Genomic DNA, 72089 nt, shown 5'->3' with positions numbered 1-72089 from the left:
TCAGACTTCACCAATGTGATCTTCTCACGTGTTTCTATAACATATCAGAAAATCATATTCCCCTTTAAAATCAGAAAATGTGAACACAAACAGCAAATCAAACCATCAATTGGGTAATCTGCATAAAGAAGCGCCTGTGGTATTTCCATGTTATCTTGTTAAAGTCCTGCTCTCAATGAGAAAGGTGCGGTATTGCAGACATCCGATTCTGTGCACGCTGAGGGATTATACTGTGTTTTTTGTTGTTAAGATTTTCTCTCTGCAAGTTTAACGTATTTACTCACCAGGTACCTATCAAATACTTCATTGTTGTTGTAAGGGCTAATGACATCCCTGCTGCGCTTCAGATTGAGGTAACAACAGCTTCTGTATTTGCTTATTGGAAAGCTGACAATCTCACAGTTCTATCCAGACTTCAGGATTTCTGAGTGGTCCAGTGGACGTTCTTTCTATTTGTATAGAAATGACACATCATTTCACTAAAAGTCTGTAGGCAAAGCTTGATCAGGGGACTGTAGAGTGCGTACACTCCTACCGGGGGGAAGTGGCTTCACCTACTCACCTTCCCCATTAATGGCCATACCTTTTCCCAAACCCCCTGTCCCTCTAATAAGACTCAGACTCTTGGTTTGGATAAATTTGGCCACAGCAGCCATTTTATTTACAAACAAACATCAAGAACAACAATTTACAAATAATAATAACAATGGAAGGGGAGTCCTTGGAGCTACAAAAGTCTGTCACGAAACAGCCCACCTGCATAGTATTTTACTCCCAGCCGTCACCCTACTGGCTCAGGGGCACCGTTATACCTGCAGTTGGCTGACCTCAACCGCAACCACTCCCCGGGACACCACCCAGCGGGAGCCCAAAATTGACCACTCCTCGGGACACCACCCAGCAGGAGCCCAAATTGACCAGACTACCAACCATAATAAATTGGGGAGGGACCATACCCCCTATGAATCCCCCCCCCCACAGTAATTTACCACCAACTCCAAGGACCCCCAATCCGCCTTACAACTGCTGCGACATTGCAAAACTGTTCCACAGCATCCTCTGGTACCTGCGGAAAAACAAAAACAACGAGCAACAAAGCGAAATACCAAAATAACAACACAGACGAACACAACATTTTGGGAGGGAGGGTGGGACAAGCTTCCCTGTGCTGTTAACTAAAGATGGCGGCGTCCTTCCTCTCTCCTACCCTTAAGTAACCTGACCTCGCCCCACTCACATACGCCCCCTCCTAACCACACCCCTAACTCCTTAACTCCTTCCCTTCCTAACATCCCTGATCATGGTGGCCTCCCCCTATGGCATTCTGCCGGGTCCAGCCTGTACTTTACTGCTGCCAAAACTCACGCTGTAAAATAAGAAATCAATGGCAGATTTAGTTATCACAGAACAAATTGAGATCCTAGGTTACTAGGATATTCATGAAATAATATCTGCTATTTAATAGGACCCTAACTGATAAGAAAAGTCTTTTACATTATAACAGCTCCCATCCCCCAGGTCTGAATAATTTTTTGCCTCTGAAGAATAGTCGTGTAATACATGCCTGGAAGAGAGGACTAATTGCTTCAAAGAGAGAATGCTTTGTGAAAACATACTCCAAAAATACAGTATGAGTGTAAGGTAGGAGTTTGTAATAAAGAAGCTTTGTATACCTCATACAGTACATGCTCATGTACTAAATAAAAAGAGCATATTCTTTGTGACTAGACTGACGGAAGAGAGACATCTTCTGATACACTGAAATATTCTGCAATCATGTTATCCGTGTGTTCAGGAAACTCCTGATGTGTTAGAACTCAAGAGCCATGAGAGTCTCTGACCAGTGGCGTAACTACCGCGGTAGCATCCGTAGCGGTTGCTACGGGGCCCGGGGCTTGAGGGGGCCCGTGCCGCCAGCCGACACGCCCCCCCCAAATGCCCGGTGGCGCCGCTAGCAGCCGTTATGGCTGCTACAGCAGCAGCGCCGCTACTGTGGGGCCCGCGCCGCCGAGCCTCACACAGGCCCTCTCATGCCTGTAGGTGTCGCTAGCATTAGCACTGCATTAGCACTGAATGGCCGGGCATCCAGTGCATTACAATGACACTGATTGGCTAGCAGCGCGATGACATCATCACGCCACTTCCATGCTTGGAAGCTGCTGATTGGCGAGGCAAGTCATTCTGCCCCGCCAATCAGCGTCATTGGACGACACTCGTTCAGCTCCTGCAGACATGCTCAGAAGAGAGCATGTCTGCATCGCCAATGAACAGCGTGGGAACGGGATCATGTGAGTATGTCAAGTTTATATATTTTTTTCCCCATAAAAATGTGAATGGCATTATCTATAGTGGGGGGTCTATCTACAGGGGGGGTCGTCTTTATGTGGGCCATTATATATAGGGGGTCTATATGTGGGGTCCTAGCTACAGGGGGGGTCTATATGTGGGGGTGTGGGCCACTATATACAGGGGGCTCTATATGTGGCACATTATATACAGGGGGGTCTATATGTGGGGGTGTGGGACACTATATACAGGGGGCTCTATATGTGGGCCATTATATACAGGGGGGTCTATATGTGGGCCACTATATACAGGGGGGTCTATATGTGGGGCACTATATACAGGGGGGTCTATATGTGGGGCACTAGCTACAGGGGAGGTCTGTATGTGGGGCACAATCGACAGGGGAGGTCTATATGTGGGGATGTGGGCCACTATCTACAGGGGGGGTCTATATGTGGGGCAGTATATGTGAGACACTATATAGTGGTGGACTATATGTAGAGCACTATCTATAGGGGAGCTATTTTTTAGGGTACTTTCTATAGGGGTGGGCTATGTGTGGGACACTATATACAGGGGTGGGTTACCTGTGGGGCACTAGCAACAGGGTGGCTATATGTAGTGCACAGTCTACAGGGGTGGGCTATATGTGGGACACTATATACAGGGGGAGCTATATGTGAGACACTATCTACAGAGGTGGGCTATACATGGAGCACTAACTATAGGGGAAGCTATATGTAGGGCAGCACGGTGGCTCAGTGGTTAGCACTATTTCCTTGCAGCTCTGGAGTCCATATGTGGGCACTATCTACAGGGGCTTCTATGTAGGTCACTATCTACAGGGGGCTATGGGGGCACTATCTACAGGGGGCACGGTGTGTGTACGACAGTGTATGGTACTATTATAATCAGGGATACAGTGTATGGTGCTATTATAGTTAGTGGTGCAGTGTATGGTGCTTTATTATATTTAGAGGTGTTGAGAATTTTAACTTTGTTTATAGGTGCAGAAATGTTTTAAAAGTGAGAAGCTGAAGACATCTAAACGGAAAACTGCAGAAATGGGTCATGGCCGGGAGAAATCCATCATAGATGTCTGAACCTGAGGGAGAAGAAAAGAACTAGAATCTGAGACGTCACCGGTGAGTCACTTAATGTAAATGTTTATTCTGCCTCTTATCAGTATTGTAGTCACTGTATGATCTGCAACGAGATGATGGGTGGTATGATTTTATTTTGTGAAACCGCATCTCCCAGCATATCCTTACCATTGTTCGGGTCATGCTGGGAGCTGTAGTTTTATGCCGTACAAACCTATACGCAGTGGCGTAACTACCCCTATAGCAGCCGTTGTGGCTTCTATGGGGCCTGCAGCATGAGGGGGCCCGTGCCACCCGCCGGCACGGCCCCCTCCCATGGCCGCAGGCTCCGCTAGCAGCCACTATGGCTGCTACAGCGCGACGCCACTGAAGGGGTTGTTCCTACAAAAGACATGCATCCCCTATCCACAGGATAGGGGATACATGTGTGATCGCTGGGACGCCCAGCGATAAGGAGAACGGGGGACCGAAAGTCCCCCCGAAGTTCTCCATGACAAACCTCGGACTTCCGGGTTCTGTCTGCAGCTCCATAGAAATGACTTGCGCACCGGTCGCACTTGTGCGCATGCGTGACCAGCGCTCCTTTCATTTTTATTGAACTGCGCAGATGCCGGAAGTCCGAGGTTCGTCATGGAGAACTTCGGGGGACTTTCGGTACCCCGTTCTCCTTATCGCTGCCAGCAGTCACACATGTATCCCCTATCCTGTGGATAGGGGATGCATGTCTTTTGTAGCACAAACTATAGGCCGTTTTTTTGGGGGGGGGCTACATGGCATTATCTACAGGGGGTTCTGTTTGGTGTTATCTACAGGGGGGTCTGTATGGCGTTATCTACAGGGGGGTTCCGTATGGTGTTATCTACAGAGGGGGTCTGTATGGCGTTATCTACAGGGGGTGTCTGTATGGCGTTATCTACAGGGAGGGGGGTCTGTATGGCGTTATCTACAGGGGGGCTGTATGGCTTTATCTACAGGGGGCTGTATGGCGTTATCTACAGGGGGGCTGTATGGCTTTATCTACAGGGGGCTGTATGGCGTTATCTACAGGGGGGCTGTATGGCGTTATCTACAGGGGGGCTGTATGGTGTTATCTACAGGGGGCTGTGTATGGTGCTATCTATAGGGGGGCGCTGTGTGGTGGAATCTATAGGGAGGCACTATCTACAAGGGGGGTTGTGTGTTACCCAGCAGAGGGGGGTCCCCAGTCAAAAGTTTGCTATGGGGCCCAGTCTTTCCTAGTTACGCCCCTGTCTCTGACCGTAGCATACAACATACAATCTCTTGTAGTAAAAACCTGGTTGTATTCTCTGCTGAAATTCTGCTTATTGTAGAAAAATATTTATCGAACCTCAAACTGTCAAAAAAGTTAAATAGGAGTCACCGCACTTATCACACTATTTTCACATTTACTTTAATGCTAAGATATATAGGGAAAAAAACCTCCTAATTCTATAATTCGCATACAGGAGGTCGACCTATGAATCCCATCACATTTTCTCTACGCAGGTCATCAAATAGGCTAATTCAGATTGACTGGGTACCCCGTACCAACACAAGGGATTATTGGGTTGAATATCCAAAGGAAAGGGAAATGCAATAGATTAAACACCATGGCATGTTCAAACTACATGGACTCATAGAGGTTTTCAGAAGAAGTGATGTCATATTCCTAATATTTATCAAATGACTTCCTAACTAGTGGGGATTCATTACTTCCTTATCATTGCGGGTCCAACTGCCAGGAACCCCACCTATCCTCAGAGTAAACTGGTGCTGCGTCTCCTTCACAGTTTTTCCCTGAACAGTGAGCTGTCATTCACTTGAAAGGAGCTGAGTTGTAGTTCCCTGAACAATGGGTGGACTGTACCTACATTGTAAAAAATAAAAATAGGACCATCGGCGCTGCACGAAGAGACAGAAAAATAGACGACTTAGATGACCATCATGGCAATATTTAATGGAAGGGCTACGCGTTTCGACACCGAACTGGTGTCTTCATCAGGCCAGTACAGACTGTGCAGAAACATCATACATTTATATACATACTGGGAAGGAGAAAAGAACCGCCAAAAACACAGCAGGTCAAAGGTCAGGGGTCAGATACAATATAAAATTAACACATGATAAAAAAAAGGACAATAATGATAACTAAAAATATGGTGTGATAACACCACATCAGACACAAAGATTCACATTTTAATGAATGAAAACTAAAACAATAATGACATTAGCCAAAAAGCACAGTACGGCTCACCTTGCCGACTTTGCATGAGGTGAAACATTAATGAATCATTACCTCCGTGGTCCCAGTGATAACCACAGCGGTAAAATAGTTGATGTTTAACAAAATTGAGCATGGTTTGTTGATAAAAGATTTGTATAAATCGCTAGATTTTAGTGTCGCTGGAGTGGCGTCCCCGGTTGCCTAGCAACCCAGACAGCACTGGAGCCGGAAGTACGTACTAAAAAGCGAGCTGAACCGCATACAGGTTTAAAGACAAATAACTAAATGGTGACGATCAAGTGTATAGGAAATCCATTACAACAGGTAAGGGAATTCACAGTGGGCTATAATAAAACATATTAAAATACAAAGACATACACATACGCGTCCCTGGTTACCAAGCAACCCGGCCGACGCAGAGAATCCTGACATAGCCAATGTGACCCAGGGGAGATAAAGGAAAAATTCCTTATATATTGCTGACTATACTTCATAACATGATATGATATATATGCACAAGCTATTGATGATAAAACGTATATACGAAATACATAAAAAATGCATAAGAAATATATATATAATATATATAAAATACATATGTTCCTAAATTAAATTCCGAAAATATGTTATAATTACATGAGAGGTATAAAAATTGTATAAAAATTACATAAAAGCAGACCATGGTCTTGATGAAACTTGTGTCGTACTTAAAACATACATAAAGTTGATCATAATATTTTTGCCAACAGAAACAGGAAAATAGTTGATCGCGGCCAGGACGCCACAATAGTGGCCCAGAAAGACACAGTTCAAGAAACTACACTGAAAATACCACATTCAAAAAAGTAAGTAAAATACGATCCATGCTAAAAATATCCAAAAGTTGTTGTTGTAGTAAGGAAAAAATAGCTAATATATTTACGTCCATGCTTAAAGTATCCAATAATTGTTGTTGTAATAAGAAAAAGTGATAACTGCTATATTTACATGGTGGAGCTGCTTATAGTAATACTGACCAGCAGCAATGGAAAAAAAGTCTAAATCAGTATGAGAGGAAGGATTCGATTTATTCCAGAGATGATTCGGTGAGATCATTTAACCCATTAGGATATAAAGTACCCAATTTATATATCCAGAAATTTTCTCTCTGTTTTAGTCTAATGAATCTGTCCGATAAGTCAGCTGGTATTTGTTCAATAGGGGTGACTTTTACGTGTACAAAGCTGCAGTCATGTTTTGATGCACAGTGTCGTGATACGCTTTGTTTTAGAAAACCTTTTCCTACATTCGACCTATGCTTGTTAATACGATTTCTTAGGGTCTGCGTTGTCCGACCCACATATTGTAGCTTACATGTACATTGAAGCACATATATTACATATGTGCTTCCACAATTAAGGTAATTTTTAATTGGGAACTTTTCACCCGTCAGTATAGAAACAAACTCCGTACACTTATTGGTGATATTATTACAGCATAGACATCTGTTTCGGCCACAACAAAAGGAGCCCCTCACATCACCTAACAGGGCTTGGTTGGTCTTTTTAGTACCACACATTTTACTGGGAGCTACTAGGTTTTTTATTGTTTTCGCCCGTCTGTAAGTGATTTTAGGATTTACAGAGATTAAAGGCTTTAGGAAGGGATCATTGGTCAAAATATGCCAATGCTTCCTGAATATGGACATGATCAATGAACTACCTTTGTTGAATGTTGTGATAAAATTACTCTTTTGTTCCATGTTCTCAGAACTCTCTATACATGTAGTTGTTTTTATTTGTAAGCATTCATCCTGAGTCAAAGTCCTTGCTTTCAGTTCGGCCCCCTTTAATAGACTCCTTGGAAAGCCTTTTTCCCGGAATCTTTTATTCAAAATTTCACATTCCTTATTGAAATGTAGTTCATCAGAACAATTTTTTCTAATTCTGCGGTATTGGCCAAAAGGGACATTTTTAAGCCATGGGGAGTAATGCGCGCTTTTAAAATCCAGGTAGCTATTTACGTCTACTGTTTTAAAATGTGTTCTAGTTAAAAAACGGCCATCCTTTTTCTCGATCGTCAAATCTAAAAAGTCAATACTACTATCTGAGAACGTGTGGGTAAAAGACAGACCAAACTTGTTCTTATTCAAAGAGTCTATAAAATTATTCGCAGTGGATGCATCACCCTTCCAGATAAAAAACAAGTCATCGATATAGCGCTTGTAGAACACAATTTTATCTCTAAAGGTATGTTCGTTCAATATAAGAGAGTTTTCGAAAAGCCCCATATACAGATTTGCGTATGAGGGGGCAAAACGTGACCCCATAGCGCAGCCCTTGATTTGTTTGTAAAAGTCAAAATCAAAAGTAAAAACATTGTGCGTTAAAATGAACTCTATACAGTCCATGATAAAATTAAGTTGAAAATTAGAAAAACAGGGATCATTTATTAAAAACCCAGAAATAGCTTCTAGCCCTTTTTTATGAGGAATGTTTGTATACAGAGAAGATACATCCGCGGTAAGAAAATTAATGTCTGACATATCATTATGGGTGTGTAATTCAAAAAGATCTCTAATAAGCTGTGTTGAATCTTTCAAAAAGGAGGGTAGTTTGGAGACAAACGGTTGGAGATGGATATCCACATAATGCGACAAATTGCTGGTCAAGGACCCTATGCCTGAAATAATTGGTCGGCCAGGCGGGTTTACCAAAGCTTTATGTATCTTTGGGAGATGATACATAAAGGGGATAGTGGGGAAAGGGATAGTCAGAAAAGCCCTTTCTTTTTTGCATAGGAGATTATCCCTAAATGCGGTCTCTATCAAAATTTTATGATCAGTCTCAAATTTGGGAATCGGATTAGACTTTAGTTTTTCATAGAATTGGTCGTCTGAGAGTAATCTGGTTGCTTCTTTCATATATTGAAGTCTATCTTGGATAAGGATACCCCCCCCCCTTTATCTGCTGATCGTATGATGATGTCTTGCCTTTTTTGGAGAGTTTTTAGGGCTCTACGCTGAGGTCCGGACAGATTGTCTTTATTCGACAGAGATGATTTTAAATTCTTAAATTCTGTACTCACTAGATTTGAAAAGGTCTCCAAAGCTGGGCCCCTATGATGTAATGGATAAAACGAAGATTTGGGTTGTAATTTAGTTCTAACTGGCGTATCAATATCTATAGTTGTTCGATCAGGCAATATCAATGGTGGGGACATAGCAAAATGACGCAGAAGGGTCATTTTGCGTATAAATTTGTTCAGGTCCATAAAGAGTTCAAATCCATCAGGGGATGTAGTAGGACAAAAAGACAGACCCTTGGATAATAAACCGGTTTCATCATCATTGAGACTATATTGGGATAGGTTGAAAATTTTCACTAGATCAGTTTGTATTTCTTTTTCAACGATGGTGGCAGAGCCTTTGGTATGGGGTCTGCCCCCTCTACAACCTCTATATCTACCCCTAGTTTTCTTTTTGAGGATAGCTTTGGAATTCTTGTGAAATATGAGTTTAGGGTTAGCGGTGATGGGCTTTGAAGAACCTGTGGTGACAGAAGAGGTATGATTGGGGCCACGGAAGGGGGGGGGAGGATCTAAAAAAGACAAAGCATCAAAAGAAATGATGGGGTCAGAAATATTGGGAAATGTAATATGGGAGTGTGGGGAAGGGGTAATGTTGGGGGGTGATGTAGAATGCGTGGTGAGATCTAGAAGTGTTGGAGATAAACCAGAGATGATGGTAGTGTCACTAGAGTCATTAAACATGGAACAGTTAGAACTGGAATCTAAAGGTGAATCCGGAATGATGTTAAATAGTCTGAGGTGAGCATCAAGGTCACATGATTTGAAAGCAGATTGAGGAATTGGTCCCAAATGCTGTGGGATGTGTGAAGAAATGACACAAGAGTGGTTAGTAGATGTAGGCATCTCTATTGTAAGATGTCCCACATTGGTAATGATTGGCAGCTTGGGTAAAATATTTGGAGTAGAACTGGTATTCAAATTAACAGGCAGATGTGATGAAAGGGAAACAGAGGGAGAGGCATTGGTGGTGTGTCTGAGATGAAAAGGAATGGTAGATTTGGAAAAATTTGTGACTTTGGGACGATGTATGGGAGTGAAAGGTTTTTGTAATTATTAGCATTGGCAACTGGAGGGCATGGCACAATCCAATCTCCAATTTTATTCTTAGTGTAATCATTCCTGTCTCGCGTGAGTTTGCACATTTTTTTGGAAATTAGACTCTTTTCAAAATCTTTGAGTCGGTCAAGGGTTGATTTTTCCAATTTTTTTAAATCAGGATGCAAGGAATAGGGAGCAAACTGTTCCAAAAGGACCTCAATGTTAGATGCAAGAGATAAGATCAACTCAGATCTCTTGTATACTAGACGATCAATAAAACCCAAACTACAATGTTCTATATACTCGAGCCAATTAGAGCTAAAACCCGAATCAGCAGGATAAGGGGATTTTAGCAACAGCCTTAATCCCCTAGGGGCCATTTTCTCAGATATATATAAATTTAAAAAGTGACAATCAATGCTATGGAATGCTTCCTCTTTCAAGGAGTCTTCCAAGCGTAAAAAAAAGGTCAGTCATACTCCTAGTTTGATCTAAACTAAACAGATTAGTATTAAAAGTAATCAAATCATCATCCCCCAATTTTGTATCAGTCATCTCCAACAGTAATGAGTCCTGTGACTTCACCCTCTCCAGGACAGCTTCCATCATAGTGGGGTGTAGAATAATGGAGGACCTCCAGACAGTACCTGATGATCAATTGGTTGATGATCACTACACGTGGATAGACGGTTGTTAATCCCGATGTATGGATTTATAGTTGTTGAGGCAGCCAGTGTCCGAGGCTCAAAAACAGTCGCCAAACTGTGTCCAAAGATAGAGTTCCTCGAGATACCAGGGACGCACACCAAAGGACCTAGTGTGATAGCGCCCAGCAGTTTACAAACTAAAAAAGGAAATAAAAGGAGACACGGCACCACATAGTGCAAAGTAAAAGCAGGATGGGGCAGAGGAGCAATCTTGTTTAAGAAAATGCTCACCTGGCCCAAAGACACAAAGGTAGTGGTGGTAATGAAGCTGCTGCTGCAAAGTCCAAATCACAACAAATGGGGTTTGTTGTCCCGAGGATATTTGTAAAAAATAAAAATAGGACCATCGGCGCTGCACGAAGAGACAGAAAAATAGACGACTTAGATGACCATCATGGCAATATTTAATGGAAGGGCTACGCGTTTCGACACCGAACTGGTGTCTTCATCAGGCCAGTACAGACTGTGCAGAAACATCATACATTTATATACATACTGGGAAGGAGAAAAGAACCGCCAAAAACACAGCAGGTCAAAGGTCAGGGGTCAGATACAATATAAAATTAACACATGATAAAAAAAAGGACAATAATGATAACTAAAAATATGGTGTGATAACACCACATCAGACACAAAGATTCACATTTTAATGAATGAAAACTAAAACAATAATGACATTAGCCAAAAAGCACAGTACGGCTCACCTTGCCGACTTTGCATGAGGTGAAACATTAATGAATCATTACCTCCGTGGTCCCAGTGATAACCACAGCGGTAAAATAGTTGATGTTTAACAAAATTGAGCATGGTTTTTTGGTAAAAGATTTGTTTAAATCGCTAGATTTTAGTGTCGCTGGAGTGGCGTCCCGGTTGCCTAGCAACCCAGACAGCACTGGAGCCGGAAGTACGTACTAAAAAGCGAGCTGAACCGCATACAGGTTTAAAGACAAATAACTAAATGGTGACGATCAAGTGTATAGGAAATCCATTACAACAGGTAAGGGAATTCACAGTGGGCTATAATAAAACATATTAAAATACAAAGACATACACATACGCGTCCCTGGTTGCCAAGCAACCCGGCCGACGCAGAGAATCCTGACATAGCCAATGGAGCCCAGCGTGGTGCCGCATGTGACCCAGGGGAGATAAAGGAAAAATTCCTTATATATTGCTGACTATACTTCATAACATGATATGATATATATGCACAAGCTATTGATGATAAAACGTATATACGAAATACATAAAAAATGCATAAGAAATATATATATAATATATATAAAATACATATGTTCCTAAATTAAATTCCGAAAATATGTTATAATTACATGAGAAGTATAAAAATTGTATAAAAATTACATAAAAGCAGACCATGGTCTTGATGAAACTTGTGTCGTACTTAAAACATACATAAAGTTGATCATAATATTTTTGCCAACAGAAACAGGAAAATAGTTGATCGCGGCCAGGACGCCACAATAGTGGCCCAGAAAGACACAGTTCAAGAAACTACACTGAAAATATCACATTCAAAAAAGTAAGTAAAATACGATCCATGCTAAAAATATCCAAAAGTTGTTGTTGTAGTAAGGAAAAAATAGCTAATATATTTACGTCCATGCTTAAAGTATCCAATAATTGTTGTAATAAGAAAAAGTGATCCATCGTCACCATTTAGTTATTTGTCTTTAAACCTGTATGCGGTTCAGCTCGCTTTTTAGTACGTACTTCCGGCTCCAGTGCTGTCTGGGTTGCTAGGCAACCGGGGACGCCACTCCAGCGACACTAAAATCTAGCGATTTAAACAAATCTTTTATCAACAAACCATGCTCAATTTTGTTAAACATCAACTATTTTACCGCTGTGGTTATCACTGGGACCACGGAGGTAATGATTCATTAATGTTTCACCTCATGCAAAGTCGGCAAGGTGAGCCGTACTGTGCTTTTTGGCTAATGTCATTATTGTTTTAGTTTTCATTCATTAAAATGTGAATCTTTGTGTCTGATGTGGTGTTATCACAACATATTTTTAGTTATCATTATTGTCCTTTTTTTTATCGTGTTAATTTTATATTGTATCTGACCCCTGACCTTTGACCTGCTGTGTTTTTGGCGGTTCTTTTCTCCTTCCCAGTATGTATATAAATGTATGATGTTTCTGCACAGTCTGTACTGGCCTGATGAAGACACCAGTTCGGTGTCGAAACGCGTAGCCCTTCCATTAAATATTGCCATGATGGTCATCTAAGTCGTCTATTTTTCTGTCTCTTCGTGCAGCGCCGATGGTCCTATTTTTATTTTTTACAAATATCCTCGGGACAACAAACCCCATTTGTTGTGATTTGGACTTGGCAGCAGCAGCTTCATTACCACCACTACCTTTGTGTCTTTGGGCCAGGTGAGCATTTTCTTAAACAAGATTGCTCCTCTGCCCCATCCTGCTTTTACTTTGCACTATGTGGCGCCGTGTCTCCTTTTATTTCCTTTTTTAGTTTGTACCTACATTGTGCAGAGAAAGTACCAAAAGAGTCCCACCGTTCTGAGGATTGGAGGTTGTCTTCGAGGTTGGAATCCCACGGACCATGAAGTAATGATATATACTAGCCATATCACATCTTAAGATTAGAATACTGTGTAAATAAATAGACAGTGGGGAAGTAAAGCATGTTACCATACAAAATTATCAATCAACTGCTCTATTGCAGGGTGTGTAGTGATATCAGTAAAGATTGTTATGTAAAGTGTGGAGACACGAAGTTCACCAGGAGCAGTGGGAATAATTGTGCTATGAACACACAGGAACTCTATAGGCCACTTTTTGGCATACAACATTGTCCTTACATATAATCGTGTATCTGTCCCATTCACAAAAATAATATTTCCCTTTATAGGATAAGATGCTGAAATTAAATCCCTTGAAAGGCACCCAGACCTAATATTCCCCATTTGCATTAGGAGTTAAATTCGAATAACGTGCGGATTAAATATCAAAGGCTTCTACATGCCCCGAGAGAATTGGTCTGTATGTCCTTATTAGTCTATAATATTTCACATCTTCTCATGCATATTGGAGCCATACGTCAAACCTATAATAAACATCCACAACCAGATGCAGTACGACGTACTCATTGGAGACATACACCTTGTAACTATGAGCTAGTATTGAGTTAATTTTGTTTTTATGCAGAACAGAAACGTGAAATAAAATATTGTGCAAAGAACAAAAAAACAACAATTAAGTATAATGAATACATAAATGATATGAGGAGCTTGTACAGAGCTCAGCAGCAGACTGACCCGACATACACATAAGTATTTATACTCATTAAGTGATTTATCTTTTATTCCTTCAAGTAGAAAGTGAATAATGTTTCTAATCTGACTGATGGAGGTTCTAATATGAAATGAATGAATACGTGAGTTGACATGATCACGATCACCCCTCTTGCTGTGTGACTAAGTACTTCCACAGGGCAGTTATCACAAATGACCCCATGACTTTGCCTGCAGAGTGAGTGACGCAGTATCTACCTCCTTGCAATGTGTAAGCAGTAATGAGCATCGTTAGTAGTCTCTGGTGAGTGACCTTATTTCTCCTATCCTCAATTAATACAAAAAATCAAAGCATCAACAGGGCAGAAAGAAATGTCAAGCATCCTGCAGTAAAATACTGTATAGAGGCCATATTATGCCTTTCAACATCACCCACTTCATCTAGGGCAGGATAGTCTTCTGACAGGTCCCCTAGACTTTCAGATTATAGTAACCGGGGCTGAATAAAATATTTGTTTTACATTAGACATGAATGGTGTTAAGATCGCGCCCATGTTCTGTTTTGTATTAGGTATTTACAGTGTTTTTCCATAGTATTATTACCTAAATACCTTACTGAATACATTTTGCAAATATAATCTGCTTTTTATCATTTGCAATAATAATAATAATAATAATAATAATAATAATAATAAATAGCATAAATTAGAGGTGCTATTGTTCATCTGCTCATAGAAGGGGTAAAGAAAATTTCAAGCAGTCAGACTATCCCAAATGTACCAGATTTGCTAAGAGGCCTGAACATTATTAATAAACATTGGCTAGTTTGTTTTATTTCAGAAATTGTGCAATCAGAATTTAGTTGTCAGTTGCTGAGTATATACATTTCCACATCTGCCCATGTGCTGATAAATAGTGACTTGCAAAAGTGTGTAGTCACGTAATGCACCTCTTACTAAGGGCTACAATAGTCATGGGGCTTCAGGGGAGTGTTGAACAATAATCACTGTTAGGATTAGCAGCAGGACCACTGCTATTCAATGATTTGTGTTATCTCTGTGTTTGGGCGTTGCTAGGCAATGCCTTTGGTCTGAGTCTACATTTGGTCATCATTCGGTTTTGCCTGGTTAATTAGGGTGGAATACTTTTCTTGGGCCTATATATACTTCAGGCCTGGATTACTCAGGTGCTGGTTATACTGTTTCTGGCATGTGCTAAATTTTTTCCAGATTTTAGTTGGTGACTTTGTCCTTGTCTATTTGTTTGTACTGTGGGACCTGTTGGTCCTCTGAGAGAACTAGTTTTTGTATAGTGGTTTTATGTGTATCCTAGGATCAGTAGTTCCACACGTTTGTTTGACTTTCCTGTGCGTTTGGGTTGTTGACAAGCTGTTGTCTTTTTTTCACATTATTTATTTTTTGGTGTTTTACGTTATAATTTTGTAAGCTATTGTCTTACCCTGCTGTGGGATAGTATTCAGATAGCGTTGGTGAGTGCTGTTTTTGTCCACTGTCTAATCATCCGTTAACTGCATTCATGCTGTTCATCAGCCATCCACTCCATTTATGCATCATCTCCATCTTCTGCTGCCTTCAGTGTTCGGTTCCGCTCCTCCACAGGTGAGTTCCTTGTGCCTTTTGTTTTCTGACAGTATTGATGCTTGCTTCACCCATGAGATAGCAATTGTCTGGTGTTGCGGTCTTGCATAACAATCACTACATTTAGATTACTCCATATCTATATGTACGATAAATTTTGCTTCCAGAAAAGCTATTTTTTTAACAAGTAACAAGGAGTGTAGTTCCAAAGCAGAGCTAATGTTGTAGAACTAATAATACAATTGTTCTCATCCTCTCAAAATACCTTTTATCTCTGTCATAGCTAATATGTTGCAAAAGGAGTACATTTTATCATCAGTATTATGGATGGAACACACAGACCTTTCTAGTTCTACTGAACTGAACTTAGATCAGCATAAAACAATTTCCCTTTTACCCTATTAGGGAATTCTGAGTCAATAGAGGGGGTCCCCCGTTCAGGGATCTTCATCTCTTGGCCAGAGTAGAGAGCGGGTACAAAGAGTATCTTTGGCTCTGGAGGAGGATCTATCCTGTCTTGCATTTAACAGACAATTCACCAATTTTAATGGTAACTGTGTAATCCTTATTTTCCCCTGTAGTGGCGCTGCAGAGAAACTGAATGCTTACTGCCAGGCTTCCTACAAATACAGCTGACCTCTGGAGTTTCTACTGAGGAAACTTTGTGATCAGCTTACTGCCAAGGAACCCTTCTAACAAACAGGGATTGTTCAACCCTTTATGGCTCCATGCAGAAAGGCAGAGTAACATGTGCTGTACAATTTCATATTTGCACCATACTACTTACTGCCGTTGACATTTTTTGTGTCCCAGTATGGCTCCTCCGTATGGCATCATATTACAGAGAACATCTTCTTAATACAGAATCTGATAGAGAATGCCAGAATTTCATGCGAGAGGCCTTAGGCTAATGGTAAAGTTCCACTAGACCCACCGTGTACTATTGAAACAGCAGAGTAGGTTCAACAGCAGATCCAAAAATATTCTGCTTGGGGAGGCTTAGTTACAAACACTTAGTTTTATACTTCATTTTTATGAAAGTTTCATAAGATCAAGAATATTTTCTAGTCAATCATTTCTCCATCTTAGAAGAATTAAATGAACAATTTTTGTGAAAAGATGTGTTTGTTCCAACATCTTAGCTGGGACATTGTTTTTTTTTTATATATGCAAATAATCTTTATTGACCCCAACAAAAATGAATCTGAAAGAATATTATTAACATAACCCCTCTGTCACCAAATCTGTTCACAAATCCATTATATGATATTATCAGAGTCTCCAATAAGTTAGTTCTTGGCTTCCATTGTTTATTTAGTATGTGATCTGTATGGGTCACTTCTGTCTGTTTCCACCAAACATCACCATTCAATATCAATCAGATAGAGTTTTACATTGGGCACTTACAAATCATGATCTACCTGTAAGATAATATCAAACTCACGTAATCTTCATCTTTATGAGCAATGGATATTACTATTTATTCGATAAGAGAATATTTTAACACGGCCAATTTTAACTGCATGGTTTCAAAAGAGTGACATTTCATCTATTAGGGTATGTGCACAAGTAGTGTTTTCAGCCATTTTTCAGGCCGTAAACGTCCTGAAAAATGGCTGAAAAATTGGAAGCTGAATGCCTACAAACATCTGCCCTTTGATTTCAATGGGAAATAGGTAATTTCTGTTCCGACGGGGCGTTTTTTAAGTGGCTGTTTTGAAAAAGAAGTGCATCTCACTTTTTGAGCCGTTTTTGGAGCCATTTTTTATTGACTCTATAGAAAAACAGCTCCAAAAACGGCCGTAAAAAACGCAGCGAAAAACCGAGAGTGGCTTAAAAAACGTCTGTAAATCAGGAGCTGTTTTCCCTTGATAACAGCTCCGTATTTTCACACGCCTTTGATTTTGTGTGTGCACATACCCTTAGTCAGGATTTCAATATGAGGATATCATTGTCTACGTAACAAAATTCCAGTGAGCTATGAATGTTAACTAGAACAAGAAACACTTTTAGCATATTGTTACCTTCCAGAGGATTTTCACCTTTCTTTATATGTTGGCATAACCAGTTGTGTTTGCAATCTTTTTGAAATTAATTTATTAATTCAAATTTAAACAGGACAGAAAACGAGGACTTTATATGCATTGGGTATCTGTCCAAGTATTGGTACTGCAGCATATGTACACGATGCATATTTAGTTCGGATTTGCCACACATTTTCCTGCGTCAAATCCGCAGCGTAACACAGTAGCCGCAAAGTAAATGAGATTTCGAGTACTCCCATCTACACGGTGCAGAATTTTTCCGCACGTAAATATTGATAATCGGTGCACATTTTAAAATCTGCAGCATGTCAATTTATTTTGCATTTCCGCTTGCGAATTCTATCTGACAAGTTTATAAAAAAAATGCACCAAATTCTGCTGCATAAAACCGCACCTATTTCCACATCAAAATGTAAAAACAGCACCTAAAAATGCGTTAAAAAATGCACCATTAAGTGCTGATTTTTCCTGTGGAATTATATGCGTTTACCTGCAGTTTTGATGTGCATTTTCTGCACCAAGTTCCGCATGTGCACGCAGCCTAAGAATCCACAGCTATAAATTCAATTGCTATAATGGAATAAAAATTGTACAATAGTTTTATAGTAGTTAACCCGTTAGGGACCGCCCCATAGTGTTTTTACGGCTGCCACTAACGGGCTTTATTCCGATGCATAGGCCTTTTTACGGCGCTGCATCGGAATAAGTAAACAGAGCAGGGAGCCGGTAAATCTCCCTGCTCTCAGCTAAAATGTGATAAAAAGTGATCAAAAAGTCGCATTTACTCCAAAATGGTACCGATTAAAGCTACAAGTCGTCCCACAAAAAAAGCCCTCATACAACTGCATCGGTGAAAAAATAAAAATGTTATGGCTCTTCAAATATGGAGACACAAAAACAAATAATTGTTTTCACTGTGTAAAAGTAGTAAAACATACAAAAACTATATAAATTTGGTATTGTTGCAATCGCAACAACCCGCTGAATAAAGTTATTATGTTATTTTTACCACACGGTAAACGGCGTAAATTTAGGATGCAAAAAAGTGTAGCGAAATTGCAGTTTTTTTTCTATTCCCCCAAGAAAAAGTTAATAAAAGTTAATCAATAAATTCTTTGTACCCCAAAATGGTGCTATTAACAATTACAACTTGTCCCGCAAAAAAACAAGACCTTATACAGCTATGTCGATGAAAAAAATAAAAAAGTTATAGCTCTTTGAAGGAGACGATGGAAAAACTTAAAAAATGGCCTGGTCATTAAGGTCTAAAATAGGCTGGTCATTAAGGGGTTAAAGAATAAATCCCAGAAATGTTTAGTTTCTCTATTCATTTATAAGAGAATTACATTTAGGCCAGGTTCCCACAGGTCAGATACGGTGTTTAAAAACCGCGCAGTGTATCCGACCTGGAACCCGCAGCACATTCCGTCCGAAAAACGGAAAAACTATGTGGTGCGTTTTTTTCAGACAGAATTTTCGATGCGGTAAGCAGTGTAGAAATAAAAAAAATCCTATACTTACCTAAGCCATTTTCATGATGACGCGTCCCTCCGTGGCTGTCCAGACCGGCCTCCCTGGATATTGCTACAGCCCATGTGACCACTGCAGCCTGTGATTGGCTGCAGCAGTCACATGGGATGAAACGTCATCACAGGAGGCCAGACCGGAGGAAGAAGCAGTTCTGGGTAAATATGATTTTATTAAGTCGCAACACTTGGCTTTCTAGAATTCAACAGAAATGCAACGAAAACGGAGCTTAAATTGACATGTTGCAGATTTAAATTCCGGACCACATGTCAATTTATTAACATTTTCTCTGAGTGTTTTTTTCAGTGTGGGCATGAGATTTTTAAAATCTCATCCACTTTGCTGCTACTGTAAATGCTGCAGAATTTTTCGCACATAATTCCATTGCGGAAAATCTGCAGCGTTTATGCTAAGTGGGAAACCGGCCTTACTGTCTCATAGGAATGAATAAAGAAACTGACTTGCGGTCAACACAGCAGACCCTGTAAGAATCGGAGCGTCAAATCGGGGGCTTGATGGAAGGACTGAACAGAAGCTAAAAATACATAAATAAAGCGCTTGGTAAGTTTTCTAACTACACTATTGCTTCTGTCATCATAATTACAAACGGTGTAGGGAGGAATGTTCTGCATCTATCTTGGTCGCTTATGTGTTTCTACAGAGATCACAGAGAAAAATCTCAGATTGACTCCCCTTTAGAGGTAACAACATTAGGCCTAATTCACATGAACGTGTCCGTTTTGCAGTTCCGTGTGTCATCAGTGTTTGGTGCGTGTCTGCGTTATTTTCGCGTATGTCATGCGTATGTCACACGGTTTTGGCATTTACAAAATGAAATGAAGGAAGTGGTTTTCTTTTTCCAATCATTTCTTGAGCAACTGTTGCGCGTATCACGCACAGCACACGTGATTTTCGCACCCTAAAGGCCTGTGTACTATTGGTTACTTTTACCAAGCTGCATCTTGACTTACAAGGTAATTGTGGTACAGAAAGGCAGCATTAGTGGGACATATAATTAAATATTGAAGAGGATTTCTACCCAAAAACTAAAAATGGCCATGTATCAGGAGTTTTAGCTGCAACCAAAGTTTGGTAATTTTGTTTAAAGAGATATTATCATTTTTATGTTTTGCAAGGATGACCATATTTGGAGAAAAGGCAACAGAAATGAAGTCAAATATAAAAAAATTTTTGTTAAATGTATTATTACTATAATTTAGTATATCTACAAAACTAATCTATGAAACTGACAGTCTTTAGGGTTCATAGCATTGTAAATTGCTACGCTTAATCAATGGTTAATATATAGAAAGCTACTGTAACAATATGATTAGCACACTTAATTATCAGAAAACACTGCTAAGTGTAATAAAACATAATACAGTAATATGATATGGTACCAATCATATAAACATCAATGCCAACTTGGTTGCTAGGCAATTTGAGGAACTTGTTATCTCTCTATCTTTATGGTCTGGTTTTCTGTTTTTCCTCTACCTGTCACATATGTTATTTATTTCTATACCTGAACATGAAATTTGTCCAAAGCCAACTAAAGGCTAGAAAGATGTTTTTAGGAGTTTTTTTTATTTTCTCCCTTCTCTTTTGAAATGAAGCTATAGACGTTTCCTTGGTATTTTTTTCCTGTACACAATACCAATATCAATACTCTGAAAACATTCAATGAAGCATACAGAAATCTGAAAATGCATTTGTTTTTTATTTATTTATTTATTTAAAAAAAAACACATTTCTTATACAATTCATAGCAAAAAATATTACTCTTGTACAGATAATTTACACCAGATATCCACAGACAAAGTTTTACATATATAAGTCCAAATTTCCTCTGAACCCTGCACACCCAACCCTGTCACTGCTACAGTGTGAATAAAGAAACCGCCCAAAAAACAGCAATATATAAAATATGAAGTTATCCCACAGTGATATTGTCGGTACCTCCATGGATAACCAATTTCTGGCAATACGTTTTCTGGCCACATAAAGCAGTTGAGTGTTTTGGTGGTAAAATTCTAATATCTGAAACAACCAGAATACATCATGTACTTTTAGTAAATAGTTTACAATTGAAGATTATATTAAGTCTTGATAATGTCTACCTCAGAACAATATCATTTTGGACATCTCCATAGAAGATGGATCCAATCTGCTTCCTCTATCACACATTTCAGACCTCTGCTATCTATTCTACAGTTCATTTTAACAAGAAGTTTGGGAGACAAATAGAGTTAATGTACAATCAACAGCTATGATTGCAAGTAGACCAGACGAGGTGACAATTTAGTATTGTCCCTAAGGCATTGCAACCATGACTTATTAGGTAGACCAACTAGATCTCTATTCCAAATGTGAATAGATCTATGAGGATGTGGCAATAGAAACTAATCAATCAATAATTTATAAATTTTTCATAAGATCCCCTTAGGATTTATATATACTAGTGACCGTTTTAAAACTGAAAAACTACTGGTTCTTAATCTCTCTGTATTTTTAATTGCACAGCAATTTATTGTTTATTTACCTATTTGTTGTTTTCTGAATATTCCTCTATCAATATTTTAATACTTGAATGGCCCCTGTCACTTTTCTATCAATATCTGTTTCACTGTTTTTAGGACTCATTCAGTAGCCTCTTTATAAGAAACTTACATCACCCTATTCCTGTGCTGTCCTTAAAGGGGTTTTCCAATACTTTTTTTTTTTAATCACTGCAACGCTTCTCAATTTATCTATTAATGCCCCCTGAATATAGTTATCTACATTTTTATTTTTTAATTTACCATTATTATCTTTTGTTTATATTGAGAGGTTTGTTTACCTCTGTGTGTCCGTTTTCTTGCTCTTCCGGTCATACAGTTCCCGGCATGCACCGCTTCTGTCCCAGCATGCAATGCATCGGCAGCAGGGACTCATCACGCCTCCTACACCCAGCTATACACAATCTCCATTTTATATTAGATATCTCCTTTTTGTGTCAGTTACCTTTACATTTTTGAATTCCAAGAATTTGTCCATGATCTTTACTAACAAAATAAAAAAAAATAACAGTGTTTAACTGGTTTAACACTATCTCTACCTGCCCTTTATATACATTATCCCTGCTCTCTTTGAATGAGAAGATAATATTCTGCTCTTAGCAATTATAGCCAGTGCCCTAGACTGCTGAGAATTAATTGCCTTAAAAAAAACAAGCTATTTGGATAAAAGCTAAACCCACTTTATGCCAGAAGATAATGATTTGGATACTCATTATATTTCAAGTTTCTGTAGTGAGTCTCTCAGGGGGATGTAAAGCTGGTGGACTCTGTTCCTTGGTGACCCAGCTAAAAGACTGACATGGCTCTAAGAGGAAGATAACGCTTTGTACCTCTTAGCCAACATTTTTACTACAGTAATACAAATATACATAGATTAAATGACATATTGTGAACTGTCTTATTCATAAAATTAGACATCTAGAGCCTGAGAAAAATAACTTTGAATATTTGTAAGACAAAGAACAATACACAACTGCATTCTAGCAGAAATGTAAGTTATAATATTCCTAACATATGGGCTTTTAATGAAATAGATTGTACGGCTATTTACGCAGCAGAAAAACTAGGGTCACAGGGGAGTCAATAGGTGAAATATGTTCCTGCGTTTGTCAAGTGGCATTTAATAATGGTTTAATCCCAGTCTAAATGTAATACAAGTATAATAGACAGTAAATCATTGTAAATATTGCAGAATGTTGCTCTTCCAGTGGTTTATGTGCTGCAACAAAGGAATAAATTCTGTTAATGGGATTTTATACATCTGCCAAGTAGGAAACATAAGTATAATTACAGTGGTACTTAAATCCTTGTTGCAACTGAATAATCGCAGAAAGAAATAGGAGTAGTTGGGATATAACATATAGGTCATCATTTTTAGGCATTCATTTATAGTATTGTATATATACTGAAACCGGCAGTTAATGGGATATATTGAGCAGGAATTATGCGGTAGCTATGTTTCCATTACTAAGTAAAATAGAAATTGCAGACACTTTTTGACTATGCATAAAATAAGTTAATGTGAATAAAAATTGTTTGATCATTTTTTAACTTTATTTTTTTATCTAAATACATAAGACTTTACTGTACCAGTCACTTTCCAGATGTGTCTAGGGTTTTGGGAACTCTTCTCTTTCCAACAAATCACTAAGGGCCCGTTAACGTCTGCATTGGTGTTTCCGTCGCTCTGCTCAGTCATTGGGGCAGAACGGAAGCACAGTTGCATGACAGACACCATCAGCGCCCGACGGAAACCCATTGACTGGGAACATGTTTTCATTGTTTTATAGGAAACAATGGCGCAGCTATTGTTTCCGTTATTTTGAGCCGGATCTGTGATGAAGGCTCCTAACAGAGTCTCCAATGCAAATGTGAACAGACCCCAAGCCACGTTTAGGAATACTTGAGTATAATTCAGTACTAAATGACCAAACAGAGCTGGAATGGGATTTCTGAGCAATACCAGGAGCTAATTACTTAGTTTTCCTATCCATCAATCACCCATTGGCTTCAGCAATGAATTGTAAATGGCTACTATCTCCCCTGGGATAGAAGACATTCCATTTGCTGCCCTACTGCTGAAATAGGGCACTAGATAGGACAATTGTACACCTAAATATTGCCTAGACCAGTGTTTCTCAATGTTTCTAAACCATGTACCTCATATGCAAATAAATTACATCAATGTACCCCCAGGGTTATGTTCATACACTTTGCTGCACCTATTAAAATTACAGTACAAAAAAAACCTAGAGACACGGTGTGTACCCCCTGTGGTACACGTGGTACACGAGAACATAGGGCTTAAGCAACTGTACTGGAAACTATCTCAGTTGTGTTTCCCACTGATAGTTTTAAACTTCTGGCATGAGATGCGACTGTCAACATGGTAGTGGTAGTGGTAGGACTTGTCTCAAGAAGAACCCTTGTCCCTATGCGCTATTTGTATGTATGGATTTCATAGACCGAGTTCATTGTCTTAAAAAAACAAACATCCATATACCAGAGTGGATAGGCACAAGGAAAAAGAGGCACGTGCTCTGGAGAATTCAGCCGAGCAGCTTGAGACAAACTCAAAGTCTTGAGTTTCATACTGATTAACACACTATCACATAAAACTGGCTGTCATCGTGACAACATGATCCTACTTATGTTACCCAGAACTGAGATAACTAAGCCCTTGTCACTAAAATGGCAAAAACGGGGCCCAATTTAAGCATTTTATTTCTTAATTCGATAGCACTTTGTTCTGGGCTATAATGGCGATGTCAGATAAAGTGCATACCTTTTGGTTTCCTTACAGTCAAGAATTGGTAAATGTCATTGGTTAAACCAAATACATTACTATATAAAGTGACACAACCAAGGAAAATTCTATTTATTTTCCATTTTCTGTCCATGCTACCCTATATAAAACAAATAAAATATATAGATATTTCTTTTGGGTGCCATAGAGAATGTCTTACATAGCAAACAAGTATTCACATTAAGAATGTATTACTTCAAAATACATCAAAAACTGCTGGTCATGAAAGGGTTGAAACCCCATGTATATTAGAATGATGAAAGTCATCTGCCATACCCACTTAGCGCAGTTAAGGATGACCTGGGTTAAATTATTGACAATAATTTTTATTCAACTCTTTTCCACAACTTTCTAAAGTGTTGTAAAAATTTGAGTCTAGAATTTATACCCATTGAGTAATTATTTTTGAAGAGCTACATCATCAATTAAACCTTATTAGCGCATACGGACATCATAGAGCCAGAAATGAGTGCTGCTCTATAAGATCCAGTTCATCCACAATACAGGGAAAATTTGTAGTCAGAAGCAGCTTCCCCAGCATGTCGCTGGGTTAGAGAAACTGATCACCAGGCTGGCTTCTATCGAAAAAAAAGGTTGTCTCCATGAAGTAACCCCCTTTAAGAATATTAGATACATCTTGACTTATTGACACCTGTCATTCTAATTGCACAAGTTAACATACAGGTGTAGCCATATTTATCTTGACTTTTAACTCATTAAATACACAGTGGCAAGAAACTTCAACTTGATTTTTTCAATGACTTTTCAATGGCTTTTTTTGTGTGATATCATGCTGCAGCAAGTTATCACAGTCAAGATGAAGTGGGCTAAAGCTGTACCTCAACAGTATTTTATTGTTTGCTAGTGTAGTGGAACAATAACCTATATTTAGCAATATGTACCATATACTTTTACATTTTAAGAGAGTTTAAGGAAAGTAAATGTGGCATATTTTCTACCATGTGTGGTGAACCCATGGCGTGTGGGAGGGGAACACATGAGGAATAAGGCACAATTCCTGCAAAAAAAAGCAAATTTGCAAAGCAGCTAGATAACTCCTGAAGCTAAGAAACCAACCTGTCTGACACTGCATCTCCCGCTGTCACTTGCAAATTTAATTGGGAGATTGACATCCACATGCAGCTTTTTAGTTGGCGCTGTCCACTGGATCATGGTTACAGGTTACATACTTCCACACATGGACAATACCCTTTAAGGTATTTTTTTCATTATCACTGCTATGGCAGCCCTGCATCTGTCACTGTCAGGGGGATCCTGTGGCAGACATTGTATTTGGGTGTAATCTTGCTGTCACTATTATAGTGTCATGTGGCTGCTACTGTTATCTGGGTGACAAGTGCTTCATATAATTTTCTGCTCATATTTTGTGTATAAGGGAACATAGAACCACAGTGAATTGCTGTGAAATTGTAGTAAAATCTTAGCAAATGTCGATTTACAGCAATTTACCTCACTTTACTATGGCCATGTGGTCTTAAAATTATTGAAAGCTTGGGACCAGAGAGAATTTCCTAGAAAAATTCTCGCTAATTTGGGCTCACTCTGACAAAAAGTTTGCTACATTTGTACAAAACTGATGATGTACTGCTGGCTCTTGTTTCAACCACACACTAAATGGTTTCTTGCTGGCATAGATTCATTTTAATATGCTAATAGTAACTTTTTAATAAAATCAGCATTATAGTTTTGTATTGCATGAACCATTTGTAATTTTAATTAAGAGTCTGTAATAATTATGCTCAAAATATCTATGCATTATAAGATCCAGATATTCTGATTGTAAAATCCTCGGCCGCGGACCGTCGTTCTGATTGACCCCTCAACGGCCGCGGCCATGGATCCGTAAGTGCTGGCCCGCATCTCCTCCCCAGGAGACGCCGGCACTCACTTCCGCTCTGCAGTGTCCCATAGGGTGCACGCACACGCTCATGCCTGGCCTTAAAGGGTCAGCTTAAAATATGTTCTAATAGCCCTAATCACCCTGGACTACTAAAGGGGCCCTGCCCTTTCACTCCTTGCCTGAGCATTGTTTGTATTCCTCTGTTAGTCTTGCAAATGGTCCGTTAGTCATATCCTGTTCTGTGTTCCCGTGCCCTTCTACCTGTATCCTATATCCGTGCTGTATTTGTTCCTGTGCCATCTCTAGAGTTGGAGTTGTGTTGTGCCGTCTACTACGCCTGCTGACTTACACCACGTCTGGTGTCATCTGCCACATTTTACATTACCTGCCGACAAGGTTTTATCTGTGCCTAAGCCGTTGCTACTGTCTGGACTATTACAGGTACCCTTGTGCTCGGACTTTATATTGACTTGGTACAATGTTGTTTGGCCAGCTGCTACCCCGCTACGGTGGTGCGGCTTAGTGGGTTCACATACCCACAGATCCACGGGCCCCCGTTGCGATACAGCATGCTTCTTAAATAAATTTTCTATGCCGTGAAGCCGGCACTTCCTGGTTACGGTCACATTATACACTTAGTCTACCATGTGACCGTGTTGTCACATGACAAGTCTTCCAGCCTGTGCAGTGGAAGAGCCGGTGCGGAGGACTCCAGGTGAGCTGCAGAGTCTATATTGTAATGTATTGCGTTGCGTTGTATTGTGTTGGCTTGTAATGCATTGTAATGTATTGTGTTGGCTTGTAATATATTGTGTTGTATTGTGCTGTTTGAAGTGGAGAGGGGGGGCCCGTTAAATTACAGCCCCCCCCCCTCCTCTCTCCATGTCGGCCTATATCAAGGAGAATCTGGGGAGGAGGTTTATACGAAAATTCTCCTCCCCGGCCAGTGCTGGGTTCTTCTTTGTAAAAAAAAAAAAGACGGATCTCTTCGACCCTGCATTGACTACCGTGGTCTCAAGCAGATTACGGTCAAAAACTAACTAATACCTTTTGCCACTGATCTCGGAACTATTTGATCGCATACGAGGAGCCAAGATCTTCTCTAAACTAGACTTGCGTGGGGCCTACAACTTAATCTGAATCCATCAAGGTGATGAGTGGAAGACGACATTTAACACCCGGGATGGGCACTACGAATACCTGGTGATGCCCTTTAGCCTGTGTAATGCTCCCGCGGTCTTCCAAGAATTTGTGAATGATATCTTCCGAGATCTCCTCTATGTCTGTGTTGTGGTCTATTTTAATGACATTTTGATTTTCTCCCCAGATCCGATGACACATCGGAGGCATGTCCGTCAAGACCTGCTGCGATTAAGGGAGAATCTTCTGTATGCCAAGCTGGAGAAGTGCATTTTTGAAAATAATTCTCTGCCCTTCCTGGGCTACATCGTCTCAGATCAGGGTCTCAATATGGATCCTGAGAAAATAAATTCCGTTCTGGAGCGGCCACGTCCTCAGGGCCTGCGGTCCATACAGTGTTTTTTGGGATTCACTAACTTCTACCGGCAACTTATCCTTAACTTCTCTTCACTGATGGCTCCCATCTCTACCCTTACCAAGAAAAGTATGAATGCCAAGGTGTGGACCCCAGAGGCAGAATCAGCATGAAATAGCCTCAAGAGTGCCTTCCCTTCAGCCTCGATCCTCCATCATCCTGACGTGTCTCGGCAGTTCTCATTGGAGGAGGACGCTTCTTCTGTTGGTGCAGGTGCACTTCTTTTCCAGAGAAGCCTCAAAGGAAAGGCAGTAGCATGCGGCTATTACTGGAGACTTTTTTCCTCCACAGAGCGCAATTACTCTATTGGGGATCGGGAGTTATTGGCCATCAAATTAGCTCTCGAGGAGTAGAGACATCTGCTAGAGGGCGCAGCTCACCCCATCCTGATATACACCGACCACAAGAACCTTATCTATCTCCAGTCGGCTTAACGACTAAACCCCCGTCAAGTTAGGTGGTCGCTTTTCTTCACCCATGTAATGACGGGGGTGCGGAGACAGACAAGTGAGCCCTAATCTACCCGCCACTCAGTCCCTGCCTACTTGCAACGACCCGCCCTAGGCGACGGGGTACAACTGGGCGACGGTCCCTACGCTCAATAAGTGCACGACAGACAAACAGACAAGGGTACACAGAGCTAGGGGGAGAAGGGGCAGTTGCCCACGGCAACACCGTGAGCAACAAGAGAAGTGAACAAGCCGAGTCAAACCAGGAGAGTACGAGGTGCCAAACGCAGAGCAGGAGAGTAGTCAGCAAGCCGGGGTCAATATGAAGCAAGGACAATAGTACAAGAAGCTGCAGCAGGGCCAGGAAACCAAACGAGAAGAATCACAAGAAAAGGAGGAACAGGAAAGGCAGGTATAAATAGACAAAGGGCGGGAGCTAGCTCCGTCTGGCCAGGCTGTGATAGGTTCTCCCACTCCTAAGCCTGCCACCCTGAGTGGTGGAAGATGGAGTCAGTCTCACAGACATAGAAGCAGGTGCAGACTGATTATCTATCGGCGTTAACCCTGAAGCTGTGCCTGACAGATCCTTTACAATCCATTTCCAATTTGTGCTCCACTACCGTCCCACTGGCAAAAATGTGAGGGCCGATGCCCTGTCCAGGTCGTTTGAAACAGAGGACACTGTGGAGACCCCTCAATATATGATAGACCCGCCCTGCATTGTCACTGCCAATCCTTTGCAAGTTAGAGACATTCCTTCGTTTAGGACTTTTGTCCGGTTGGCAGATAGGAGAAAAATTCCTCGCTGGGGATACAGCTCCAAACTGGCTGGATACGTGGGTGTTCGTAAGACTCAAGAACTGATAGATCATCATTTCTGGTGGTCCATGCTGCCAAAAGATATTGTCTCTTCCTGCACTGTGTGTGCTTCTAACAAGGTTGCTGACTCCAAGCCTGTCGGTCTACTCCAACCACTGCCTGTACCCAATGCTCCCTGGCAGCACATTGCGATGGATTTTGTCACAGATCTTCCCCCCTCAGCAGGATGCAATACTGTTCTCGAAGATGGCCCATTTTATCCCGCTGACCTGTCTACCATCTGCTCTTTGACTGGCTAATCTCTTCATTCAGCACATCTTTAATTCACATGGGTTGCCCTTTCACATCGTGTCTAATCGGGGGTTTCAGTTCACCTCAAAATTCTGGAGAGCCCTCTGTAAACTCCTGGATGTGAAACTGGATTTCTCCTCAGCCTACCATCCCCAGTCCAATGGTCAAGTCAAGAGGATTTACCAGATCATGGAGAATTATCTTCGGCACTTCATTTCCATGCAGCATGATGAGTGGGTACAGCTTCTTCCATGGGCTGAGTTCTCATACAACAATCACACAAGTGAGTCCACCACTTCCACACCATTCTACATTGTGTACAGTCAACATCCAAGAATCCCTGTTCCTGTTTCAGCTACATCTCAGGTACCCGCAGCTGACTCTGCATTTGGGGACTTTTTACAAATCTTTCAACAGACCTGGTCCTCTATACTGCTGGCAGTCGATCGCATGCAGCGAAAAGCGGATACTAGAAGAAAAGATCCACCTCAGTATCTTCCGGGTACAAAAGTTTGGCTGTCCTCAAGGATCCCAGGTTCCTCTGACCTTTTGAGATCCTGCAACAGATTAACCCTGTCTCCTATAAGCTTCGGCTGCCTCCTACCCTCAAAATCCCCAACTCCTTTCATGTGTCCCTCCTGAAGCCTGTGGTCCTGAACCGCTACACTAAAACTCCTAGCCCTGCAGTTGCTCCCAGCGGTACTTCCAATATGTTCGAAGTAAAGGAGATGCTGGACTTCAAGAGGGTAGGAGGAAGGCCTTTTTATTTGGTGGATTGGAAGGGGTTTTGTCCAGAGGAGAGGTCCTCAGAGCCAGAAGAGAACCTCAATGCCCCTACCCTCGTTAAGAAAGAGGAGGGATACTGTAACGTCCACGGCCGCAGACCGTCGTTCTGACTCACCCCTCGATGGCCGCAGCCAAGGATTCGTGAGTGCTGGGCCGCATCTCCTCTCCAGGAGATACCAGCACTCACCTGCGCTCCGCTCTGCATTGTCCCGTAGGGTGCGCGTGCACGTTCGTGTCCAACCTTAAAGGGCCAGCGCACGCACATGAAAATGTGTTTTAATTTGCATTAATCACCCTGGGCTACTAAAGGGGCCCTGCCCTTTCACTCCTTGCCTGAGCGTTGTTTGTATTCCTCTGTTAGTCTTGCAAATGGTCCCTTAGTCGTATCCTGTTCCTTGTGTTCCCATGCCCGGCTACCTGTATCCTGTATTCCGTGCTGTATTTGTTCCTGTGCCTCTAGTTGAGGTTGTGTTGTGCCGTTTACTACGCCTGCTGACTTACATCATGTCTGGTGTCATCTGCCACATTTTGCATCATCTGCCGCCAAGGTCCCATCTGTGCATAAGCCGATGCTACTGTCTGGACTATTAAAGTACCCTTGTGCTCAGACTTTATATTGACCTGGTACACTGTTGTTTAGCCAGCTGCTACCTCGCTACAGCGGTGTGGCCCAGTGGGTTCACATACCCACAGATTGTGACACTGATAATATGGCACTTGTTTCTAACACACAGATATAAAATAATCCCATTGTAATAGAAGCAGATTTTGCTATGTTGTCTTATTGAGGTTCTATATACAATATATCTGCAGACTTTTCCTTGTTGCTTGATAATCCAGAATAATTTATATTCGGACACCTAGGAATTCAAATGTTTTAGTAATACTGAAGTGATTTTCACAAAAGAGAAAAAAATGGTCATCAATGTTTGATGGGGGTTGAACCACTGAGACCCCATCGATCCAAAGAACAAAGATGCTGTGAAGTGGGCTGTGTTGCAGTACCTAAACAAGGAGCAACACTGTTTCGGGGGGAAAAGCAAAAAGAGGCTTCCTCACTTTATCTAGTATACTGTGGCTCCTTCATTCTAGGGACTGGAGGGGCCCAATGGTCAACTCGAAATGGATTATACATTGATGACATATCCTACTGATATGCCATCAGTATCTCAGGTGATAATATCCTTTGATAACATCTTAACATATTTTGAATATAAAAAATTACGGGATTATGTATACAAATTTCTGTTTACATTTTTTGTAAAATCTCCCATTGTTTTGTCTGGTTTTATGTTCCCTCTTGGCATTTTTCTCTCTGTTTTATGTACAAATACTGTTTGTATTTCTATAAACATTATTTCCCTGTAAGTCATCCATCCATAGCCTCTTATATGCACTTCATATAAAATAACCCCAGTGGCTTTATGGTAATTAAATACTGTGTTTCAACTAGAAAACATGCGAGCAGTCTCTAACAAAATCACAGCCTGCAAAATCGCTCCTGCTGGCTGAATACAGAGCACAGTCCAGTAACCAGACAGCAGTGATCTAGATAGGATAAATCTTATAAGCAATGGTAAAGCTTCAAAACATTGCTGTGGAAAATTGCAGATTTACAAAAGAGGCATTGCCAAGTTGGTCCTAATATATCCAAGTAGTGTTTAGAAATTTCATATATGTTTAAAGGGGTTGTATGCAGTGGCGGATTCTCATTAGGGTGGTTTGAGCGGCCACCCGGGGCCCAAGGCTCCCGGGGGGCCCATGGCCGGCCGAACCGCACATGATTGCACGGGCCCCCTCATGCCCGATGGCATCGCTAGCACCGGAGGGGGCCCCGGTGCTAGCGGCAGCCACATTCATTTGTATCTGAGTTCTCAGGACTTTGATACAAATGAATACTATAGGCTGCAGGTAACGTTCGACTTGCAGCCTATAAGGCGCTGGGAAGACTCTCTGTGCAGGGCGGCATGATGAGATACTGCATCACGCCGGTATGCGCATGCCTCTAGTCCGGAGGATTCACACGCGTCCAACTGGAGCAGCCGCCACAGGGTAAGGTAAGTAAACTGTATATATATTTTTAGGTGGGGACTATCGCTGTGTATATATTCAAGGAGGGGGGATTATTCAGTTACACTATATACAAGGGGGAGCTCTGGGTGGCCCTATATACAAGGGGGAGGGCAGTGCTCTGTGGGCCTGGATACAAAGAGGGGGAGTGCTCTGTGACACTATATACAAGGGGGGAGCTATATGTGGCCCTATATACAAGGGGGAAGTGCTGTTTGGCCCTATATACAAGGGGGGAAGCGCTGCGTGGCACTATATACAAAGGGGGAGCGCTGTGTGCACCATATACAAGGGGGAGCGCTAAATGGCACTATATGCAAAGGGGGGAGTGCTGAGTGACACTATATAAAAGGGGGAGCACTGTGTGACAATATGTACAAAGGGGAAAGGCTGTGTAGCATTATATACAAGGGGAGGGCTGTGTGGCGCTGTCCACAGTGGTATATGTATGGCGCTCTTTAAAGGGAGGGCTCTGTGGCGCTATTTACAAGAGGAGGAGGGCTGTATGGCGCTATCTACAGGGGGCTGTGTGTACCGCTCTCTACGGGGGGATGTGTGTGGTGCTAGCTATAGGGGGGATGTGTGATATATACAGGGGGCTGTGTGTGGCACTATGTACAGAGGGCTGTGTGTCTGTGGTGTTTTACAGTGTATGGTATTATTATATTCAGGCGCGCAGTGTTTAGTGATATTATATTTAGGGGCACAGTATGTGGCGCCATGATAATTTTATTTTCGTTTATAGGTGTGGAAATGTTGGAAAAGTGAGGAGCCGATGACATCTGAGTGGCAAATTCTGCAGAAATGGGTCATGGCCGGGAGAAGTCGTCATGAGCTCTGAACCGGATGGAGAAGAAAAGAGGAAAATAAATCTACTAGAATCTGAGACGTCGTCACCTGTGAGTCACTAGATTTATAGAAAATCTGTCACCTCTCCTGACATGTTTATTATAGGAAATCCTTGTATTTCACAAAAAGTCTTTCTGCAGCCCAGGACTGATAGACAATTCCCCTTGTCAAGAGGATGTGGGATACTGTCAGTATGTAGGGACACAGCCCTGTGACAAGGGGAATCGTAACATCCATTTGTTAATGCTTGCCCAAAAAGGTAGTGTTAAAAATAGTTACGGCGCGGCAGGGCGGCGGTGCGGAAGGGGGGCCCAAGTTTGGGTAACAACCCATGGCCTATGGTCTACTTAATCCGCCACTGCTTGTATGAGATTAGAAAACCTTGAGGCTTTCCTCCAGAAACTGCGGCACACTTGTCCATGTGCTGGGTCTGATATTGCAGCTCAGCTACTTTCAATTAATTAGTTCTGAGCTGCAATACTAGACCCATCACATACACAAGAGTGACAAAGTTTCTGGAAAAGATTCATGTTTTTCAATATTCTACAGCCCCTTTAAAAATATTTATACCGTTATCCTTACCCTGGATTGACATTGCAACACCAAAATGTGGCTTATAACAAAGCACTCATTTCTTACTTTTAATGGTTTCTTAATTCCCCAACTTTCAAAATATATTCACCATTATATATTGTTCAATAATTACAGCATTATCTAGTGTAATTCTATTTGTTATTATAACATAGGCAAAATAACCAGAAGGACCAGAAAGCATGCCACTAAAAGAATTACAGCTTTGCCTCTTTAAAGTGAACCTGCATGAGAAGCTGAGCAGACTAATGTAGATTTTGTGGGAAAAGATTCAGTAGAACTTGTAATTTATTTATTTAAACCTCTGTTAATTCTGGGCATTGGAGTTCAGTGGGCGGTACTAATCAATGATTGACAGCCTTCCCTGTATGTGAATACAAATATAGCTGTCAATCAGTGATTAGGACCGCCCACTGGACTCCTAATTTCAGAATGAGCAAAGGTTTAAATGAAAAAATTAGAAGTTATACTGAATAGTTTTCTACAAAAATATACATCAATCTGCTCAGCTCCTCCTGCTCTATAACATGCTGCCTGCAGATTGGACTGCATTTTCAACGTGACCGGTTCCCCTAAAAAAAAGGAGTTGTTTAATGTCTTCACAAATAACCAAAACAAGGGGTTCATTCTGCACTTAGGAAGGGAAATAATTTGTTTTTGCCCCTATGGCTAACTACGAAACGCAGAACAGCATTTAAATATCACAGATACAAAAATGATATATATTCCAGCTTACATAATCATTTTAGGCTTGTTAGTAGCTCTTTGCAATATCATGATGAGCAGTTCATCATTACACTCCAAAACATTACCTGAGCAGTGCCTGACCATCTGGCAAGAATGTGTGTATTAACCCCTTAACATCTAACAATGTGTGCTTTTACCACAACTTTTAAAGAACTTTAGTCTGAGGTTCTGTCAATTTACAGCATCTCAGAATTGTGGTAACATAAGTAAGTGACCACTGGGCTCCCCAGAGAAAATGTAGAAACTGCATGTCCAATCCATGCACCCCAGATAGAAGTTACAATGCCTTCCCGGTCATTTTGATCGCAACATAGAAATGATAGATTGCAGTCGCAACCTGTCTGCTTGACACAATGATGTGCTTTATTAAGGATACAGACAGGCTTTATAGCAAAAAAACAGTGTAGGTAGGTGTTGCTCAAATGCCTTCCACCTATAGACTTGAATCTAATGGGTTTAGAGTAAGGGAAGCCTCAACCGGCATCCCCTTCAAGTAATGGAGTCAAGCTGTTAGGAGACAATCCGTAATGATATACAGTATAAAGAAAGTTTAGAGGTTCGCTGCAGACATACAGAAAAGAAACTAAGTAGTTGAACTGCAAAACTGAAAAAAATTTCAATCTGCCTTTTCTTTGCATTGAAGATGTTGCTTTACAATATATTCACCAAAGCAAGGAAGATAGAGGATCCCATTTTATGAAAAATCAATACTGTTTACTTCATTAATATGCTGTTATGTAAGGAATATATTAAAATGATCATGTAGCCTCATATCGCTACAGTACAGACTGTGGAAATGAACAGTGTTACAAAATATCTGACCATTATTAGGGTAACAGTTCAGTAAAATCTATCTGCAGCACCTAATGTATAAATCCAATGGAACATGACAGTTGTCCCTGCAGATAACAAGGCTGGAAGACATGACACAAATGAAACAATTCGGATTATTTAGTGTTCAGTTATTAAACGATGAAAGTTCAAGTGAAAACGCACGTCATATGAGAAAGGAGAGGTCATTCAGGAAAGCTCTCTTAGGGCACATTCAGACGTGGTGGATTTGCTGCGGAATTCCGCTGCGAACAGGCTGCAATGGAAATCCGCTGCAGACTTTTCTTTCTTGGATTTCTATAGCTTTTTAGTTAATTTAATGCAGATGTAGCGGAAAACAATAGTGTGGAAAATAGCTTGCAGTGCGGAATTTACATTCCACAGCATGCTCAATCTGTTGTAGAGTAGCAGCGGAATATCACTGAGGATTTCAGCCTTTGCAATGAAAGGCTGAAACCTGCGGCAAGTCTGCTGAAAAAATTTGCAACGTCTGCATGGACCTTCAAATATGCACGTTTTGCAGCAGATTCGTTACGTAATTGTCATAAATTTGTGGAAAATTTTGAACGTGCTCTTAATACGACACTGTTTTCATGGCTTCCAAAAATAGGACACCTTTTTATGCATAATATATTTTAAATATTTTTTAGAGATGGGGTGGGGGTGACAAGTTTGTGCATATAAGTCAATCATAAAATATATAAAGTGACCCAACTAAAGAAAGTGTCTATTTTTTAAAATACTGGGCATACCAAATGTATCACCTCTATTTATTATCCCATGTAGGTGGATTTTACAATGACCGCAGCTATTATACTCATGTGTGCTAGATAAAGTGGCACAATAAGGAAAAAAATTGCGCATATCCACAAACAAGCACATTAATTAACTACTGAAAATAATAAAATTAATAAAAACTTTATATCTTTATCTAATTTATATGATAATATATAAACACTAGAGATGGTAAAATCGATTTTGAAGAATCAATGGAGAATGAAGAAATAGCTCATTTATAATAAACAGTGAAGTGCTGGAAACACATTATAGGAAAACTGCAGGTATTGGTGAGGCCCAACTGCACCAGCGTACAATGCACTCGGAAAGTCTTCAGACCCCTTAAATGTTTTCACATTTTGTTATGTTGAGGCCTTGTGCGAAAATAAAATAAAAATTCTAGTTTTTCCACATCATTCTAATAACCCATAATGACAAAGTGAAAACAGAATGTTAGTAGTTTTTGCTAATATATTGAAAAGAAAAAACTAAAATATTGCATTGACATAAGTATTCAGACCCTTTACTCAGTACTTAAGTTGAAGCACCTTTGTTAGCGATACCAGCCTCCAGTTTTCTTGGGTATGATGCCACAAGGTTTGCACACCTGGATTTGGGGATTTTCTGCCATTCTTATCTGCAAATCCTCTCAAGCAATGTCAGATTGGATGGGGACTGTCGGTGGACAGTCATTTTCAGGTATCTCCAGAGATGTTCAATTTGGTCAGGGCTCTGGCTGGGCCACTCAAGGACATTCACAGAGTTGTCCCTAAGCCACTCCTGTGTTGTCTTGGCATTGTGCTTAATGTCATTGCTTTGTTGGAAGGTGAACCTTCGGCCCAGTCTGAGGTCCAGAGTACTCTGGATCATGTTTTCATTAGGAATATCTCTGTACTTTGCTCCATTCATCTTTCCCTCAAACCTAACCAGTCTCCCTGTCCCAGCCAATGAAAAACACCTCCACAATATGATGCTGCCACCACCATGCTCCACTGTAAGGATGGTATTGGGAAGGTGATGAGCAGTGTCCAGTTTCCTCCAGACATGATGCTTAGAATTGAGGGCAAAAAGTTCAATCTTGGTTTCATCAGAATCTTGTTTATCAAAGTCTGAGAGTCCTTTAGGTGCTTTTTTTGCAAACTCCAAAGAGGCTTCCTTCTTGCTACTCTGCGATAAAGCCCAGATTGGTGGAATGCTGTAGTCATGGTTGACCTTCTGGAAGTATCTCCCATCTGCACACAGGATCTTTGGAGCTCAGAGTGACTATTGTGTTCTGGGTCACCTCTCTTACCAAGGCCCTTCTCCCCCCATTACTTAGCTTGATGGGGCGGCCAGCTCTAGGAAGAGAACTGTTTGTTCCAAACTTTTTCCATTTAAGAATTATGGAGGCCACTGTGCTCTTGGGAACATTCAGTGAAGCAGAATTTTTTTAATACCCTTCTCCAGATCTGTGCCTCCACACAATCCTGTCTCTGAGCTCTACAGGCAGTTCTTTCCTCCTCATTGCTAGATTTTTGCTCTGATATGCATTGTCAGCTGTGAGGCCTTCTATAGACAGGGGTGTGTCTTTCCAAATCATGTCCAATCAAAAACAAGATGATCTAGAGAAATGGGAGGCCCCCCAGAACTAAATTTCAAGTGTCATAGCAAAGGGTCTGAATACTTATGTCCATGCGAAATTAGAGTTTTTCATTTGTAATAAATTTACAAAAAAAAAAAAAATTCTGTTTTCACTTTGTCATTATGGGGTATTGAGTGCAGAATGATGGGGAAAAACATGATTTTTTCTATTTTAGCACAAGGCCTCAACATAACAAAATGTGAAAAAAAGTGAAAGGGTCTGAATACTTTCCAAATGCACTGTAATACATCAGATATACAGTGGGGCAGATTTACTACTGTGTCTGTGTCTTGAAAGTGTTGAAAAATTAGCAAAATTTTGGAACCGTTTGGCACATTTTTGATGTTTGCACCTCACTAGACACTTTCTAAAAGGGTTCAGAGAAGGGGCATGGCTTAACAATAGAGGGGCATAACTTGCTGGTGAGTGGCTTGAAATGCACCATTCTGCACTAAATATGTGGCAAAAAAAATCTGGTACAAAATTATGCCTCAAAGTAAGCCAAATCAAAATTGGTATTCGGAAAAAATAAGTGTCTAACAGGTCAATGAAGATGCGCTAAATTATCATGCGGCATGCAACACTGTGATAAATTTGGCAATATTTGGGCCTTCCTGGTTTAAGTTTACGCTGCCTAGCTATTAGATAGCATTAGCAAATGTGGGTCAGTATGTTTCTGCGGACATATGGCTTTTTTTGACAGCTCAACACCCAGCCGAACCCCCACCCTAACACCTACACTTTCTGTACCCAGATATAAATGCACCTCACATTGCTGATCTAATGCTGTGAAATGGTAGTTTTTTTTTTCTGCATTTAGTATTTACAGCTTAAAAGGGTTCTCTATTTTGGACAATCCCTACTTTTTAAAACGGTTCCTTGACAATAAGCACATCAAACAGTTTCCTCTTGTTTGGACCCCCATCAATCAGCTGTTATCTGTGGTCAAGCCTGGCAGAAAGAGTTCACTTTCCCTGCAGCACCACCACAGGGGAAATTAATCATTACACAGTGCCTATTCATATCAATGAGTTGTCTGTATAAGGCAAGACAGGTCCTCTAAAGTGAGATGCTCGTTATAACTGATCTCCACTCTGACCAGTAGATGAGGATCAGGAACAGAGGATCTTCCCTCTATTATGAAGAATTTCCTGAAAGGTTAGTGTATATAAAAATGGGTTTTCTAAACTAAACCACCCATTTAAGAGGCTGCTGCTATGTGCAGTTGCAATCTTACAGGAGTGCCTAGGCGCTGTTTGTAGCATTGAGTGGTCTCTTAAAGGAGTCAAAATGTGAAAAACATTTTGGCCCTAAGAATACGGAAAAATAAACAAATATTTCTATAAAAATGGTGCAAAAATAAAGCTCCATCTGTTATGAAAGAAAGACACAAAAATCATATGGAAAAATACAAAAAAGGACTAGGGGCATTAAATCGGTGACAACGACAAAAATGCAACATTTAGTCCCCATGGAGTTACTACATGACTCCGACAGAGTGGCTGCTTATAATATAAAGAAGGGCAGAAGATGCTGAATATCCTGTGTAGGGTGCTGCTGTAATACTGTGAAACAGCAGCTTCTTCTTTGGTTATGCTATGGTACTGCTTTAGATGGAGGGACAGTCTCCTAGTATTATAGAAGCGTTATATACACGTTATTCAGCCGCTCCATGAATAAAAAATCAGGATGACACCACCTTTTTACATTTTTTACATATTATTCATGGCTGCTGCTTACTTGTTGAGCAGCAGAACTTCACTATAGCAGAAGTTTAACTCCAGGGGCAGAAATAAGCTGACTGCTCCCTGGATGCCTATGTATGTTTAAACAAGCAGACAGGGTGGAAATGAGAAGTCATGACATTACCATTCATCTACTATTACCAGGCCTGGGAAGGGTTTGTCGGGACCAAGCTGTTAGGTATTGTTTGCTGACTGTGCATAGTGGCTATGGGCATGAATTATATGCTGCCACAAGAAAGTAGCCTTAAATTGGACTGTACTGAGCCACTATGAAGAACAATAAAATGTGTTGTTTAGCTTGTATCACTAGGGGAATGAGCCTGCCTGAGTTAGATATACTCTTTGTTGTCGTTCTCATCGCTGGCTGATAGAGGAGAATTCTGAGCAGGCGACCCCATCTACTGTATGTCTTCTATATGTTCTAATAGGACATATGGACAAGGTGGAGATGTCCTGAGCAGAGAACTCCTTTACTGCATGCTAGTATATGCATTTTTGTGGTTTATAAGAAGTGTTTTGAAACGTTCCTGGAAGGGCTTCTATAGAAAACTGTATTGTGTAATAATGCAATCCACAAGTAAATTTGTGCTTGTTGTTTTCATTGGGATTATGGACTTCCTATTAAAATAAATGTGGGGAAATGCTAAAGAATTCCACAAACACCACAAATAAGGCATGGCCTAAAAACAACGCAGTTTTCAACTGCACCGTATGTAAGTAAAACATAGTATTTCACCACAGCACCCAAAATGTGTGAGAATACACTGAAGTGCAGTAACAAAAAAAACTTTTGTTTTTTAAGATAAGTTTTAAAAAAAAAAGAATTTTAGTGTTCCATTAACTTAGGATAGCTCGGGTTAGAGGAATCCCATGGCAAATTATTTTTTTCTCCTATGCAGTATCTAAAGGTGGTCTTAACTTTTTACAAATACTTACTTTCTAACATAAACCATATGTATAGTTCATCGTTTTACATTGTTGTATCAATTCCGACAGCAATATAAGTAATGGATGTTCTTTTTGATTTTGAGTACAATTTCTCCTCTTGTCTACACTAGACACACACATATACTATATTACATATGTGAAGTTTAGTAAGTATACAGATGTAGCCTTGGAAAAGGGAGTGAAACACTACATTTCCGTACTAGGAGACAATGCACAATAAGAAATACAATTTATATTACAAAGATACCTTCATGTGATGACTTAGTTTATAAAAAATATATACAAATAATTAATAACCCCCCTATATCAATTTATGGAAATTAAAACTTGGAGACTCCAAAGTGGCTCAATTGCATCCAGCTGTCGTACGGCATCAAACAAATGTGAGCACCATAATGGCAGAATGGAACTAAATGCTGAAGGGTTGTAAAAAGTCATTTCATTTTAAATGGCAACCATTATATTCAATGAGTAAACAAGTAAAATAAAGAGACGTTCCAGCCGCATATGCTAAATAATGATATCATTATAGTCTTCTTTTTTTTTCTTGCCTGAGGGCTTTTCATGAAAAAGATAACTGGGTACCATTTGAATTGTTGAGTTAATGTTAATGATAAAGGAGAGGATTAAAGCGTCTACTATCTTAAACAATGTCAACTGATTACTGTTGGCTTCTTCTTACAGAAGCGTCCAAGTCTGCAAGATGTTCTATCGTACCACTCCTGCATACTCCCCAGTTGTGAAGGAATTAACCTCTTTTACCTACTGATAAAATGGCATTTATTCTTATTCTGTGCTACCTGCTCATATATCTGATAATAACATAAGAAAAAAAAAGATCTGACAAGGACGAAAGATAAACTGAGTACTTTGAAACACGCTTTATTGAAACAAATAATTAAAAATAGTACATCTGTGAGAATTGAAAAGTGCATATAAGAACTATTGAGAAATCACGACCCAAGCAAATAATTTACAATTTCAACTAAAAGTTTTATTAAACAACTTCAAATTAACATGATTATTCACCATAACTGTGTGTGGTATTTACAGTCTTCGGCTCCTGTGGTAAAGGCTTTGTTTTGGGATTTAAGGAGTAGGAAAATAAAGGACCAAACGGTAGGGAGAGATCGGTGGAGGCTAACAAGATGTGAAGGTTTTCCAGAAGAAGTTCTTGCAACCAGCTTTGCGTTCTCGAGGTGCCAGAGCTGGACTGGAATTTGCGGACCTTTCAAGTTCCAATCTTACTTCATCTTGCTCGGGTCCTCTGGGCAGGTCGTCTGATTCCAAGGCTTCATTTTCTGTCTGGGAGGGTTCTGATAGCAACTCTGCCAAAAAGTATTTGGCCAACTCCTATAAAGAAAATGATAAGAAATATTAAGTTGCAGGTTTTTATTTTAATATATGCAAGATATATGTAAGAACTGAATTACTGCAAGCAGTACTTTTGGTATCCGGTATTAATGATTAAATGTTCTCTTCCACCTTTGAGGTCTTATATAATTATGTTCACAAATAAGCCATAAATCCAATAGTAACACAATAGAATCTATAATATTATATCTGCAATCTGAATGACAGGATCTCTCCGAGGTGCTGAAACTATTTCTCTATCTAACCTGCAGCCTTCTCTGACACCTGCTTGATCAGAATGAACTTCCTATTTTTCTACCACAATATATTTCTCATGACTGAAGAGAACTAATATTTCATTTATTATTTTAACTTTTTTGCACTACCCCATCTCAATAATTAACTGTTCTTAATACTATTAATCATACAGGGTAGTGATTGCAGGTTATACAACTATAGTGCTATAAAATACATAATAGAGATGTTTGTCTGTGATTTAAAATACAGATGTGAACCACTGTGTCGAAATTCAATGCGTTGCGCACTATGATCAGCACCTCGGACAACTCCGTATGATCAGCACCTCAGACAGCTCAATTTACTCAACATCTTATATAACTTAATATGCTCAGCACCTAGGTCAGCTACGTGTTTTCAGCATGTCAGACAGCTCAGGTTCAGCAGTCATGAAATTGTCATAGACATAAATTCTACATTATATACGAATACATATCTTGTTATTAGATTAGCTGTGGTCATGGCTTTGTAGCATGTTAAGGATGATACATTCCAAAAATACCTTTTTTTTATGACTATGTAGTAATATTAGTACATTTATGTGCATGAAAATACATTTATTCATATACTAAACAGATGCACTATTTGCATATTACACAGTAAAGTTTGTTTCCATATCTGAAAATGAAAACTTCAATGTAAATATTAGTGCTATAGAAAGTCCTGTAATAAAAAGGCAGAAGATTCCTTACCTGTTTCCCTGCTGCTGCAAGTGATTTCTGCAGGAACTGGCGAAGTCTCGGGTCTGTAGGTGCAGCTGAGATAGAGCTCAAAGCCAAGGCCAGGGAGAGCAGGGTCAGGGCACAGCGCACTCGGCAGGACTGCATGTCTTCAGGAACTTCTCTAAGCTGATTGCAGAGACAGGGCTATCAGAACCTGCTGTATCGACTTCTTCTGCTTCTGCTACTGGGATCTCCTTAGCCCCCTTTTAAATTCTCCCTGTGACGTCAGCAAAGGAAGAGCTCCCTCCTCCCCTTCTCTTCCCTGAGATAACCACCACTTTTACGCACCATTACCCAAAGTAGATAAATCACTAGAACCACCCAGATGAAAAAGAACCTGAAAGGTTTTTTTTTGTGACATTCTTTCTCTCTATAGTATAATATGTATACAGTTTGCGTAACCTTTTTACATGTTTTAAACATCAATGGTTATTTAACCCAATAAATGCCTGCGTCGCTGTCCTGTTCTTCTGTGAATCAACAGTGTGTCATGTTGTTTTCCACTGTAATTGCTGGTGGCAACCTGATTATTAATTATTCTTGGGAACATTACCTATGTAGAATATGTGGACATCATTTTTATGGCGCAGTAGCATCTGATGATTAATAGCCTTTCTATATTTGTTTCATAAATAAAATGTATCTAATGTCACGCAAGTACCAGTATCAGAGCTTTTAGAATACATTCTGTCTAAATACTGAAGAAGTTACAGTTCAACAATGTTATGAACTTTTGTATTTTTCATGTTCTCAATATGGGTTTAATAGGCTTAATATAAAAATATACACAGTTGGCTTCTACTTACACCCCCTATCAGTCTCATGTTATACAGAAGAATTGCTGCTATTGAATATGGAAAGGGATTAAATAACAACATACCTTCTTTTGCTAAACCGGACAGATCTAATTTGCAGCATTAGCTTATATATGCAATTGATGTTTGAAGGTATCTTGACTTTGGAGCATTTTTTTTATTTATTTAAAAAAAAGGTGTGTGTCTGTAGGCGGATAGATAGATAGAGAGATAGATAGATAGATAGATAGATAGATAGATAGATAGATAGATAGATAGATAGATAGATAGATAGATAGATAGATAGATAGATAGATAGATAGACATAGAAGATGGGGGCCCCCATAGCATGCTTCAAACTAGGACCCCATTATGGTGATGAGTTTTACCCAGAACTGAAGGGCCTGGTGATTGCAATAGCAAAGGGTATGAGACCAAGTAGGGCTGGGCCCCCTCTCTTCAAGTGTCATATAGAAGCCATATGGTATGCTTCTTTGATAAATTAGATGATAGATAGATAGATAGATAGATAGATAGATAGATAGATAGATAGATAGATAGATAGATAGATAGATAGATAGATAGATAGATAGATAGATAGATAGATAGATAGATAGATAGATAGATAGATAGATAGATAGGCAGACAGACAGACAGACAGACAGACAGATAGATAGATAGATAGATGATAGATAGATAGATAGATAGATAGATAGATAGATAGATAGATAGATAGATAGATAGATAGATAGATAGATAGATAGATAGATAGATAGATAGATAGATAGATAGATAGATAGATAGAAAAAAAGACATAGAAGATGGGGTGGCCCCATCGCATGGATCAACTGGGCCCCAATTATGGTGCTGAGTTTTACCCAGGACACAAGGGCCTGGTGATTACATTAGCAAAGGGTGTGGGACCAAGCAGGGCTGGTCCCCCTCTCTCTAACGGTCTCATAGTAGACACAAGGTCTGCTTCTTTTATTTGTACGCCCTTGAATAGATAGACAGATAGATATAGATTGATAGATAGATTTGTTTTCTGCTTGGTCCTGGAACTCCAATGCAATACTTGAGTTAATGAAGATCTTAAAGAAATGAGTCTCTGCCCCCCATAAATTAACCCTATGTGAATAATATATTGTTGATTTACTATAGAAACAACAAGTTGCTTAACCGTACGTACTATTGGTTTGGTTTAGTGCTTTTACAGTTTATTTGATCATTTCTGGGACACACGGATACATGGATACACGTCGTGTTCAGGTCTAAGCAGCACAAGTTTTTACTTGCAACTGACTAGGCATTCGTGGATTTCTAAAGAGAATTCTAGAGCAAGACATAAACAGATTGAAGGCAGGCAGTATAATTATGAGTTTTACTCTCAGCACATATTTGTTTCTGGTTTTTGCTTCTCTTTGGGTCAAAGGGGACAGGCAAATTAAAAAAACTAACAGAGGCCACACTGCTGTATAATCTTCAGATTAGGGAAATCTTTTTTACGACACCTGGCCATCTACCATAAATCCTATATCTTAAATCCTGTCCACCAGCGTTCTAGTAATCCTGCACTTTTTTGATGCCCCACAGTACGCATACCTTCATCACTACACCTGGGGTATGTGCTTAACCTATCTGCTGAAACACCCCCGCCATTTAATGACCCCCGCTGATAAGGTTTCATTTCCCTTTTTACTTAGGGCTTGTTATCAACTGTTTGCTTTTAGTAAGTTCCTAATGGCTAAATAAATATCATTTCTAAGATAGAGTTCTCGCCTGTATGTAGTGTATATTGCAGGAGGACTTGTAATTAACAAATGTGTCACTTGTATTTATTCTTTTTATCATGCTCAAATCACCGTGTAGTGTAAGTTTATCTCCTGTACACATACAGTTCCAAGTCGCAGGGAACAAACAAATCCTATGGGAGTCACTAGTGAGCCACGCTGAGTGACCAACATCCTGAAGATCGCCCGATGTTGAAGTGAAAGGGCGAGCCTCCGTTCATATCATATACTGACTGACTTCCATGTGGTTAGCATCATCCCTGCAGATGCCAGCCTCATGAATATGCTAGTAAGCCTGCTGTTCAGAGGTTATATGGGCATTGTGTGCTTAGAGGGCAGCAATCCTGAAGTACACAAGCAACATGCAGATCTTCCCATTTCTAGCAGGAACCTGGCAGGATATTCCTATGAAATTATCAGTGTTTATTTTTCTGGAAAATCTTGTTGTTAATTTATACATGAGTATTTTGTGGAGAAGTAAAAAGCTGGGTTCTGTAGTTCCTCACCAGCACCTGTGACAAGCTCAATTCACAACGGCTGGCAGTTAGTTTAATATTGTCTACAGGGGGTAGTGGCTGCAACTGGAGCTATTTAATGTTATTTCACATGTAATAACAGTGGTGTGACAGAAAATAATTTGCCATGGTTTTGCAGCGATCATGATTTGTTCTGATGATTTCCTGATCGATCTTAATGGCGATTGCCTGGTGTACATGCAAAGCTACCAGCAATAAATGATAAAAATTTTGGAATTATTTCTGAAAATTGGTCATGCATACCAATGTTCTCATATTAAAATAATTGGGATGTCAAGCTATGGGTCGTAACGGTAAGGGGAAGTCAGAGATATCTAAGGGTCCTTGTGAAAGAGTAGTGTGTGGACAGCCTTCTTATAATATTAAGTGTAATTGACTATAAAAAAAAGTCTTCACATTAATTAATTGAACATTTTACTTTTTTTCTTCTTTGTGTAGAAGAAAGATCTGCGGCACTCGCCACTATATTTTTCAGTGCTTTTATTTGCAATCTCCTTTTAAGGTACACTGTTGCCGCGAGCTTAAGGACCTGAGATCACTTGATCCTCATACTCCATAGCCCTAGGCAACAGTGTAATATAAAAGGAGAATGTCAGTAAAGGGACTGAAAAATAGTGGTGAGTGCTGCAGATATTTCTTCTTCTCTTGGAATTGCTTGTCCAACCCTTCTCCATTTAAATGTTCCCCCAATGAAAACATGGGAATGCCCACGACTGGAATTAATAGCACGTCCATGATGCATGACAGACTACTGAAGGTGGCTAAAAAATTCTACTACTAGAGTATAGAGAGCCACTGCTGTAACTACCAAGGGGAGATCTATTCTGTATTCTGGGGGTACAAATCCTCAGGTGGTGGGTAAGGCCAAGCTCGCACATTTCAAGGTTGTGTGCTGACCTGGCCATACAGCTGAAAGGATTCCCCCTTTGTGCCCCCATCAAAGTATTAGTGCCTCCTCAGTGATCCCCATTTAGAAGTGATGCCCCCTTAGCGCCCCCGAAATAGTACTGATGCCCCCTTAAAGCCTCCCCACACAACAAGATTGCCCCTTAATAACAAAACTAATACTCGAGATGAACGGTGCTGATCATAACCTGTGCAGTGTGCAGCTTGGTGCCAGCAGGCGAGATTATATCATCGCGCCAACCTGCGTCAAGACGCCAACATCAGGGGTCGCAAAGTGAATGGTGGTGAAGGGAGGGGTGGAGAGACATAGTGCTGTTTTTTTTTCTGCTGCTGGCTGCGAGCACAGAGTATTACCAGATACTGTGATATGAACTCTTTTTTTTTTTTTACTTCCTAATTTAAAATTTCTTTGACTTTTTTGGCTTTTTTTTATAGCTGTGGCTGTTAGAGGGAGTTCCATTTTTACAGCTGTTTGTACTTTCACTTGAATTTGCTGTTTGGGAACTTCTGTCATAGCATTTTTCTACATCATCTGAATCATCTTGAATAGTATATTAATATTACATTGCTATATTTGTAGTGATTGTCTATCTATGATTTATTATTATGCTACAGATTGGTATTTGTGCCCCACTTTCAGCTTATCATATTTACAATATTAATTTATTCAAAAACAGCGCCACACCTGTCTATGGGTTGTGTCAGGTATTGCAGCTCTGCTCTTTTGCAAATAAACAGAACTGCAATACTACACATAACGTTTGAACAGATGTTGCGCTGTTTTTGGAAAAAAAAGCAGCCAAGTTTTTCTAATCAAAAATAGTAAAATTAAGAAACAGGGGAGCAATTTTAAATTATTAAATTAAGACAATTACAAAACAATACTGTGTAGGGGGCACTAAGGAGGTATCCTTACTGTGTGAAGTACACTAAGAGGGAGTCACTAAAGGGGGGCACTAAGGGACATATTTTCTGTGAGGGGGCAATATTATGATGTTCCATGCAAAGAGGGAAATTTGAAAGTGTGTGGTGCATGAAAGGGCACAATTACTGTGTGGGGGCACAAAGGGGCACCATTACTTTTAAGAGGGATACTGATGGGCATCTTTACTGCGTAAATCACAGGATCTATAGACATATTAATGATATGCAAATGATAAAAAATGGAAACAAAATGTTCCAAACATGTTGATTTATTCAGTATCGAGTATGAGCACCAAGCGCATAAATACACGCATTTACACGCCTTGTCATGCTATCATGAGGTTATTAATGCACTTGGGCACGCAAAGTATCAAGATTGTTTGCTGGCAGCTTGGTTTGCAATTGCTGGCCAATGATGTCCCAGATGTGCTCTATGGGAGATAAGTCCGGAGAGACTGCAGGTCATCGTAGCACATCTAGGCCACGTATGCTGCTCACAGTAGCACGAGCAACATGGGGCCTGGCTTTGTCCTGTTGAAAAACAGCTTTTGGGACACTTTGGAGAAATGGCCGTACCACTGGTTCCACAACCAAATCAATGTAATGCTGAACTGTTAGTGTACCTGAAATAAAGACTAGAGGGGTCCGGCTACCGTACATTATGCCATCCCACACCATAATCCTGGGAGTAGGACCGGTGTGACGTTCCCTTGTGAAGGTCTCTTCATGGCGTTGCCCGCGTGGTATCCAAACCAATCTCCGGCTATCATTGCATCCGAGACGCAAGCGGGACTCATAGCTAAAGAGGTTAGACCTCCATTCCAGCCTCCATTACCATCTTGCTGTGCACTATGATAGCCTATGAGAGTGGTGGCGTGTGGTCAATGGAACACCTGTAGCTGGACGTCTAGCTCGTAGCCCAATGTCGTGCAAATGCCTTCTGATGGTTTGTGTCAATACTGGGTGCCTACCTAGACTTCGGATGTTACGTCCAATTTCACTTGTAGTACAGAATAGATCACTACGCACCATTCTTCCAATCAGACGATCCGTCCGTACAGAGGTTCACCTCCGCACATCTATTGGTGCCATTCCCATTCGTTGTTGTTCTTTCAACCTCCAGGACACGCAACGTTGAACAGTGCTGACATCTCGGTCTAGGCGGATAGCGATCTGCCGGAGTGATAAACCAAGGTCTCTCAATCCAAGGATTCTGTCCCTCTCAGTATGCGACAATAAATAGCATGTCGACGAACCGGAGGCATCGCACAATCATCTTACACCACTTGATCCGATTTTTGAGGATTCATGTAGCTAAAAAACTTTGCTTTGATTCTGACATAACCTTATGACTTGATGACTTGCCCTTCTCGGTGTTGCAATTTCAATTTTGAGGAGTGTGTGTGTGTGTGTGTGTGTGTGTGTGTGTATATATATATATATATATATATATATATATATATATATATATATATACAGTCCAGATACAAATGAACACAGCACTCCACGAATCCAGAGAGTCAGGCCATGTGCTCGTCACCAGGGGATGAATGAATTCCCCTTTTTTAAGATAGAGAAAAACATAGAACGCAGTAATGGCACCAGGCGCCATGGCTTGAGAAAGGTTCCTGTTGAACCGAAACGTCGCTGTATTGAGGTGAATAAATCCACCCTGCTTTCATCTATCTTGAAGTCCTGGTGCGGTTACTGCGTTCTTATGTTTTTCTCTCTCTCTCTATATATATATATATATATATATATATATATACAGTGGCGTAGCTATAGGGGTCGCAGTTGCCCCTAAGCCTGGGGGGGCCCATGCACAATACAACACAATACATTACACACTGTGGGTCGCGTCCCTCTGGGGATTCGTGTGAAGACCTCCGGGGGGTCGCGAGTCACTCACTGAGGTCCCGGTTCCATTCAATGCTGGAGCAAGGAGCTGACGTCTCCTTGCTCCAGCATTCACTGTGCCCTGCGCGTCCCGATGCAGGCTGACGGGATGTGGCGACATCATCGTGCCTGTCTGCGCCGAGTCACTCATAGCAGACACTGGAGGAGGCGAAGGATCCTCCACCCGGCGTGGGAACGGGGATAGGTAAGTAATAATGCTATTTTTCTATTATGCACATATCGGGGCATTATACTGTATGGGGGCCTGATAATGTGGGGGCATTATATGCATAGGGGGCTGATATGGCATGGGGGCTGATAAGATGGGGGGCATTATACTGCATGAGGGCTGATATGGGGGAATTACACTGTAAAGTGATTGTACATGTATTTATTTGTGTATATAAGTATGTGTATGATGATTTCTAATTTTGTTCTTCCCCCTCTACCCATGTTTGTGATTTATAGGCATTGAATGCCATTGTTATTCAGTACATAGTCTGTACGAAAGAGAATTGAAACCCACAGTTATGTGGGCACTCTATAACAAAATATTTGGGTACTGTATATCTACTGTGATTTGCACACTGCATGGAAGAATTATTCGGCACCGTATACAGAATTATTTGTACACTGTATGACTGTTTATTTAATACTGTATAGTAGTATTGTACTTGTGGAACCAGTGGTAAGAAACAGGTAGATAGACAAATGAGTCAACCTTACGAAAGCAATTTTTTTTTCCTGTTTAGAATGTACATATTATAATAGCATCATTAACCCCTTAACGACACAGCCATTTTACGTTTTTCCGTTTTAGTTTTTCCTCACCGCCTTCCAAGATCCATAACATTTTTATTTTTTCGTCAATAGAGTAGTGTGAGGCCTTTTTTTTTCCGGGAGGAGCTGTCGTTTTAATTGGCACAATATAAAGTACCGTATAATGTACTGGGAAATGGGAAAAAAAATCTTTGTGGGTGAAACTGGAAAAACTAAATATCTCCATTGTTTTTGAAGTTTTGTTTTTACGTCTTTCACCGTGCGGTAAAGTGACAACTTAGCTTTATTCTGCGTCTCAATACGATTATGGTAATACCAAATTTATATAGTTTTTTTTTTATATTTTACTACTTTTGCACAGAAAAAACTATTGACTGCAACATTTAACTAGTTAAACGACCAGGAACAGCGCGATCGATGTTCCTGGCCGTTAGAGCAGCGTGTCAGCTGTAATACACAGCTCACAGCTGCGATGTATGGAGCGGGCTCAGTGCGTGAGCCCCCTCCAAACATTACACCCCCGCTCCATGATGTGTATTTTCAGCATAGATCGGTAAGGGATTAAATGGGACTGCTTAAAGGAAAACAATATTGTATTAATGGAAGATACACATGCAGATATAGTTTTGTCATCTACCTTATTCAATGTATATGGGGCTTATTTTTTTTTTAGGGGAAACTATAAATAAATGCTGTGTGTGACTCAACAAACAAAAGTCAACTTAAAGGACTGGAAAAATGAATTTTGTTATCCTTTATTGGAAATGGGCATAATGTGAGCCAGCTCTGTTTCAGGATCATAGATTATGCCACATAGAGAAGAACCATTATAACAGAAGGAACTTAAGTGACTCCATGAACTAGGGACATTGAATCCTAAGAGACCTAACATAGACTTTAGCTTATAATAATTGTTTGTCATTTGTGATGTACTCTCCTTAGATACCCTTGGTACATCTATGTGACTTATTTACCTTTTTTGTTTTCCTTTTTTCAGTTGACATTTTTGTTATACTTTTATATGCTTATTTTTTCTAATTTTCATTATTTTTTTGACTATACAGTATTTTTTTATGTTTACGTCTTATGGCAGTCCTGCTTAGTAGTTTTATATAGTGTACTTTCTGTAGATTGAATCATACTCATTAATATTTTTTCTTTATTATTGCAGATGGATGGAGTTAGATGAACACATACCAAAATCTCTGGTATGACCTCCTGACCCATATGGGATAGGTAATGAGAGATTTGGAGCCGTAACAGTGGCTACATTTTCTATCTAGAAGCTGATATATTCATTTAAATGTTTTATACTATAATGAGAGCCTGTTGAAAAAGGGAGTTTTTTCTGCCAAAATGTTAAATGTTATATGGATATCATTTAATAAGCAGCATTTTGCAGATCTTTTTACACCTAGGCCTGTAATAATGACAAGTAGGCAACTTCTCCGTCTAGAGGAAAGAAGGTTTCACCATCATCACAGATGGGGATTCTTTACTGTAAGAGCAGGGAGACTATAGAATTCTCTGCCACAGGATGTTGTAATGGTTGATTCTTTACTGTGAGAGCAGTGAGATCATGGAACTCTCTGCCACAGGATGTTGTGATTGATTCTTTGAACAAGTTCTAGAACGGCCTTGATGCCTTTGTTGAAAAATACAATATTACAAGTTATGGGTCCTAGATTTTGGAGATGGGACGTTTATCCAGTGATTTATTCAATATTTGGAGTTGGGGAGAAATTTTTCCCCAATTGAGGCACTTGACGTCCACCTCATGTGGGAATTTGCCTTCCTCTGGATCAACACGTTAGGATAATAGGTTGGACTTGATGGACCTGTGGGACTTAGTGAACCTGTGTCTTTTTTCAACCTTATCAACTATGCACTCGGGGCAGTATTATATGAGCATTGTATGTCACTGTTATTTGGGCATTGTATGTCTGTACTCTATATGCATTTTGTGGTGGTATTATTTTGGCATTCTATGACATTATTTTTGGCCCTCACCACTGGTATTAGGCCTTTTATGGCAGAATCATTTAAGCACTATATGGCTGTATTATGTAACACTCTGCAATGGCAGTATTATGTGAGCACTGTACGGTAGTATTTTTAAACACTATCATCCTTTTATGTTGTAACTGCTGGTACTGTGTTTTAGGCAGGCTGTTACTGTAATATTTGCACATTCTATGATGACTTATTCGGGCATTGTATAGAACCGGGACAGAAACTGACAACGCAAGCCCCTGAGCAAGAACAGTACATGGGCCCCTTGTGTCCCAGTTGCTAATTTAATTGCAGCACGGTGCTAGCCATTGGCCACTCCATTCATGGCTCTCCAGAAAATCCCTCACCGTTGTGTTATATCACCAATAATTGTGACACGGATAGTACGAATGGATAGGAGTCTGATAGGTAGCAATATTATTTTTTTAAGGTAGCAGTGGGCCCCTTTGACTGCAGGGCCCATGTGCAACTGCTCCAGTTGCACATATGGTATGTCCCCCCCCCCCTTGTATAGTAGCCTTTGGTGTTGTACTGTATAGTACTTTTCTGTGGGAATAATATGGCATTATTTTGTGCCCATTGTATGGCAATTTGTTATGGCCTCTGCATGGAAAATGACATGGTCACCGTCCGGCAATATTATTTTTATGTAGTTATATTTTATATTTCTTTAGTGTACCCAATGAAATGTACTGCTCAGCTGCTATATGGAAGCAAAATTTGTCTCAGTGCCTAGGTCAAAAGCACCTGTAAATGCGGCTTCGAGTGGCCCAAACTCTTCCAAGTGCACACTGAGAACTGCCATTACTGATCTGATCATGTTACAGTATAGTATTGACAGCTATATAGTTGGGTTAGTGTATTGCCATGTATATATATGTTTACATGAGTTGGCCTACATCATAACCTGCGCAAAAAAACAGGTTACAATATTGGCCAAAGTTAAAATAAACAATGTATATACTGTAGGCTCCGCTTTTAGATCATGTTTGAAATAAGTCACTTCTATTATAGAGCTACCTTGCCACAAACTTGCCATAAAACAGCCCAGTCGTAACATAAGTCTTATGATTATAGCACAGTCAGTCAAGAAGCGGCTGCAATGGAACTTCCTACCAATGCTTCTCTGCATGCAATGGTTTTATACATGGGACTACTTTAGTATATGATGTTGCATACTGATGCACAAAAAAAGTTGCTACATAACCTTAGAGGGGTATTTGCATGATGGCAAGTGATGGCATATTGCTAGGATATGCCATCACTTACTGACCGTGGGGGTCCATCTGCCACAACACCGGCCAGTGCTTAGATTGAAGGAGCAGCAGTGCTAGTAAAGCTAGAAACATACATGTATGTATTGAGTTCATATAGAGGACTGTATACATCTGTACATAGTTTATAAGACACTGTTTCTTTACAGTAATAGTCATAACTATTTATACAAGTATCTATTCCCTGAACAGTGTATAAAAACATCACACTGTAACCTGCTGATGACATAAGCATAAGGCATGTACAAGGTTGTGCATTTTATTACATATAGCACATTCTTTGCCTGTCCACGTATTGATTTATTGACTGAGACCCCGTGTGTCCCTTTCATGATCAGATGACTGTAATGAATGTTAAATTGATACAATTGTTCCTCTTTTCTTACAATTGCTGTAGTTCTGCATTAGTAAGACCAAGGACACTGCGCTATATGACAGCTCACCCACTGTAAGCAGGACTGAAAACAACTAGCAGCTGCCTCATCTACTTCTTCTACGTTAATGGGACAGCCATTATTGCTTTCTCTTCCTCCGACATCCCTGAGACAGATGAGATAGAGTCTGCTTAGGTTTCATTTTAGATCCTTATTGGTTCTGCCAATGTTAAACACTGTGCTTAGACTTAATTCTGACTTTGATCTATTTCTTAATGGGTTTTATTTTTATTGTGAGGGACTAATTCTTTGAATAAATAAAACAGTATGATTACTCACTACTCATGATATTTAACTACTTCAATCCTATCTAAACATACCTATAGTAGATTTAGCAAGAATGTGGCCATTGGTAACTAAGTAGGTTAATTAACCCTTTCCCGCAAAATGATATGCCAGGTACTCGCTGAGCCCGCTCCATACGCTCCGGGTATCAGCTGTGTATTACAGCTGACACCTGGAACTAACGGGCAGGAACAGCGATCGCGCTGTTTAACCATTTAAATACCGCGGTCAATAGCGACCACTGCAGTTAAGCCGTTAGAAAGAGTCCATTGCCATTGCCTAATGAAGGCCTCCGATCTAAGGATCGCTGGTTTAAGTCCCCTAGGGGGATTCATAAAAAGTGTTTAAAAAAAAGTAAAATAAAGTTTTCAGTAGTGAAAAAAAATAAAATAATAAAAATAAAAAAACAAAAAACCTTTAACCATTTTTTCACTAATGTTAGAAAAAATAAAAGTTAATATAAGGCTCTGTTCACATCTGCATTGCGGTCCCGTTCTGACATTCCGTCGGAGTTTTCCGTCAGAATGGGACCCTGAACAGACACAAACTGACACAAACGGAAACCAGAGGTGAAATCAATGGTGACGGATCCGGTGCCCATGGTTTCCGTTTGTCTCTGTTGTGCACTGGACCCGTTGTTTTGCCGGAAGCAATAGCGTAGTCGCGCCAAAAAAAGTTCTCCTTCCTGTTGGATCCACTTCTGGCTTTGGCTCAAAAATCTGCATCAAAATCTGCAACAAAAACGTGATGAGTAAGTCTAGCCTAAATCTGGTCGGAGCTTCCGCAGTGCTTATGCTATGTGTGAACATATCGTTCACACGTAGTGAACACTGCAGAATTTCCGACCGGATTTTCTGTGTGGAAATTCTACAGTGTATTATATTAGCAGCAGAGTGGATGAGATTCCCACAAATCTCATCCACACGCTGCACAAAAAAATACACAGAAAAGAAGCCAGAAATTGACCTGCGGTGTGTATTTGCAATCTGCAGCATGTCAAATTCTCAAGAAATGCCGCTGAATTTCCACACAGGAAATTCTGCAGTGTCTACGTGACGTGTGAACATACCCCAAGTGTGTGAGACTGTTATCTATATAGGTATTTGACCATTATAATGATGTGTGTTAAATTCATTAGAACATTGCCTGAGAGAGACTATTCTAGTCACAGTTCACATGAGTCTGTGGTTTTCACTGTGTAAGCAGGTTTTATGCCAGTAACCTAACTAGAGGGTCCAGATATCTGTCTTGACGTGTATGATTGATGTCTAACTATAATGTATTTAGCATTGCCATTCAATTTTAATAAGGAATTACCTGATCATATTTTTCTTACAATTAGTTTAGTTGCTTGCAGTTAATAATCCTTCTATAGTCGCTGTCATGTCTATAATTCCTCCATGTACTCGCGTCCTGGTGAGACTGTGCTGGACTTGTGCTTATACACAGCAGCCAAGCTGAGAAAGCAGAGCTAGAGTAGGCAACAACAGAGAACCAACCTCCGTCAATGATAGGACAGGTGGTGGCTTTCGGATTACATTAGACTCTCAATGAAGCTAAACTGTGTACTCATTGGCCATAGTTGTGTCCTAACAGAGCAGAAGTTACCCAAAAGTACTGAGATACATATATTATTTAAGCCTACAACTAGAAATGTGCATTATGATTAATATGACTTTTTTTCTGTATAATTTAAACATATTCCCCAGTGCTGTACATTCAGGGCAAAACAGCAAACATACAGGGGCACGTCGGTAGGATCAAGGACATTGAAGGCAGTCAGCATTTAGCTAATTATGGCGGCTATTTATGTGACCTGGAAGTTGCTTACTTCATTTTGGGATAACACTGTGCAAGCAATGTAGTTCTACATACAGTAGCCTGTACAATCCTAAAGGACCATGGGAAGAGGCTGAAGAGAAGCCCATTGAAATGACACTCATTCAAGTGCTTCTTCTGGATTTGTTCTTTGGGGGGTAATTTTTAGTACCAGGATGGCCCACTTCCCCACAGCCCTACAGCAGTGGCACTTCCTCTATAGCAGGCACACCAATGCTATAGACACGTACAAAACATACAAATTTACTGGTAACATATACTTGCCAAAATGTAGTTTATAAGAAGTATTTTCCCACATACAGCAGATAAAGAATGGGTGTTCTATTGATAGAGACTTAAGAAAGAATATTTTTGTAATCGGTTAACCTGGTTCCCCAATCAGTGAGGTGGGTGAGCTATTTAATCCCTTCCCGATATCCGCCATATATATATACGGCGCACGTCGGGTGGGGGAGTATGGAGCGGGCTCACGGGCTGAGCCCGCTCCATAGAATGAGCGTGTCAGCTGTGTGTTACAGCCGACACTTCCAGATAATGAGCGGGAACCCGCTAGAGCGCGACCCCGCTCGTTTAACCCGTGATATCCCGCTGTCAATAGTGACCACGGCATTTAAATGACTAAAAACAGGGAGGCAACTCCCTGTAAAGTTCCAATGCCCCCCCCCCGCGGCATGATCGGGGGGTGCCATTGGTTGGCATGGCAGTCTGTGGGCCTGATGAGAACCCCCAGTCACGCCATCTTTGTACTTCTATGAAGCCCTGCCTCCGGCATAGGAGACTGTCAGTATCACGATATACTGCAATACATTAGTATTGCAGTATATTGTGCAAGCGATGCAGTAATCGCTGGTTCAAGTCCCCTAAGGGGACAAGTAAAAGAAGTAAAATACAATAAAATAACGTTTTTTTTAATAAATAAAAAAAGTAAAAATTAAAAGTTAATAAATCCCTCCTTTTCCCATTTTCCCTCAAGCACAATGTTAATTTTTTTTTACTTAACTGGCATCGACGCGTCCCTAAAAGTCTGAATTATTACAATATATAATTATTTAGTCTGCAAGGTGAATGTTGTAAAAAATAAAAAAATAAAAACATCAGAATTGCTGTTTTGTGGTCACTTCATCTCCCACAAAAAATGTGCCCCAAAATACCAATATAAATTACAGCTCGCCCCACAAACAATAAGCCCTCATACCGCTAAATCGACAGAAAAATAAAAAAGTTATGGCTCTCAAAATGTTGCGACAAAACTCAAATTTTATTTTTAACAATCAGTTTTTTCATTGAAAAAGTGTAAAACATAAAAAAAAGATAGAAATTTGTTATCACTGTAATCATATTGACCCGTAGGGTATGTTCACACGGCGGGGGTCCGTAACGGCTGAAATTACGGGGATGTTTCAGCCTGAAAACATCCCCGTAATTTCAGCCGTACCGGCATGTGCAGGCGCTTGAACGCCGCGTCAAATACGGCCGTAATTAGCGCTGCTATTCATTGGAGTCAATGAATAGCGGCTCCAATTACGGCCAAAGAAGTGACGTGTCACTTCTTCTACGCGGGCGTCTATTTACGCGCCGTCATTTGACAGCGGCGCGTAAATATACGCCTCGTGTGAACAGACAAACGTCTGCCCATTGCTTTCAATGGGCAGATGTTTGTCAGCGCTATTGAGGCGCTATTTTCGGGCGTAATTCGGGGCAAAAACGCCCGAATTACGTCCGTAAATAGGCCGTGTGAACATACCCGTAGAATAAAGGTAACATCCCGTTTTTACAGCACTGTGAACGCCATAAAAACCAAAACCACCCAAAAGTTTGAGGAATCGCTGTTTTTTTCCTAATCCACCCCACAAATATTTTTTTCCCAGTTTCCCGCTACATTATATAGTACAGTAAATGGTGAATGCTTTGATAATCTACAACTTGTCCTCCAAAAAACAAGCCCACATACGGCAATATTAATTGAAAAATAAAAAAAGTTACGGCTTTTGGAAGGTGGGGAACAAAAAACTAACGTGAAAATCCGAAAAATGGCTGTGGTGGGAAGGGGTTTAATAACCTGTGTTCTGACCTCAGGGCCTGTCATTGTTGTTAACTCTGTGCTGCCCTAGGGAACTTGCTGTGCTGTTTCTGGACTATGTCTCCTGCTCCATGTGTTCATTTGTGTTCCTGTATCCAGTGCTGGACCCTGTTCCCAAAAATTTACGGCAATCTTAATCCTTTAATCTGGGCCTTGTGTCCTCCTCATATAAGTCTGTTGCATACTCGGCTTTGCTGCTTCAGAAGTACTGATTTAGCTATAGGTTAATAGGTGCAATTTAGCCCTGTTTAATCCTGTAATGTGTAAATATAAACCCTGAATCTCTTGTTTTCGGTAGCCTGGGACCTGGGTGGGTTTCCTGTACCCTTGAACCTGTGGCTCTACCCGGAGTCCCGAAGACGAGCCTACTGAGATCCCACTGAAGAACACTATATTGCCTGGTCCTTCCTGTCCATCCCTATGCATTATCTGCCTCTGAGGAACCTCTAATCCTGAGTGTGTTTACTGAAATCTATACACCAAGTTATCCATAGACTGCAGCGGTACCCTGAATTCTGTCTCCTGTATCTGAAATTTAATCTTGTTCTGAATTTATGCCTGAATATAAGAACTTTGGGATAGACTTATTACGCAACTAGCGCCAGTTGTCTGGCAGAAAAAAGTAGCACATTTTTTTTGCAACTTTTTTCCAATTTTACATTGCTCTGTTTCTAAAAAATGGGCAGTGTTTTGCAGGAGGGGAGAGGCCACCGACGACCCGGCAAATTTACTTCCATTTGTGCCAAAAATTGGGTAAATCATAGCAAAAGCCTATACCAGGTGTGCGCCTTTTAAAAAAAATTAGTGCATCATACCCCAGGGGTCTTCCGTTTAAGACTGGCGTATAAAATGAAATAAATTTCCCCCTTTTGTCATTGCAAATTTGTCTTTGACGTTCTTCTTTGCTACTCAGCTCTGCTGCAACTCTTACTTCAATATCCCTTTAGTGGGTTGGTTCCTGGGAGCTAAATGTAGTAGTGATACTTGAATTGGTATTATTCTAAGGCCTGATTCACACGAGCATGTTAAATGTCCGTGGGACAGCCGTTGAAACAGCGGCCGCCCCACGGACCTATGTAATTCAATGTGGCCGTTCACACAGCCGTTGTTTCAATGGACCATGTGAAGGGTCCGTGGGAAAATAGGACATGTCCTATCTTTTCACGGATCACGCATCCCTCCATAGACTCTCAACTATGGTGGATGCGTGACAGCGCGTCCCGCAGCGCTGTGCACGGATGCACCTCAGATGTGAAAAACTGCAGTTCGTGGGAACCAGGCCTAACTCTGTTACACCAGGTGTACAACACCGACTAGATTATATACAATACAAAGGGAAAAGGAGGGGGGTTGGCAAAAGCTGGTGCAACAATTAAAAATGTAATTTAATTAGGTATATCTAAGATACTACGGAGCACACATGAAATAAAATATAGGTAAAAATTGGGTCATATTTTTATCCTTTTGGATCAATAGGTTGGATTTCCCCAGTTGTTTAACCCACCTAGTATTCAAGCTTCAATTTGTATTTTTATTTTAAATTGTACAATTTTTAGTTAGCTTGTTCTTATCTGCTATATTATTAATAAAAAACAGAGTAAATGTAAACTGTAGTTGATTAGCCTAGATATAAATTATTTATTTTTAAATTAACATTCCAATATCATGTTTTGATGTAGTGTTAATGTATTGACATTCAACACAGCGCCTCATTACATATAGGTCGCTGAAAAGCATACAACTGACAGACCACGTGAAGATGGTGAAAACGAGATCGTAACTGCATGTATTGGAGTTTGACAGGTGCTGCTATAGCAGAGCGGCTGTATTATACAGTTCTGTCAAGCACGAATGGATTCATAGTGGCTGGGAGATAGAGTGCGGCATATAATTAATGCCACACTAACTCCCATACAGTACTGGATGACAGATCGAGGGCAAACAAAATTAACTAAATAAGAAGACAAGATCCCTAATCTACCTACAATGTCCCAACGCGCGTTTCGCTAAGTATGTCTCCGCTTCTTCTAGAGGCAGGGACGCTTTTTATTGGCTTGTTTTGAATGACATATACATTAACCTATCCAGAAGTAGCTGGAGTTGATAGACAGGTCAGGCGACCAACCAAGAATTTGGGCCTATATATGCTGTCTGATTGGATATAGATAGATGATTGACAAGTTCCCAGTCCAATCCTTTAGTAGTTTCTTAAGAAATACTCTTTGTATCTTTTTGCTATGAAATTTTAAGTGTTGGAGACTTCTTGTTCCTATTCAGAGATATATATATATATATATATATATATATATATATATATATATATATATATGTATATATATATATATATATATATATCATGGGTATTTTTATTTTCAATTTAATTTAATTTAAAATTCCCAGTATTTTCTATTTTTATTGCTGTGTATTATTTGTTCATAGAGTATTGCTAATATTATTTTTTCTCTCCCTATTGAACAATATGGGCATAAATTAAGCCTATTTTTCTCTTCTGATATAATATCAGAGCGGTTGTTTGCAGACATAGTCAGTGCTTAGATGAAAAAAAAAAAAATAAATTGTGTAATTACTTAATATATTATCTTTTTATCATTTATCTTTTTTTTATATTGTTCACTAACTGTTGTGTTTTCTTTTTATTTTTGTCATCAATCACATAAACATTTGGAACTATGATGTTATTTTTTATTCTTTCTACAATCTATACATCTCTGAGGACATTTGTGGACGATACCGTAGCATTTGTTTATTTCTATATACATTATCATAGTGTATTTAATATTTTCTATGATTTGTAGATGTATATAACATAATAACTCATTAGGCTCCTCCTTTGGACAAGGATATGATATTGAAGGTTCAGAGGCTTGAGAATAGTGTGGTCTGTATCTCAAATTATGGTATATTATATATACAAAGAGTATGAGTTGATATCCAAATAATTTATGCAAAATGTATATCCTTTTATATTTGGCGTTCTTTTTCCAAAGTATGTTATTTCATATGTTATAGGAAACATCCAAAATTTAATATTTCATTCATTCCTTTTGTATTCATGCAGTCCATCCGAAAAATCCAGTTCCTTTCTATCCTTAGAAGCGCATTATCTAAATCTCCTCTTCGTATACTCAAACTTAGGTGACAGATAGTCCAGCCTTTGAGATCTTTCAGATTAGAGTCATGCCTAAATTTACAATGTTTGGCTACAGGAGATGGTTGGAATGGTTGGATGGTTGGAATGTTTTTCCACTTCGTTTTGATTCCAGTACCATGTTTTTTATGTGGTTCATATGTTCCCGTATTCTGACTCTTAATTCCCGGCTTGTTTTACCTATATAATACAGTTCACATGTGCATTGTAATGCATAGATCACTCCTGTAGTGGTGCAACTGATGTGTTCCTTTATATAGTAAATCTTTCCTGAGATTTCCACGAATGATTTCTTCTTTACCAGTATTCTACAGGCAGTGCAAATACCGCATGGGAAGAAACCTGCATAGTTATTTCTTGTCTTGTTCTCATCTTTACAGAAATGGCTCCTGACAATCTGACAACCAATGGTAGTGTCCTTTCTATAACTAGATGATGCTTTCTCATTCAGATGGGTTTTTAAATCATTGTCTGTTAATAGGATTCCCTAATGACGATTTATGATTTGATTCATTTCATTCCACTGATCATGATATGCGGTAATAAATCTAGTTGTATTATCCTGTATTTTTTTTTTTTAATTTGCATGCCTGTTTTGGACAAAAAGCTGCAACTTTTTTCCAATTTTATATTGCTCTGGGAACTTTTCTAAAAAATGCGTGGTGATTTGCAGGAGGGGAGAGGCCACCCACGACCTGGCACATTTACTACAATTTGTGCCAAAAATTGGGTAAATTATAGCAAAAGCCTATACCAGGTGTGTGCCTTTTAAAAGAATCAGCGCTTCATACTACAGTGGGCTTCTGTTTAAGGGCATGACCAGACGTGGCGTAATTGCTCTGGAATTCCGCTGCGGACAGTCCGCAGCAGAAATCGGCAGCGTACACGTTTCTCCATTGCCTTCCACAGCTTTTTAATAGGGTTTGTTTACACGTTGCGGACAATTCCGCAGCGGAGCATAGGCTGCGGTGCGGAATTTGGTGTCCGCAGCATACAATGGTTGTTGCGGACGTGTCGCGGACTTGTTACGGACTCATTGCGGAATTTCTCAATTTACTTCAATGGAGAGTTAAAATTCCGCAATGAAGTCCGCACATGTTATGTGTGCTGCGGAGCATATTGGTTTTCCTAACATGACATTTCTTCATTCTGGCTGGACCTATGTATTTCTAGGTCTACAGCCAGATTGAGGAAGTAATTACGGGAGCGTTGCTAGGCGACGTCAGTAAATAGTCACTGTCCAGGGTGCTGAAAGAGTTAAGCGATCGGCAGTAACTGTTTCTGCACCCTGGACAGTGACTACCCATCACAATATACATCAACCTGTAAAAAAAATAGAAGTTCATACTTACCGATAACTCCCTGCTTCTTCCTCCAGTCCGGCTTCCCAGGATGACATTTCAGTCTAAGTGACGGCTGCAGCCAATCACAGGCTGCAGCGGTCACATGGACTGCCGCGTCATCCAGGGAGGTCGGGCTGGATGCCGAAAGAGGGACGCGTCACCAAGACAACGGCCGGGTAAGTATGAAATTCTTTTACTTTCACTAGGGAAAGTGCTGGCCCTTCTCTCTATCCTGCACTGATAGAGAGAAGGGAAGCACTTTCACCTCAATACGCAACGGCTAGTCCGCATCAATTTAATGCCCATTTTGGGCAGAGCCGCAACAGAATCTGCAACGCAGATTCTGTGCGGCATTAATGCGGACAGTGGTGGAAGAATTCCGCCACGTCTGGGCTTGCCCTTAGACTGGCGTGTGAAATGAAATAAATTCCCCCCCTTTGTCTTTTCAAATTTGTCTTTGACGTCCTTGTTTGCTACTCTGCTGCAACTCTTACTCCAATATCCCTTTAGTGGTGAGGTTCCTGGGAGCTAGACCGTGACAATTTTAGTCATCTTTTGCAGGAAATGGCTAACAAAACGGGAAGCAACCACAATTGTAACGTGTGATGTATGTCATGTTCTGTGGATACTGTCACACCTTCAATTGTTAACATCATTTGCCAGTTTTAGTGCCCCCTTCATGGTGAGAAAAAACTATTCTCTTTGCAAACTAATGGATTGAACAAGTCATAAAATCCCCTGATTTATTTCTCTTTGAGCAGGTTTTGTTTGCTTTACCTTATGCTTTGATTTATTTCTGTAATATTATCTTGATCTGTTTATAATTGACATTGACATTAAAACAATAAATAAACTTATTAGAAATAATATTCTGTATATTTGTGCTACTGTTGCTGGTTATAGAGCTCATGCTTGTTTCTGGTATGGCTTCCTGCCAGCTTGTCAGACACAAATTTCTTTTTGTATTTCTCTTTTTGCGCATCATCTGATTTGACTCCGTGCAGGAAAATGTGGATCCAACCTCCAACAAGGTGGCAGAAAGTTATTCACCCCTGGAGACCCTCATTTTCACGCAAGTGACTCTGTGGTGCCTGCAATGTCTGCGATACGAAAGTGTTCAGAGAACATTGGCAGAGCTGGGTTGATACATCTGCTCCTTCTCATTATCTTCTGTGTTTGTTCATTGTGTTGGTGTAATCGTTTGCATAAAAAAGAATAAAAAGATAGAAAATTAACCATTTTAGATGAGCAGTCCCGGGGGTGTAAAATGGTACAGGTGTTTATGGAGGTAATGAGACTATTCTATGCATCATTTGCGATATAAATGTGGAAATCTCAGTATGCACAATATATAGAAGCCAAAGCTACGAATACATTTCCAACATTTAGGAGGAGGCATGTAACAGTGTAGCTCATACTATTTGCTCATACTATTATTAACACGAGTGTTGCGGTTTAATGTATTTCACATTTTACAGAGTTCCTCCACTTTGAGGTACTTTAGATAAACCATTACGGTACTCCATAAGCAGCAATATACATAAAGCAGTGGGGTCAATCCAGAAGTAGCCGTTGTAGCCTTATAATATCCTGCACTATTTCCTCCCCGTTTATACACTATAGATAGCTGTATACTGTGGCATCGGGCCGACTGACAGGAACTCAGGGAAGCTTTGGGATATCTTGCCCTGCTCCTTTTTAGGGTATGTTCACATGCAGTAGCAAAATACATCTGAAATACGTCTGAAATTACGGAGCTGTTTTCGCCTGAAAACAGATCCTGATTTTCTCAGACGTTTTTGTAACTACTCGCGTTTTTCGCTGCGTATTTTACGGAGTCAATGAAAAACGGCACCAAAAACGTCCCAAGAAGTGACATGCACTTCTTTGATGCGGGTGTCTTTTTACGCGCCGTCTTTTGACAGCGACGCGTAAAAATTACACCTCGTGGGAACAGAACATCATAAAACCCATTGAAAGCAATGGGCAGATGTTTGTAGGCGTAATGCAGCCGTTTTTTCAGGCATAATTCGAGTAAAACGCCCGAATTACGTCTGAAAACAGTGTGTGTGAACATACCCTTAGATTTTTCCTGCTACCAGCAAGATTCCATCAATATTCAGAATTTGCTGCTCATACAATTCCCTGAGTTCTGTTTGCAAGCAGATTTCTTATGTTACCTATAACCATTGCGATAATAGTATAATACATTACCTCAGATTTTGGAAACAGACTGATATGTTTAGTTATGACTTTCAACCACCATCTAACCGCATAGATGTACTGTACTCTATGTGAATTCATGCATTAGGCCCACGAACGTAAAAACGCCCGTAATTACGGCCGTAATTACGGGCCCATAGACTTCTATTGGCCACGGGTACCTCCCCGTATGCTTACGGGAAGGTGCCCGGGCCATTGAAAAATATAGAACATGTCCTATTTTAGGCCGTAATTACGGCACGGGCAGCCCATAGAAGTCTATGGGGCTCCCGTAATTACGGGTGACTGCGTGTGTGCACCCGTAATTACAGGAGCGTTGCTAGGCGACGTCAGTGGATAGTCACTGTCCAGGGTGCTGAAAGAGTTAAAGAGGCTCTGTCACCAGATTTTGCAACCCCTATCTGCTATTGCAGCAGATAGGCGCTGCAATGTAGATTACAGTAACGTTTTTATTTTTAAAAAACGAGCATTTTTGGCCAAGTTATGACCATTTTTGTAGTTATGCAAATGAGGCTTGCAAAAGTCCAAGTGGGTGTGTTTAAAAGTAAAAGTCCAAGTGGGCGTGTATTATGTGCGTACATCGGGGCGTTTTTAATACTTTTACTAGCTGGGCGCTCTGAAGAGAAGTAACATCCTCTTCTCTTCAGAACGCCCAGCTTCTGACAGTGCAGATCTGTGACGTCACTCACAGGTCCTGCATCGTGACGGCCACATCGGCACCAGAGGCTACAGTTGATTCTGCAGCAGCATCAGCGTTTGCAGGTAAGTCGATCTTACCTGCAAACGCTGATGCTGCTGCAGAATCAACTGTAGCCTCTGGTGCCGATGTGGCCGTCACGATGCAGGACCTGTGAGTGAAGTCACAGATCTGCACTGTCAGAAGCTGGGCGTTCTGAAGAGAAGAGGATGTTACTTCTCTTCAGAGCGCCCAGCTAGTAAAAGTATTAAAAACGCCCCGATGTACGCACATAATACACGCCCACTTGGACTTTTACTTTTAAACACACCCACTTGGACTTTTGCAAGCCTCATTTGCATAACTACAAAAATGGTCATAACTTGGCCAAAAATGCTCGTTTTTTAAAAATAAAAACGTTACTGTAATCTACATTGCAGCGCCTATCTGCTGCAATAGCAGATAGGGGTTGCAAAATCTGGTGACAGAGCCTCTTTAAATGATCGGTAGTAACTCTTTCAGCACCCTGGACAGTGGCTACCGATCACAATATAGATCAACCTGAAAAAAAAAAAGACGTTCATACTTACCCAGAACTCCCTGCTTCTTCCTCCAGTCCGGCCTCCTGGGATGACGTTTCAGCCCATGTGACCGCTGCAGCCAAGCACAGGCCAATCACTGGCTGCAGCGGTCACATGGACTGCCGCGTCATCCAGGGAGGTCGGGCTGGATGTCACCAAGACAACGGCCGGGTAAGTATGAATTTATTTTACTTTTATTACGGAAAGGGCTGCCCCTTCTCTCTATCCTGCACTGATAGAGAGAAGGGGCTGCCGATTACTGCAGTGCAATTTTGTAGCGAAAACGTGCCCGTAAATAGGGGTGGAATACTGGTGACATCGGACCCGTATTTACGGGCACGGGTCCGTAAATACTGGTGCAATACGGGTCGAATACGTGTGACCAAGGACCCGTATTTACGCCAGTATTTACGGAAGGAAAAAAATATGTTCGTGTGCATGAGGCCTTAGATAAGAAAATTAAAAGGCCAAGAAATTTTTTTGTTTTTTCACTCCCACATGCTGATGATTTTTTTACTTAGTTGAATGGGGACTTTTTGGTGTGGAATATCTTTTACATAAATTTTTGACTGATCACAGGAATTAACACATGAAGTTTATTTTACGGTAATAAATATGAACTTTATTGTATGGATTGTTATGAGGAAACCAAATATGTATGTTTTTCACTGTTGAATGACTTTTACTTCAATAAAAATGTAAAAAAAAATTGTGTTCAAAAAATTTCTGCAATGTTTTATTTTATTTTTGTTAACTTTTAATTTTATTTTTAATCCCATTAAGGACGAAATAATATGTAACCTCTATATTTACCCTCTATATTTCTACATGATATTTTAATGGATAGCCCTGCTGATAAGTGGATCTATTCAGTACTATCTAACATAATTTTGTCATTTGTTCCTTGGTATTGGCATGTGATCAAGAGAAAAATAATAATAATTTTAATACTTTTTCTTAATGTATACAGTTCTTAAAAGACAAAAAAGATAGATAGATAGATAGATAGATAGATAGATAGATAGATAGATAGATAGATAGATAGATAGATAGATAGATAGATAGAAAGAAAGAAAGAAAGAAAGAAAGAAAGAAAGAAAGAAAGAAAGAAAGAAAGATAGATATAGAAGATTGGGTGGCCCCATACATGGATCAAACTGGGCCCCCATTATGGTGATGAGTTTTACCCAGGACAGAAGGGCCTGGTGATTGCAGTAGCAAAGGGTATGGGACCAAGCAGGGCTGGGCCCCCTCTCTTCAAGTGTCACATAGAAGCCATATAGTCTGCTTCTTTGATAAATACGCCCTTTATACCCCCCACAGTGAGATCAAAACATTGCAGCAATTAAAATATGGTCCTTATCCTTGTCAGCATATAACAGATGATTGTGCTATAGTCAGTTGTCAAACCCAGTTAAAAGAATCCCTGATGCTTGCTGGCCAACACTCAAGTCTAACTGTTGCTGTTGGTTATTTTATTAGGTGATTCACTTGATAAGTGGAAGCAGTAAAACTGAGCCCTTTTAAAATAATGACTTCTCATAAACGCACTTCAGAAGAAATGAACTCTCAAAGTTGCTTCTTTCTTTATCTAATGATATTCGGCTAATGCGAGACACAGCAGGTGTCCTGAACAACTCGAGGAACCAACTACAGCAGTATATCCTATCTCCAATTACAAATACAGCTATCAAAATTATTTCTAGCAAGTTATGTGCTGAAGCTTTTCTAGAGAGGCTTGTCAAATTATCCAAATCAATTCACAGGAATTTTAATAAAGAATATACTAGCAGGAAATTATAAACATATCATTCTGTTCTAATATACGTATCATGAATTGTAGAATCAAAATGACAAAATAGGGATTGTAAACTGGACAAATATTAGCCAGATCTTGGAGCCAGCTACAAAACAGTGAGGAGTAGATCAGTATAGATGGAGCCGGTCGCTGTCAGTGACAACATAATCATTCAGCATTGGATTGAAGCCCCTTGTCACTGAATACATTAGGTGGTGGAAGGAATCCATGTTCCAAATAATTTGGTTATATCTCTTAGTAGTCTCTTCTGAGTAGTGTTGATCAGATGATGACTTATTTTTAGGGCAATGACTGTGTTGGCAGCATAAAACTGCTGACAACATTACATCTGTTACCATGGTAACAGATGTCTGTCCTAAACTTAGACTACTCTATTCTCCCATAGCATGTAGGAGGAAATGGTAGTCTAAAACGTTCCCCTGTGATAACCGTCATCACTATAGTTTAGTACATGAGTCTGCCCATCCTGTCCCAAAAGGTGCAAACTAGAAATAAAAAGGAACTCAGAGAGAGACACTACTTTTTACATCAATTTCTGTAACATACTGTATGCTTGCCTCGTCCTAGGTGGCAAGTCCACAGTGTATCTCCATACTATCTCTGGAGGCAGGATGTATGGAATCATCCCGGGCTCTTACATGGCTATGCTGATGGGCAGTCGGGCAAACTCTGATGCTCTCACCATGTGTGCCACACTGCGAAAAATAAGCATTGAGGTGTTGGAGCCCCAAGGGATGATATTCAGCTGAGACATTTTGTGCACCTACCGGTGAGGACCAAAAAGGGGATGTCCAGGGTTAGAAAAACTTGGTTGTTTTCTTTCAAAAACAGTGCCACACATGTCCATAGATTGTGTGTGGTATTGCAGGTCAGCCCTTTTCACTTCAATGGAGTGGAGCTGCAGTACCAGACACAACCTATGGACAGGGGTGGTGCTGTTTCTTGAAGCAGCCTTTTTTTGTCTAATCATTGACAACTTTTTAAGTGCTGGACTAGTAGTTCATTTCTGTTTATCTAGCATGGGACTATTTATGTATGATTTCTGTAGCATAAGGTATCAGACTAAAGGCTCTTTTACACGGGCCAATTATCAAGCAAACGATCGTTCATAGAGCGCTCGTTGACAATAATTACCCTGTGTAAACAAGGCAGCAATCAGCAGATGAACGAGAAAACACTTAATCATCTGCTGATTGTATCGTTTTAAAAAAGTAAAATATTATCGTTGTTGGCAGCACATCTCCTGTGCAAACAGGGGGACGCGCTGCCGACATGATGAAAATGTATGGGACGGGCGATCGGAATAATGCGTGCTTGTCCCCATACTAGCTCCTTGTAAAATGAGCAAACGAGCGCCGATCAACGAGCTGTCACGTTGATCGGCGCTCATTTACACGGACAAGGAGGGGTCGTGCAAGAGGACCTTAAGGGATCTTTACTGTAGCAACCTTTTTATATAAAGAATAACTGGAAGAAAAAAGGAACTAAGTCAGGGAGAGCCACTACTGTAATATAAATGCAGAACAATGAGGGTCTCAATCCTTCCTCTTCAGTATGCACAGATTCGCTATAAGGGTATGTGCACAAGCAAAATCAAAAACGTCTTAAAATACGCTCGCGTTTTCAACGGCTGTTTTTTTGGAGGTGGTTTTCTATAGAGTCAATGAAAAACGGCTCCAAAAACGTCTCAAGAAGTGACATGCACTTCTTTTTCGCGGCCATTTTTTTATCGGCCCGTTTTGAAAAATGTTTGGAGGCATTCTGCTTCTGATTTTTCGGCCATTTTTCAGCCGTTTACGGCTCGAAGAACGGCCGAAAATGAGCCATGTGAACATACCCTTACTCCTACATACCTCTACAGATTTAGCCGTCTTTATCTTGACTTTTAACGCATTAAATACATAGTGTCTAGATCTCTTATCTTGATTTCAATTTCAATGACTTTTCAATGGCTTTTGATGTGTGATATCACGCTGCAGCAAGTTATCACAGCCAAGATAAAGATGGCTACATCCGTATGTCAATAAGGTTAGGTTCACACTGCGTTTTTGTAATCCATTTTAAAATATATGACTGGCTCAAGAAGTGACATGCACTAAATTTTCGCGGGCATTTCTTTATGCAGCCATTTTACAAAATGGACGCCTAAAAAACGCCCTGTCGGAACAGAACTGTTCCGACGGGGCTTTGTTTTACATGGCCGGTTTGAAAAAACGGTGCGTAAAAAGAAGTGCATGTCACTTCTTGAGATGTTTTTGGAGCCATTTTTCATTGATTGTATAGAAAAACAGCTTTAAAAATGCCGTAAAATGCCGTAAAAAACGCCACGAAAAATGCGAGTTTGCTTAAAAACGGCTGAAAATCAGGAGCTGTTTTCCGTTGAAAACAGCTCCGTATTTTCAGACATTTTTGGTTAAGCGTGTGAACATACCCTTACCCTCTTTCTTGTATTTCCCATGTCAAAAAAGTGGTAGCATATTTTTCCACGATGATAAAGACATTGCCCATTCTCTTTACTTATTAGCAGTGCCCTTTTTCTTCCTACTGGACTGCTTATAAATGTTATATGTCATTGTAGCTCATATATTTTTGCTAAACATCTATGCTTAAAAGAATAAAAAAAAACTCTAATCAACTGTCCTTATCACGTTTGGACCATAAGATTGTTTTCCTATCCCATTACAACACTTTTCTTCATGGTGCCCGGGGGTTGTCTCTGCCCACTTCCTCCTGATTATTACTTTCTGGGTATCTGCATTGACCCAGGTATTAGGATTGTTTTCTAGACTTACACTTGAGCAAATACAATAAACTGAAATATACATGTACAAATATATATAACCATTTGTTTTTGTTTGTTTCCCGTTTGTTTGAGTTTTTGTTTTTCAAATTAGTATCATAGTTTGTTAGGCACCCTATACATATGCACTTTTTATATAGTGACTATAGTTTTATTTCTTACTGTAGGAAAGTCAGTTTGGATGACTTGTCCGGCAGAGTATACATACAGAAAGTAGAATCTCAGTTTTTCTAGAACACAATTGAACTTGATGGATTTCACTCAAGTGTTTGCTGTTTTCTTGCCCTTGTTTGGGAATGGCAGTGAGCATGTTAGCTGGTTGGCTGCTCTTGAGGGTTGATTGATGCCTTGTGTCAGCAGCAACCAATGTCCTCGACGTAGCTGCAAGTTGCAAATTGGCATCTGCTCAAACCGTATGTGCCGTGCAGAATGTCCCACCGGCAATTCGAAACTAGGTTCCCTGAGGAATAAGAAAGGGCTGCCACAAAGGCATACAGTTTCACAATTTCTCATACATAACCGTAAAAAAAAGTATATTCAGTATAGAGATATTCCCAACACAAATTTTCTTTTTTTAGCTACAAATTCTTCGAAGCATAACAAATAGGTACGAATACCTACGCTAGATATACAAACAAATGAACAGCTATAAAGTGGAACCTATAAAAACTTTGTAGGGACTTTACACAGTCCTTTGAGTATAGAATGATTGCGGACTGAGCAGGCACAAAGCACTTCATAAATTGTATTATTGTTAATCTCTATATCCCTACATTTGTCTAATAAAATAAAGTTCCACTGCACAATCTTTGTATGAGACCCAATTAATATTGGCCTTAGGTCTGTAACTCCATGTCACAAAGGAAGACAGAGCTAAAGAAATGGACATTAATGTTAATTGGTGGAAGGAATTTTAATATATTTGATTTGAGAAGAATAATTATTAAAGCAATTTTATGAAAATCATCTATTATTAATACCATAGGAGAGTATAGTGGAAAGAAATTGTTTCTGTATTCATTTTCTGGTCACCATAATATCCACTATGAAACCTTTTAATCTGACCCCTAGGAGCAGATTTACTAAAATTGGGGTTTCATACACCAGTCTTGGCTGTCTACTCTGCATGCCTCTTAATAAATCTGTTGTATCTTTCTGCTGACCATGGGCCATCCATTCCCCCCACATGTGACACAAAATGAAAACATGTATACTTGCCTCACGGCTCCTCTTCGCTACTCCCCTCCAGGTCTGCATGCTATGGCTCATACAAGGTTCTGACACCGAGCAGCGTCAGGTCCGCATACGTGATGCAGCACTCGCTGTTATTAGTGCTGCGTCACATACAATGTCCTGACACTGTTAAGCATCAGTAC

At 40.2% G+C, this 72089-nt stretch overlaps 1 protein-coding gene and 1 long non-coding RNA gene across 2 annotated transcripts; one reads left to right on the top strand and one right to left on the bottom strand.

Annotated features, from left to right (window-relative positions):
• The first annotated feature begins 11876 nt into the window (after positions 1 to 11876).
• On the top strand, positions 11877 to 59476 carry LOC142760911 (uncharacterized). The gene is made up of 5 exons (XR_012883452.1): positions 11877 to 11967; positions 12710 to 13019; positions 19317 to 19436; positions 51349 to 51413; positions 58401 to 59476. It is a non-coding gene; the product is annotated as an uncharacterized LOC142760911 (long non-coding RNA).
• Positions 41039 to 42742, bottom strand: SST (somatostatin). The gene is made up of 2 exons (XM_075864088.1): positions 42522 to 42742; positions 41039 to 41532 (listed from the first exon to the last, which is right to left on the bottom strand). The coding sequence occupies exons 1-2, from the start codon at positions 42654 to 42656 to the stop codon at positions 41320 to 41322; spliced, it is 348 nt and encodes a 115-aa protein (XP_075720203.1). The 5' UTR covers positions 42657 to 42742; the 3' UTR covers positions 41039 to 41319.
• Positions 59477 to 72089: the final 12613 nt, after the last annotated feature.

The sequence above is a fragment of the Rhinoderma darwinii genome, chromosome 4, assembly GCF_050947455.1.
Source record: "Rhinoderma darwinii isolate aRhiDar2 chromosome 4, aRhiDar2.hap1, whole genome shotgun sequence".
Lineage (NCBI taxonomy): Eukaryota > Metazoa > Chordata > Amphibia > Anura > Rhinodermatidae > Rhinoderma > Rhinoderma darwinii.
The sequence above is the reverse complement of the archived record's forward strand: the minus strand, read 5'-3'. Positions and strand labels throughout refer to the sequence as shown.

Excerpts from the sequence above, each read along its gene's own strand:
- SST (XM_075864088.1), bottom strand. The coding sequence starts at position 42,656 with ATGCAGTCCTGCCGAGTGCGCTGTGCCCTGACCCTGCTCTCCCTGGCC. Across the intron at positions 41,533-42,521 it reads TTGCAGCAGCAGGGAAACAG|GAGTTGGCCAAATACTTTTT; the intron begins GTAAGGAATCTT and ends TTTTCTTTATAG.